The sequence below is a fragment of the Jaculus jaculus genome, chromosome 15 (assembly GCF_020740685.1).
Source record: "Jaculus jaculus isolate mJacJac1 chromosome 15, mJacJac1.mat.Y.cur, whole genome shotgun sequence".
In the NCBI taxonomy this organism is placed as follows: Eukaryota; Metazoa; Chordata; class Mammalia; order Rodentia; family Dipodidae; genus Jaculus; species Jaculus jaculus.
Genome location: NC_059116.1, coordinates 16,989,744 through 17,060,804, shown reverse-complemented (window position 1 = coordinate 17,060,804; position 71,061 = coordinate 16,989,744). Strand labels below are relative to the sequence as shown.

Sequence of the window (71,061 nt, the reverse complement as noted above, 5' to 3'; positions counted from 1 at the left end):
TTTTTTATTTGAGAGAGAGACAGAGGAGTAGAGAAAGAGAGAATGGATGTGCCAGGGCCTCCAGCCACTGCAAACGAACTCTAGTGCACCCCCTTGTGCATCTGGCTAACGTGGGTCCTGGGGAATTGAACCAGGATCCTTAGGCTTCACAGGCAAGTGCCTTAACTGCTAAGCCATGTCCCCAGCCCTCTGAGAGCCTTAATTTTCTATGTAACTTAGGGACGGCTTTTGGGATGATGCATGAGACTCCAGGAACAAAGCATCCTGCATGTGGTGTGCACTCAGTAAAGTTACCTGGATAAAGAGGAAGGTCGAGGGCTAGAGAGATGGCTCAGTGGCTAAGGTACTTGTCCATCAAGCCTAAAGACCAGAGTTTGATTCCCCAGTACCTATGCAAAGCCAGATGTACAAAGTGGCACATGTGTCTGGAGTTCATCTGCAGTGGCCAGAGGCCCTGGGACACCCATTTTCTCTGCCCTCCCCCACTCACAGACTGGCACACTCCTTTAATACCAACATTCAGGAGGCCAAGGTAGAAGGATCACTATGAGTTCCAGGCCAGCCTAAGACTACATAGTGAATTCCAGGTCAGCCTGGGCTAGAGTGAGACCCTACCCCCCAAAATAAAAAATACAAAAAGAGGAAGGTTGATATTTGAGTTTTAAAATTGTCTACTGACTCGCTGATCCTTAGGCTCCACCCATTACAAACTGGCATTAAGGTCCCACCTGTTCTGATGGCTCTTTTTGCTGCGAGATACTGAGTATCACTGATATTTGCAATCCAAGGGTGGAGTCCAATTACCATGGAAACAGCCATCTTGTTGGAACTATTTCTTCTGGAGAATACAGCTTCAAGATGCTGCTTCACCTAGAAGGTGACATTGTCAATGGTAAGGAACAATTCCAAGCTTCTTTCATGGAGCGAGTACAGTGTTTCAACAACAAACCCATTGATACCCCAACCTAACGGATTAGAGAGGTGTGATTTTTCCCTTGGTTTTGTCACAGGGTGTAACATAGAGAATAGGGCCTTCAGAGACACTGGTTTCACTCAGCAGGGAAACATTAACTTTTATTACCCATGTACCTGCCATCCCCAATCCTTCTCACAGTGACTGACCCATCATGGTGTTTGAATAATGTTTGCTAAAAATTATGAAACATAACACAAGTTCAATTTCTCAATTTGGAATGACTTTATAAAAAATTTTTTCAAGGTAGGGTCTCAGGCTAGCCCAGGCTGACCTGGAATTCACTCTGTATTCTCAAGGTGGCCTCAAACTCACACTGATCCTCCTACCTCTGCCTCCCGAGTGCTGGGATTAAAGGTGTGCTCCACCATGCCCAGCTACCTTGGTTTTGGATGTGTTAGCTCCCTAATGAATATGTCTGGGACACTGAACATTTTGGACAATTCTGAAAACTAGTAGAAATTCCAAGCTAAATAGTGGAGGAAACATTTCAGCATCTCTCTCCCTCTTCTTTTTTTTCCAATAGCTGTTGAACCGATCCTTCCAGGATACTCCATCTTCTGAAGGATTTCTTCCATTCATTTCTTTAATAAGTACTTATCAGGACCTATCACATGCTAGGGACAGTGCAAGGTACTAGGGATACAGCTGTCAATGAGACAAAGAAGGCCCTGCCCTTGGGGAGCATGTATGTTATGAGACACAGAGCTGCTATCCAAAAGGAAGGAAAGGAAGAAGGAATGAGACAGGAGGAAAGGACAGATGGAAGAGAGGACGACACATATCCAATGTGGTTATTGTTGACAACTCAAGGAAAGAGAATAATGGAAACGAGAGCTAGAAACTGGGTAAGAGATTTCTTTTGTTCATTTATTAAGAGTCTACTTTCTTTTTTTTATTCTTATTTACTTATTTATTAGAGAGAGAGAGAGAGAGAGAGAATGGATGCACCAGGGCCTCTAGCCACTGCAATCGAACTCCAGACGCATGTACCACCTTGTGCATCTGGCTTACATGGGACCTAGAGAATCGAACCAGGGTCCTTAGGCTCTGCAGGCACATGCCTTAACCGCTAAGCCATCTCTCCAGCCGTAAGAGTCTACTTTCTATTAAACTTACTTGAGGAAACTTCATGATGGCTGGCTAACTTACACATATAACCTCTTCCAGAGAGCACTGCCATTAAGATGTCTGCTTTCAATGTGTTGGTTTCAGACATTATTAAAAAAACAAAAAACAAACTAATGATTGGGCTTGAGATTTTCTGGCTCTAACCAAGCATAGACAATTACCTACTCCATCTGTGTGTAAAACAAATCTTGCCTTTGTAGATACTCTGTATTCTCAAGGTGGCCTCAAACTCACAGTGATCCTCCTACCTCTGCCTCCCGAGTGCTGGGATTAAAGGTGTGCTCCACCATGCCCAGCTACCTTGGTTTTGGATGTGTTAGCTCCCTAATGAATATGTCTGGGACACATCTACTTTTTAAAAGTTTCCAACCATTGCAACTCCAAATTGTTATCTACCTAACTCTTATAACTGCGTATACAATTAAAGAAAGAGATTTTTTACTGAATAAGATGGGTGCTGGTTTCCCGACATCTGTTCTGTGGTGTTGGCAAAAAGGTAAACTTCAGTGGGTGCAACTGAATTTCTCAGTATGCCACGGTGTGTGGGACATGAACATGGTACTGCTAGGCAGGGCCACGGGGGACATTACCTGTTTTTCCACCAGAGATAGATTCATGTGAGGGACTAGGCGGATTGAAAATTTTCCTATAACTCGGCCAGGGATGACTGTCTTTGTTCCAGGATCATCGAACGCACCCTGGATGCCATGGATAGAGAGAGATGGGTACCTCCAAAGGTGTGTTAGCAGTTCTTCCTGAATTAAAATAAAACCATCCAAAGAACATTTGATTAAAAATCAGTTGAGGGCTGGAGAGATGGCTTAGCGGTTAAGCGCGTGCCTGTGAAGCCTAAGGACCCCGGTTCGAGGCTCAGTTCCCCAGGTCCCACGTTAGCCAGATGCACAAGGGGGCGCACGCATCTGGAGTTCGTTTGCAGAGGCTGGAAGCCCTGGCGCGCCCATTCTCTCTCTCTCCCTCTATCTGTCTTTCTCTCTGTGTCTGTTGCTCTCAAATAAATAAATAAAAAATGAGCAAAAAATATTAAAAAAAAAAAAAAGCTCCCATCACCTGGCTGAAAAACATTAAAAAAAAAAAAAATCAGTTGAAAAACCAGGCATGGTGGCACACGTCTTTAATCCCAGCACTCGGTAGGCAGAGGTAGGAGGATCCCAGTGAGTTCGAGGCCACCCTGAGGTTCCATAGCGAACTCCAGGTCAGCCTGGGCTAGAGTGAGACCCTACCTCAAAAAACCAAAAACAAAAAACAAAAAAAAACAAAACAAAAAACAACCTCAGTTGAGGGCTGGTGAATTGGCTTAGCGACTAAGACATTTGCCTGTGAAACCTAAGGAACCAGGGTTCCCATGTAAGCCAGATGTACAAGGTGGCGCATGCGTCTGGAGTTTGTTTGCAGTTGCTAGAGGCCCTGGTGCACCCATTCTTTTTGTCTATCTGCTCCTCTCTCTTTCTCTCTCAAAATAAGTTTTAATAAAAATTTTAAAAATGTAAAAAAAAAAAAAAAACAACTCAGTTGAGCCAGGTTTGGTGTTGCACAGCTATAATCCTAGCAACTAGTGAGGCCAAGACAGGAAGATCAAAAAAAGCGTGAGTCTTGGCCGGGCGTGGTGGCGCATGCCTTTAATGCCAGCTCTCAGGAGGCAGAGGTAGGGGGATCGCCGTGAGGTCGAGGCCACCCTAAGACTCCATAGTGAATTCCAGGTCAGCATGAGCTAGAGTGAGACCCTACCTCGAAAAACCAAAACAAGAAAGAAAAAAAAAAGGATGAGTCCTACCTGGGCTACATAGCAAGATCAAGTTTGGAGGGGGGGCAGGCTGGAGCAATGGCTTAGTCAGTGAAGAGCTTGTTGTGTGGGCATGAAGACCTGAGTTTGGCCCACAGTTCTTCGGTATATAAAAGCTCAGTGTGTGGCGTGGGCCTATAACACAATGCTAGGGAGGCAGAAACAGGAAGATTCCCTCGTTCTTGTGGTCTAGCTAGTCTAGCTGAATCGGTGAGCTTAAGTTTCAGTGAAGGATGTTTCTCAAGAACCAAAGCAGAGAGATGGCTCAGCAATTAAAGGTACTTGCTTGCAAAGCCTTCCCAGAGCCCGTGTACACCCAAAGGAGAATGTGTTTGCAGTAGCATGAGACCACTCCACATACATACATACATACACACACACACACACACACATGCAGAGCCATGTGAAAAAAAGTAACTAAATAAACTTAAAAATAAAAATAGAGCCGGGCGTGGTGGTGCACACCTTTAATCCCAGCACTCAGGAACCTGAGGTAGGTGAGTCACAGTGAGTTTGAGGACAACCTAAGAGGTCGGCCTGGGCTAGAGTGAGAGACCCTACATTAAAAAAAAATAATGAATAAATAAGTAAATAAATGAAGAATGATGGAGAAAGACAGTTGACATTAACTTCTGGCTGCCACACACTCATGCATGCACCCACACACATATGGACACATACATACACACGCACACACACACACACACACACACACACACACAAAGCTACCAATATAGTTGAATGGTTCAATATTTGCCAAGCATGAGGTGTTAAGTTTAGTCCCCAGACCACATACTTACAAAAGAACTACATTGAATTATTTGCATTATATTGCTTGTACTATATTTCCAACACCTGTGTACTTGAGACCGACTTCTGACGAGTTCATTAGTACCTATCTTAGCTGTGTATTAGGTGGGCTGCAACTAGGGACCCAAGGCTCCTTGTCCCTAGTGCCTTCGCCTGCCCATGCGGCTGATTTGCTCGGGCTCTGTAGTTTGCAAGTCATAGATGCCTAACTAAGGGTCTGGCTCAGAAATTGAGTTGAGTTACAGATTTATTTCTTTTTTTTTTTTTTCTCAAAGTGGGATCTCACTCTGGCCCAGGCTGGCCTGAAGCTCACTCTGTAGTCCCAGGCTGGCCTTGAACTCACAGTGGTCGTCCTACCGCTGCTCCCCAAGTGCTGGGATCAAAGGCTTGCACCACCACACCCAGCTTCGAGTTATAAATTTCTAACCACTATCATTACAACGAAAATGTGTGCAGCAAACTTGATTCTACAGAATCCTTCAAAGAACCCTTCAGGCATTTGAGTCAGTTGTCTTTCTGCCATGGTCTCAGAGATTTAGTCTGCGGGAAGAAATACACTCGTCAACAAGCTCTATCCTTGCCTGTTAGCACAATTCTTCCCTCTCTGGGCGGTTCACCAGGGATCAGCCACAGCTACCAACATGTGAACATGCAATTGTTTTACAAAGAAGGAAGAGAATGAGAAACAAACGAAAAGTCAAAATGTTCCAAGAATCCACACTGTGAGCTCTGGATCTCCTCAGTACACTGAGAAGAGTCTGCATTAGCCTACAGATTAGCCCCAAAGGTCCTTGGGCAAGTGAACAGGTAGAGGGCTTGCAGCTGGTCTCAGATGATGTCTCCCAGACTTTGAACAGTCAAGAAAACAGCCTCACTGACTGACGGTAGTGTGGGATTTAAATTAATATGCCGTTTTGGAAAGGCACCAAGTCATTTTCATGGTTAGCTGCCTGAAGTCAGTGCCAGCTGGACCCTAGAAACAGGACTGGTGAATCAAGACCACAGAAAGTGGCTGTGAAAGTCATCTGCCTAGGACCAGGCGTGGTGGCAAACGCCTTTAATCCCAGCACTCAGGAGACAGAGGTAAGAGGATCACCATGAGTTCAAGGCCACCCTGAGACTCCATAGTGAATTCCAGATCAGCCTGAGCTAGAGCAAGACCCTACCTTGACAAAACAACAACATAACAGTCTGCCTAGGAATTGGTACCAAAGAGATACTGGGAAAACATGACAGTATTATTGCTCTTCTGGATTATCCATCAACTTGTGCCCGTACCTTGGTATCAAACAAAAATTTCTCCACTTGGCTGCTATTCTGGTATTCTTCTAGGTCCAGATCAATGGTTTCATACATTTTCTTTTCCTCTTCAGTAAGAGGAGCCATTTGGTCGTAGATTCCAGGGATCAGAATGTGTCCTGATGAGTCCACTAGACTGCCTATAAAATGAACACAGAAAACACAGTCAAGCAGAGATGACTGTCAATGAGCTGGGGCCCTGGAGTCAGGCAGGCGATGGCTCTCCTGGGTGGTGGTAGGTCTCATGACTACCTCTGGTCCCCTGGCCAGAACTATTAGTAGTGAGACCTTCCACTCACAAGGTGATGGGCCCAGGAAGGAGGTGGTCACAAAGACAGACTTGACCTGAGTCAGACATTGTCATATGCAGAGCTGATATACATGGTTAGCTATAAGTTAGATCATGTTTGACCCAAGTTCCCAATATGCCCTTGTATCATAAACAAAGCTCACATTTCACTTTATTTTACCTCAGGTTAAAAAGTGATATGTTATTGAAAATATTTATAATATATGTAAAAAATAAATGAAATGTTTGTAATATTTGTGTGTATCCATATACATGGGCATACATACAAATATACATGAGAAACTGAAAATTCCCTTCTTCTTTTAAAAATATTTTATTTATTGGGGCTGGAGAGATGGCTTAGCGGTTAAGTGCTTGCCTGTGAAGCCTAAGGACCCCAGTTTGAGGCTCGGTTCCCCAGGTCCCACGTTAGCCAGATGCACAAGGGGGCGCACGCGTCTGGAGTTTGTTTGCAGAGGCTGGAAGCCCTGGCGCGCCCATTCTCTCTCTCTCCCTCTATCTGTCTTTCTCTCTGTGTCTGTCGCTCTCAAATAAATAAATTTTAAAAAAAATTAAAAAAAAATATTTTATTTATTGATGTTAAAGGGAGAGAGAGAGGCAGACAGAGAAAGATAGGATGGGTGAGCCTGAGTCTCCAGCCACTGCAAATGAACCCCAGACACAAGCACCACCTTGTGCATATGTCTCACGTGGGTACTGGAGAGTCGAACCTGGGTCCTTAGGCTTCGCAGGCAAGTGCCTTAACCACTAAGCCATCTCTCCAGCCCGTCTTCATCTTTTCTCAACTCTTCCCTACATCTAAAAAAAACAAAAAGCACTTCATAATATTGTAAATACTGGGCTATGGGAATGGCTCAGTTAGTACAGCGCTTGATGCTCAAGTGTGAGGACCTAAGGTCGGGTCTCTAACACCCACATAAATGCTGGGCAGGCCTGGTGATCCGCCTAAAATCTCAGTGCTTGAGAGGTAGAGACAGAGGGTCCCAGGGGCCAGCTTGCTACTTCGACTACGTGAATCAGTAAGCTGTGGGCTCAAATGAGAGACTGTCTCAACACATACAGTGGAGAAAAAGCCCAACATCACTTCCAGCCTCCGCACACATGTGCACACACACATACATATGTGCTATGTGAACACATGAAAACACACGCCTGCATGCACATCACACACACACACACACACACACACACACACACACACACACACACGGCATTTTGGGTTTTTTGTCATCGTTGTTGGTGGCGGCAGGGTCTCACTCTAGCCCAGGCTGACCTGGAAGTCATTATGTCATCCAGGCTGGACTCAAACTCATGGAAACCCTCCTGTCTGTCTCCCAAGTGCTGGAATTACAGAATAAGCCACCATACCTGGCTCAAATACTCAATTTAAAAATTTTTTGGTTTATTTTTATTTATTTGAGAGTGACAAAGAGAGAAAGAGGCAGAGAGAGAGAGAGAGAGAATGGGCATGCCAGGGCTTCCAGCCACTGCAAACGAACTCCAGACGCGTGCGCCCCCTTGTGCATCTGGCTAATGTGGGTCCTGGGGAACCGAGCCTCGAACCGGAGTCCTTAGGCTTCACAGGCAAGCGCTTAACTGCTAAGCCATCTCTCCAGCCTTCACATACTCAACTGGAATCATGATAACCTAAAGGTCTACTCTACTATGACCACAAAATCCTTTTCAAATATAAGCATGTACACAAACCTGCTATTTATGCAAGAATTTTGGGATTGGAATGGAGAGACTCATTAACGAATATCCATAAGAAATAGTGCTGAGAATTAGCATACTGCTCAGTACCTGTGGGAAATACTTATCAAAGACAAATTGCAACCAGGAAGTCAATTGATATAAATGACACACAGAAAATGTCTGTAGGGCGGCTAAATTAACCATCAGTCCATCTGGAGACATCACTTCATAAATGTATGTTCCATCTCTTAATATGATTATAGTTTGATAATGTCAGGGAAGGAACTTTAATGGGAGGCTTTAAGTACTTTAAGATTTTTTTAGACAAGGGAGTCAGGCACGGTGGCACACCCTTTTAATCCCAGCACTCAGGAGGCAGAGGTAGGAGGATTGCCGTGAGTTTGAGGCCAGCCTGAGGCTACATAGTGAGTTCCAGGTCAGCCTAAGCTAGAGTGAGACCTTACCTTGGAAAACCAAAATAAATAAATAAATAAATATATATATATGTAATATAATATATTAATCACAATTAATATTTATATTAATATTTTATTTCTTTATTTATTGTTAATATAATATTAATTTATATAAATATTATATTAATAATTTATATATATATATATATAACGTTAAGATCCCACAAAGAAATAGCATGCACTTAATTATGAGCCTAGGAACAGGCAGGCAAGGGTTCAAGGAAATATGGTTTTTCTTGTACTACACCCTTTTCCAGAGATGCTTCAGAAACCAAAGAAGAATATGGTCAAGAAGGCCAAATTTAGTGCTAAATTCTGGCAGAGAGCTTAATGCTTACAAAAGGAAGTGAAATACAGTATTACCGAGAAGAGCCACCAAGTCAGCCATTGGTTCGTTGAGGATGCCACCAAAGGTTCCCGAATGGAAATCTTGATCCCGGCATTTCACCTGTGAAGTAGGGGGAAGGGAAGTGTGCCTGTGACTGTGGTTCCTTCGGCTATAGCTTTTTGTAATATCATGGGGTGGGGTTGGGAGATGGTGCCAACTTTCAAGATGGGACCCTGGGGCTCACGGGACACTCGTGCAAGGCTGAGCATCGCAGCAACCGTGAATGCCAGCACCCTTCCCTTTCCCCTCGGTTATGGTACTGGGGTCTCCCACCACTGCGGCCTGCAGGCACACAGCAGTGGCATGTTACAGCATTATAGCATCCTCCTCGTGGACCGCTATGCCTGCCTCCAAATTCCGTAGCCATAGTTCCTGTACATTTTGGGTTTATAAGTCACATGCCCCTAGGAAGAGTCTCTTGAGGAAAAAAAAAAAAGGATGTAAGTAGGGCCTGGGGAGAAAGTTCACATCAATAAAATGCATGCCTTGGACTGGAGAGATGGCTTAGTGGTTAAGCGCTTGCCTGTGAAGCCTGAGGACCCCAGTTCAAGGCTCAATTCCCCAGGATCCACATTAGCCAGATGCACAAGGGGGCGCACATGTCTGGAGTTTGTTTGCAGTGGCTGGAAGCCCTGGTGTGCCCATTCTCTCTGCCTCTTTCTCTCTCTGTCTGTCGCTTTCAAATAAATAGGAATAATCAAAAAAAAATTTTTTTTAAATTAAATGCTTGCCTTATAAACATAAGCACCTGAGTTTGATCCCCAGAAGCCATGTTAAAAAAAAAAAAATAGCGGCTGGCCGGGTGTGGTGGCACACACCTTTAATCCCAGCACTCGAGAGGCAGAGATAGGAAGACTGCCATGAGTTCAAGGCCACCCTGAGACTACATAGTGAATTCCAGGTCAGTCTGGGCTAGAGTGAGACCCTACCTTGAAAAACAAAAAAAGGGGGCTGGAGAGATGGCTCAGTGGTTATAAGGTGACCATAAAGCCTAACAACCCGAGTTTGAATCCCCAGTACCCTCGTAAAGTCAGATGCACAAAGTGAAGCATGCATCTGGAGTCCTTTGCAATGGCTAGAGGCCCTAAAGGGCTGATGCTTTCTGTAGTCAGGCATGGTGGTGCACCTTTAATCCCAGCACTGAGGGGGCAGAGGTAGGAGGATCCCTGTGAGTTCAAGGCCACCCTGAGACTACAGAATGAATTCCAGGTCAGCCTGGGCTAGAGCGATATACTACCTCAAAAACACAAAACAAAAAGGCATGGTAGTCATGCTTATAATCCCAGTGGTGGGAAGTATAGATAGGCAGATCTCCAGGGCTCACTGGCCTGGCCAGCTAATTTAAACTAATTAGCAAACTGCAGGCCAGTAAGAGACTCTGTCTCAAAAGAAAGGTGACTAGCACCTGAGAAACCACACCTGAAGGTGCCCTTCGGCCTGCACACATGCGCATGAGTACCCCCGCGCATCGCACGCCAATGCCCACACGTGTATCTGTGACCACCTCTTGAATTCCTCTGTCCTGCCCACAGCCGCAGAGAGTCTCTCCACACATAGACACCCCCCTCTTAAGCGCTTCCCTCCACACACGGGGCACACCACTACCTCCACCATGAAATAGCTATTCCCCCGGGTTCCAAAGATGAGCGCCGGCGTCCTTCGGCTGATCCATAGATTATCTGAAATCACAATGTAGTCCACGTTGGAGAAAAAGCTGTCCTTTTCTTTCCTGACAAGTTCCTCCAGGGCAACAGAACCAGCCTCTTCCATCCCTTCCAAAATGAACTTGATATTCACAGGGAGCTCCTGGAGTCACAAAGCAAAAAGATTGTACAAGGAGCTCAGTCAAGGTTTAGTTTGTATAGATACATTGAATGATTATACCACTACATGGATCATTTGCATTTCTGGATGCTTGGTGCTCAGCAATGGAGAAGTCAAAGTAATGCCCAGTGGGGAGACACGCCCCCCGCTTGTCCACTGGTTTACTGTTAGGACAGAATTTGAGGCAGGAACACCCAGAGACACAGAACTCGGCTGTGTTGGGGAATGCGGGAACCACTCCTTACACCTAAAAGAAATTTTTGACAAAAAGGCTCTTCAATTACAAATGGCTCTTTTGTTCCCATAATTGTGAACATGATAAATGAGAGCGGTTTCCTTTGAAAGATTATTAAGCCTTGGGACAATTTTTATTTCAAGAATCTGTTATTTTTCAACCATGATTTCATTCTGCCTTTTGAGTTATCCAAAGGCCTTGATCTTGCAGTGAAACGGGAACTTGCTGTTTTCCTCAGTTAATATTGGGCTCAGAACAGCTTCTTTAAAAGTTTTACAGCGGGCTGGAGAGATGGCTTAGCGGTTAAGTGCTTGCCTGTGAAGCCTAAGGACCCTGGTTCGAGGCTCGGTTCCCCAGGTCCCATGTTAGCCAGATGCACAAGGGGGCGCACGCGTCTGGAGTTTGTTTGCAGAGGCTGGAAGCCCTGGCGCGCCCATTCTCTCTCTCTCTCTCTATCTGTCTTTCTCTCTGTGTCTGTCACTCTCAAATAAATAAATAAAAATTAAAAAAAAAAAAGTTTTACAGCATGCCACTTTTCACATGCCGTACTGATCCTTTTAGTCTGTACAATTTGTAACTTCCCATAGACAGTTTTTAAATATTTTGTTTATTATTTATTTTCCAGCAGAGAGAGAGAGAGAGAAATAGAGAGAGACATAATGAGAATTAGTATGGATGCACCAGGGCCTCTTGCCACTGTAAACAACCCCAAGAGCATGCGATGCACCACCTTGTGCATCTGGCTTTATGTGGGTACTGAGGCTTTGAACCCTGGCCGTCAGGCTGTGCCAAGCAAGTGCCTTTAACCACTGAGCCATCTCTCTAGCCCATTAATGTCCTAATTTGAGAGCCACAGTTTGGGTGTTTATTTATTTTCTTTTCCAATACAGCCCACAGCGTGCACCAGAAACTAGAGATTACATGCAGAGAAGTGAGACACAACAAACATGGTGTATTAGTTACTCTTCAAGGTGCTGCAACCAAAGGCCTGGCAAAAGCAAATTGAGGAAGGAGGGATGCAGTTGGGCTCACAGTGTGAGGGAACTGTCCGCCGTGGCTGGGAAGGTGCGGTGGCGGGAGTATGAGGCAGCTGGTCACATTTGATCCACAGTGAGGAAGCAGAGAGACGAGTGCTGGTGCTCAACTCACTTTTTCTCTTCTTTTTGCTTTTTTTGTTGTTCACTTTTATTTATTTATTTGATAGTGACAAAGACAGAGAGAGAGAGAATGGACGCACCAGGGCTTCCAGCCACTGCAAATGAACTCTAGACGCGTGCGCCCCCTTGTGCATCTGGTTAACGTGGGTCCTGGGGAACCGAGCCTCGAACTGGGGTCCTTAAACTTCACAGGCAAGTGCTTAACTGCTAAGCCATCTCTCCAGCACTACTTTTTTTTTTTTTTAAGTATTTTTATTTATTTGTAAGGAGAGAGAGAGAGAAAGAATGGGCATGCCAGAGCTTCCAGCCACTGCAAGCAAACTCCGGATGTGTGCACCACTTTGTCATCTGGCTTTTATGTAGGTACTGGGGAATTGAACCCAGGCCCTTGGGATCTGCAGGCAAGTACCTTAAATATTGAGCTATATCTCCAGCCCTTTTTATTTATTTATTTATTTATTTGTTTGTTTATTTTTATTTTTTTATTTTTTATTTTTTTTGGTTTTTCGAGGTAGGTTCTCACTCTGGTCCAGGCTGACCTGGAATTAACTCTGTAGCCTCAGGGTGGCCTTGAACTCACAGCGATCCTCCTACCTCTGCCTCCCGAGTGCTGGGATTAAAGGCGTGCGCCACCACGCCCGGCTTTATTTATTTTTATTTAAAAGATTTTTTTTTAATTTTTATTTATTTATTTGAGAGCGACAGACACAGAGAGAAAGACAGATAGAGGGAGAGAGAGAGAATGGGCGCGGCAGGGCTTCCAGCCTCTGCAAACGAACTCCAGACACGTGTGCCCCCTTGTGCATCTGGCTAACGTGGGACCTGGGGAACCGAGCCTCGAACCGGGGTCCTTAGGCTTCACAGGCAAGCGCTTAACCGCTAAGCCATCTCTCCAGCCCTAAAAAAGATTTTTTAGGTAAGGTCTCATTCTAGCCCAGGCTGACCTGGAATTTCCTATGTAGCCTCAGGCCGGCCTCAAACTAACAGTAATCCTCCTACCTCTGCCACCCAAGTGCTGGGATTAAAGGCGTTTACCATTACATCTTGGAGAAAGTGAGAGACATACGGAGGGGGAGAGAGGGAGCGATAGAGAGAAAGAGAAAGAGAGAGAGAGGCCGCTGCGAACGAACCTTGTGCATCTGGCTTTATGTGTATACTAGGGAATTGAACCATGTTGTTAGGCTTTAAAGGCAAATGCCTTTCCTACGGAGCCATCTGCCCAGTCTGACTTTCTCTTTATTATTCAGTCAGAGACCCTAAACCATGAAACAGTGCTGCCCACAATTAGGGTAGGTCTTCCTTGTCAATTAATCTAATCTAGAACTCTCTCACAGACATGCCCAGGGTTTTGTCTCCTAGGTAACTGCAAATCCTGTCACGTTGACAGTGGAGATTAGCCATCACATACGATAATCTGACCTAGTGACCCCATGAGTGGGACTGGGTCACCTCAAGTCAGAGAGACAAAGGCAGGATAAATAGGAGATTATGTCTTAGGAAGAAAATGACCCTTGCTTATACATTTGAATTTGGGTATTTGGGGATAATGACTTGTTCCAATGTACAATTGTGTATCTGAGGAAGTAGAGCTGAAGTTCTGAAACCTTAATATTTGAAAGTTCTTTATTAATGTTTAATTAGAATACAATTGCTGAGATGTAGCTGGAAGCTTAAGAATGTTCAAAAGAAAAAAGAATGTTCCAGAAAAAAATTACACTAAGATATAAACCAAGCTAATATCTGCTAAGAGTTAGAGGCTGACTGAACCAGCAGCCAAATCTCTCTCTGCATCTCAACATCTCAACATCTCAACATCCAAGGGACCGGGGATAAGTTCCATCACCTCTGGGTCCCTTGTTCTTCTGTGGATAACACAGAACGTGACGCATGCCCTGCCTCTTACTAGCAGAGTCCAGCGAGGTGACTTGTGCTTAAGGGCTCGGTAAGCAAGAAGGGAGGAAGAAGCAAAAAGGAACTCTGACAGAGGACTGGGGGCCCCTTGAAGATCTTTGGAGGTTTTTTTTATTTTTGTTTTTTCTTGCTTTCTTGTTGAAGACAGGCCTCCCAACGTAGACCCAACAGACAGCCTGGAACTCACAAGCTTCCAACTTCAGCCTCCGAAGTGCAGGGATTATGAGGGTGTATGACTATGTTTAGCTTACAGATATTTCTCTTTTTAAAAGATTTTGTTTATTTTTTTATTTATGAGAGAGATAGAGAGAATATGTGTGCCAGGGCCTCTAGGCATTGCGGACTCTAGACACATGACCCACCTTGTGCATTTGGCTTTACATGGGTACTGGGGAATAGAACCTGGATCCTTTGGCTTTGTCAGCAAGCACCTTAACCACTAAGCAATTTCTCTAGCCCCTAATATTTCTTTAAAAAAAAAAATACATTTGTTTGTTTGCAAGAAAGAGAGAATGGGTGTGCCAGGGCCTCTGGCTGCTGGAAACAAACTCCACACCCACTTTGTGCATCAGGCTTTTACCTGGGTAATGGGGGAATGAAAGTGAATGCCTTTGACATCTGATCACATCTATGTGTGACTCTGTCAGCCAAGTTGTGCTTTGTTGTTGTTTTTTCTTTTGGTTTTCCAAGGTAGGGTCTCGCTCTAGCCCAGGCTGACCTGGAATTCACTATGCCGTCTCAGGGTGGCCTCGAACTCACAGCAATCCTCCTATCTCTGCCTCCTGAGTGCTGGGATTAAAGGCGTGCGCCATCACACCCAACTCTCATGCTTTGTTATAACAAGGAAGGTACATTTAAAATGAGACTGGAAGCTTACACTCACAGCAAGATCCATCGCTCCTCTGGCCAGGTACTTTGAGTTCCCTGACCTTCCCCAGCCTTACTCCTCTCCTAGAGAAAATGGCTGTGCGGTTAAGGCATTTGCCTGCAAAGCCTAAGGACCCAGATTCGACTCCCCAGGACCCATGTAAGCCGGATACACAAGGGGGCACATGCATCTGGAGTTCGTTTGTGGTGGCCTGGTGTGCCCAGTCTCTCTTTCTTCTACCTGCCTCTTTCTCTCTTGCTTTCAAATAAATAAATAAATAAAAATATTTTTTAAAAATGAAAAAAAAAAAAGAAAAGAAAAGAAAATGGCTGTGACTATCATACATGCTCCCCCACCCCAAGACTGCTGGACAAAGTAAGTAACCCAGTGCGGTTCCCTGGAAACATGGTGAGCAACTCAAAGCATGCTCAGACTCTGACCTCTTCAGAGCCGTCACCCCGCCTGCCAGGCACAGCTAGCCACCCACCTGCTGCAGGGCTCTGAACGTGCCCACGGCGTTCATCCACGCTAAGACGGGGCCCTTGTTGTCCGTTGCTCCTCGTCCATACAGTTTCCCTTTAAAAGTGAGAGAAGACCATTCCGATCAGGGCTGGGGAGGAAGCTCGGTGGGTAAAGCACTTGCTGCGCAACTGTAAGGATGTGAGTTCAGATCCCGAGACACTACCTAAGTGCCAGGCATAATGGCGTATAGCTGTAATCTCAGTCCTGGGGAGGTGGAGGCTGGAGGATCTTTGGGACAAGACAGTTAGCTGGACTAGGCAAATTGGTAAGATCTGGGTTTAGAGAGACTCTGTCTCAAAAAAAAAAAAAAAAGTTGGGGGCCGGAGGGATGGCTAAGTGATTAAAGGTGCTTGCTTATAAAGCTGGCAAGCGCCAGGCTTAATTCCCCAGTACCCACATAAAACCAGACGCATGATGTGTTGCGTGCATCTAGAGTTCACTCACATGGCAAGAAGTCTGGGTGTGCTCATTCTTTCTTTCTCTTTGTCACTCTTCAAATAAATAAATAAATAAAAATATTTTAGGGGCTGGAGAGATGGATTAGTGGTTAAAGGAGCTTGCTTGCAAAGCCTGACATCCCAGGTTCCATTCCCCAGTACTCATGTAAAGCCAGATGCATCAAGTGGCGCATGCACTTGGAGTTTGCATGTGGTGGCAAGGGCACACCGCATGCTTGTTCTCTCTCTGTTTCTCCTTCTTCCCCTCTCTCTCTGCTTGCAAATAAACAAAATTAAAAAGAAAAAAAAAAAAACAACCTCTCTCTCTGCTTGCAAATAAATAAATTAAATTAAAAAAAAATTTAAGGTGAAAACACTAGAGGGAAATACTCAGCCTTGACCTCTGGCCTCTACATACGTGTATACACACAGAGCCCCCCATATATATGAGCCTACACATTTGAGACTCTACCTCAAAAATAATCAAAACAATACAAAATATTCAAACAGATGAACCTATGGGGTGGGTTGCATTTTACATCTGTGATGGTTTGATTCAGGTGTCCCCCATAAACTCAGGTGTTCTGAATGCTGGTTTCCCAGCTGATGGACATTTGGGAATTAATGCCTCCTGGAGGCGGTGTATTGTTGGGGGCGGGCTTATGTGTGTTATAGCCACTTTCCCCTTGCTAGTGTTTGGCACACTCTCCTGTTGCTATGGCCCACCTTATGTTGGCCAGGGGGTGATATCCACCCTCTGCTCATGCCGTCATTTTCCCTGCCATCATAGAGCTTCCCCCTTGAGCCTGTAAGCCAAATAAACCTTTTTTTTTTTTTTTTTCCCACAAGCTGCTCTTGGTCGGGTGGTTTGTACCAGCAACACGGGCCTGACCGCAACACCATGCAAACAGGATCTTACCACTGGAAGAATAATAAAGACACATGCATACCTCTAGTGACCTTTCCTCCTCTTCCTTATAACATACAAATTATATTCTGTGTTGTCAAAGAAGAAAAGAAGGGCTGGAGAGATGGTTCCATCATTAAGTTGCTTACATGCAAAGCCTAATGATCCAGGTTCCATTCCCCAGGACCCACATAAAGCCAGATGCACAACGTGGCACATGTATCTGGAGTTCGTCTGCAGCAGTTAGAAGCCCTGGCACACACATTGTCTCTCTCTCTTTCTCTCTCTCTCTGTCTCTTTTTTTGGTTTTTGTCAGGTAGGGTCTCACTCTGGCCCAGGCTGCCCTGGAATTCACTATGTAGTCTCAGGATGGCCTCGAACTCGTGGTGATCCTCCTACCTTTGCCTCCTGAATGCTGAGATTAAAGGCGTGTGCCACCATGCCCGGCTTGTCTCTCTCTTTTTGCTTGTATATATGCACATATGAAAAGAAAATGTTTAATCTAGACAACTATTGCCCTGCTGGCCAAGAACTCCCACCAGGGTCACCAAGCTTCACAGTTTCTTCCATAGAAGAAAATCAGCCACATTGACTCAACTGGTTAGACATGAAAACAGCATTTCTATTCGTGTGTGTGTGTGTGTGTGTGTGTGTGTGTGTGTGTGTGTTGTGTTGGTTATTAGAGACTTAACTGAAGGCCTGGGGCATGTAGTGAAGCACTCTACCTCTAAGCTATAGCTCATACCATCCATCCTTTTTCACTTTTTATTTTCAGCCAGGGTCTGAATCAGTTGCCCAGGCAGGCCTCATATTCATTCTTGTCACTCTGGGTGGCCTTGAACTTGTGATCCTCCTGCATAGCTGAGATTGTAGGCCTGTGTCACCAGGACTGGATTTATTCATCGTAAAGACAGTCGAATACTGGGGGCAGTCTTACATTCTGTAAGCAAGCCCTGACTGCAGGCAAGCAGTGCCCGAAGGGATCAAACATCACTGACCGTCCACTTCCGTTAGTGTGTACGGGTCGGTGAGCCACCCATCTTCCTGCTGAGCGGGTTGAACATCCAGATGTCCATAGAAGCACACGGTGGGTTTCTCTGGCTCATCCCCTAGCTCGGCCAGTAGGATTGGAGGAACAGGAAGACTCTGACCATCAGGCAGCTATAGGATAGTGGATCATATTATTAATAAAAAAAAAAACTTTGCCATGTTTCTAGAACATTCAGAACACAACAACAGAAGCTTTGTCCACTCTATGGGTCAAAAGAGAGCATATATTTTTCTGAGCATTGTTTTCTCCATCTTTAAAATGTGTACCATAGGTCTGGAGAGATGGCTTAGTGTTTAAGACATTTGCCTGCAAAGCCAAAGGATCCCGGTTTGAATCTTCAGAACCCACATAAGCCAGATGTGCAAGGGGGCACATGCATCTGGAGTTCGTTTGCAGGGCTGGAGGCTCTGTCAAGTCCATTCTCTCTCTCTCTGTCTTTCTCTCCCTCTTTCTCTCATATAAATAAATAAAATATATATTTAAAAGAACAAAAAAATACTTTTTTTTTTTGTTTTGTTTTTACAAGGTAGGGTCTCACTATGGTTCAGGCTGACCTGGAATTAACTCTGTCATCTCAGGGTGGCCTTGAATTCATGGCAATCCTCCTACCTCTGCCTCCCGAGTGCTGGGATTAAAGGCGTGTGCCACCACGCCCAACTTAAAAAAATACTTTAACAAAAAAAAAAAAAAATGTGTACCATGAAACACTTTTAGGGGAGGTGGTTTTCAAGGTAGGGTCCCATGTTGACCTGGAATTCACTATGTAGTCTCAGGCTGGCCTCAAATTCATGGCAATCCTCCAACCTCTGTGTCACAAGTGCTGGAATTAAAAGCATGGGCCATCACGCCCAGCTGAAACACTTCTTCGTTTGTTTTACAAGATAGGGTCTCACCCTGACCCAGGCTGACCTGGAATTCACTATGTAGTTTCAGACTAGCCTCAAACTCATAGTGATCCTCCTACCTCTGCCTCCCAAGTGCTGGGATTAAAGACATGTGCCATCACACCTGGCTCTGAAACACTTTTAATAAAAAGTGTGAGCTGAAGAGATGGGTTAGCGGTTCAGGTATTTGCCTACAAAGCCAATGGATCCCGATTTGATTTTCCAGGACCCATGTTAGCCAGATGCACAAGGAGGCACATGCATCTGGAGTTCATTTACAGTGGCTGAAGGCTCTGGTGTGCCCATTCTCTCTCACTGCCTCTCTCTTCCTCTTTCTCTGTATTAAATAAATAAATAAATTATATTTTAAAAATACAAAGTGTAATTAAAATACAGTACTTATTAGATACACATAGACACACAGCATAGCTAATTGGGAATATTCGTGAGTAAGAACTTAGGTCTCAGGCTGGACAGAATCCTGGAAAACTTGGATGACTCTAAAGTTCTCAGTGTCAAAGCAGGGGATAGTGGGTATTACAATGTAGGTCTGCTACTCATGGCAGTGGCAGTTCTAAGCAGTGGTTTTCAGGAAAGAGCACAGCTTTTTTTTTTTTTTTTTTTTTTTTTTTGGTTTTTCGAGGTAGGGTCTCACTCTAGCCCAGGCTGACCTGGAATTCACTATGGAGTCTCAAGGTGGCCTCGAACTCACGGCAATCCTCCTACCTCTGCCTCCCGAGTGCTGGGATTAAAGGCGTGAGCCACCATGCCCGGCAGAACACAGCTTTTAATAAGAACATTTTTCAGGGGCCTGGGGAGATGGCTCAATGGTTAAGGCACTAGTCTATGAAGCCTAAGGATCCAGGTATGATTCCCCAGGACCCGCATAAATTGGATGCACATGGTGGTGCATGCATCTGGAGTTTGTTTGCAGTGGCTAGAGGTTCTGTCATGCCCATTCTATGTTTTTTTCTTTTTAAATTTTTTTTTATTTTTTTCTTTCTTTCTTTTACTTTGACTTTTCTTTCTTTTTTTCTTTTTGTGTTTGTTTTTCAAGTTAGGGTCTCACTCTAGCTCAGGCTGACCTGGAATTCACTCTGTAGTCTCAGGGTGGCCTCAAACTCATGGTGATCCTCCTACCTCTGCCTCCCAAGTGCTAGGATTAAAGGTGTGCACCACCACGCCCAGCTTATTTCTTATTTTTATTTTATTTTGTTTTTATTTTTTGAGGTAGGGTCTCGCTCTAGCCTAGACCAATCTGGAATTCACTATGTAGTCTCAAGGTGGCCTTGAACTCACGGCAATCCTCCTAACTCTGCTTCCCAAGTGCTAGAATTAAAGGTGTGCACCACCACGCCTGGCTAATTTATTTTATTATTTTTATTTATTTATTTGAGAGAGAAAGAGGCAGAGAGAGGAAGAGAGCGGGATAGAGAAAGAGAATGGGCATGGCATGGCCTCTAGCCACTGCAAACAAACTCCTGACACATGTGCCACCTTGTGCATCTGGCTTATGTGGGTTCTGGGGAATTGAACCTGAGTCCTTTGGCTTTGCAGGCAAGTGCCTTAACTGCTAAGCTATCTCTCCAGCCCAGATGTTTCGTTTTTGAGAGAGAGAGCGAGAGAGCATGCCAGGACATTTCAGTGGCTATGAATGAACTCCAAACACATGCATGCCCTTGTGCGCATGTGCAACATCACATGCGTGCATCGTTGTGTCTGGCCGTGTGGGACCTGGAGATTCAAACATGCATTCTTAGGCTTCACAGGCAAGTGCCTTAACCGCTAAGCCATCTCTCCAGCCCCCTTTCTATCTGCCTCTCTCTCTCTCAAATTTTGCAGGAAATAAATAGAAGGGGCGGGGGCGTCTTTCCATAACAAGTGGCCTCATTTGCCTTTTACAAAAATATTTTTAAAATATTTTTTGGTTTTTATTTTTATTTATTTATTTGACAGCAAGAGACAGAGGAAAGAGACAGATAGAGAGAACGGGCACGCCAGAGCCTCCAGCCACTGCCAACGAACTCCAGACGCGTGTGCCCACTTGTGCATCTGGCTAATAGGGGTCCTGGGGAATTGAGCCTCGAACCAGGGTCCTTAGGCTTTACAGGCAAGTGCTTAACCACTAAGCCATCTCTCCAGCCCTAAAATAATATTTTATTTATTTATCTATTTAAGAGAGGGAGGGAGAAGAAGAGAGAGATTGAGAGAGAGATTAGGCATGCCAGGGCCTCTAGCCACTGCAAATGAACAACAGACACATACACCACCTTGTGCATCTGACTTATGTGGGTCCTGAGGAATTGAACTTGGGTCCTTAGGCTTTGTAGTCAAGCACCTTAACCACTAAGCCATCTCTCCAGCCCTCTATTTGCCTTTGATCCCACCCCCAGTCCTGCTGTGAATAGAAGTCAGCATGCAGTTTCACTTGGGACTAGATGGGATGTTTCATTTTTATGAAAATTCAGGACTCTGGGGGGCTTGGAATAAGTACCAGCATAAACCCTTCAGATGCCACCATGAAAAGACAGGATGACTGTTGGCCACAAAAGTGGAAGCTCCTTAGCTGGAGGGAGACCTGCCAGCACCTGCTGAGAATCCAAGTCTACAGACTCCACCCTAGCTCCCAGGTGCTGGAGCCTGTCTGCAGCCAAGGCCATGATCCGGAAGATTTCCCTTCGGAGACGAGGTACTGGTTGTATAGAATCGCTCTCAATGGCCACCCACTCCTTCAGCGTCTGTAAGGGAAGGCAATGGGGAGGTCAGCATGCTGGGGCAGAGGAATCCACATCCACTTGTTGGGGAGCAATGGACGACAAGTCCCCAGATGCTCTTCAGTCAGTAGAGTCTTGCAGACTAGTCTAGTAAACACGTTGACATCCAAAAGGAAATGATGGGGCTGGGGAGATGGCTCAGTTGATAAAATGCTTGTCTCACAAACTTGAGGACCTGAGTCTGATTCCCTTGAGCCCATGTAAAAAATGCCAGGCATTGGGCTGGAGAGATGGCTTAGCTGTTAAGGTGCATGCCTGCAAAGCCTAAGGACCCAGGTTCGATTCTCCAGGTCCCACATAAGCCAGATGCACATGGCACATGCATCTGAAGTTCGTTTGCAATGGCTAGAGGCCCTGGCATGCCCATTCTCTCTCTCTCTCTGTCTCAAATAAATAAATAAATAAATAAATTAGCCAGGTATGGTGGTGCACGCCTTTAATCCCAGCACTCAGGAGGCAGTGGTAGGAGAATTGCCTTGAGTTCGAGGCCACCCTGAAATACATAGTGAATTCCAGGTCAGCCTAAACTAGAATGACACCCTTCCTTGATTAACCAAAAAAAAAAAAAAAAAAAAAAAAAAAAGAAATAAAAAAGTAAAACCAATAAAGAAATTAATTTTAAAAAGATTTCTAAAAAACAAAAAAATGTAAATGGCAGTCCTGAGACTCCATCTCAAGGAAACAAGCAGATGAGTGAAAAGAGGAGGACCCCTTAAACCCTCCTCTGGCCTCCACATGTATGCACACAGGGCTGTGCCTCTGCATACATATGTGCACACACTACACACATCACATCACACCATGCCTTACCACACATACTGTCCACTCCCCGCACCCCCCAAGTCCACGTCTCTCAGCAAACCAGTGCCACCAGATTCCAGCGGGAGCAACCCGAGCAGTGTACGTGCCCTTTCCTACCTGCACGAACTCATCCTGATGCAGGTCGATGTGCTGGAAGAGCTTCTCCAGCAGTCCCGAGGGCGGAGGGGACGAGGAGAGCATCGCCCCCTCCAGCAGCAGCAGCAGCGCCAGGAGAGACGAGGCCTGTCCGTGGTTGAGAGGGATGGTTAAAGGAACGCCCTGGCAGTGGTGCCCTGGTCCTTGAGGGCAGGCTAGGGGACGGGGCAGGGGGAACGGGAGGGGAGAGGACTTGGATATAGGCTCCGGCTAGGGAACCTGTTCACTGTCCCCGGATAACTAGCTGGACTCCAAAACTAGGAGCCAAACCCATGTTCCTTGTTGCAGAAAAAAAGAAGGAAATTTTCTTTCACTTTTCAAGGTAGGGCAGGAGGGCGCACCACGATCTCATGACTGCCTGTCTGACTTCACATCGGTGGCTGCCGAATTGAACCCATGCTTCCCAAGCAAGTGCCTTTAATGGCTCAGCCATCTCTCCAACCTCCCAAAAGGACATTTTTACTTTTTGGGGGGAAGGGAGGTGGTTGTTTTTGAGGTAGAGTCTCACTCTGGCCCAGGCTGACCTGGAAGTCACTATGTAGTCTCAGGGTGGCCTCCAACTCATGGCAATTCTCCTACCTCTGCCTCTCAGATGCTGGGATTAAGGCGTGTGCCACCACGCCCGACATTAAATATTTTTTTAAAGCTCCTTTCTAGCCAGGCATGGTGGCACACGCCTTAATCCCAGCATCTGAGAGGCAGAGGTAGGAGAATTGCCATGAGTTGGAGGCCACCCTGAGACTACATAGTGACTTCCAGGTCAGCCTGGGCTACAGCAAGACCCTACATTGAAAGAAAAAAATTTACACATGCGCACACACATGCGCGCGTGCACCCACACATGTGAGAGAGAGAGAGAGAGGAGGGTGAGGGAGAGAATATGAATGTGGATGCATCAGGGCCTCCTGCTGATGCAAAGGCACTCCAGACACAAGTGCATCTGGCTTTATGTGGGTACTGGGGAATTAAATCTGGGCCATCAGACTTTGCAAGCAAACACCTTAACCACTGAGCCAGCTCCCCAGCCCAAGAAAGTATTTTTTATAAATATTTTATTATTTATTTATTTGAAAGAGACAAATGGAGAGAGAGAATGGACACACTAGGGCCCCTGGCCACTGCAAACAAACTCCAGACACATACACCACCTTGTGTATCTGGCTTATGTGGGTACTGGGGAATCAAACCTGGGTCCTTAGGCTTTGCAGGCAAGCATCTTAACCGCTAAGCCATCTCTCCAGCCCCAGAAAGGACATTTTTAACATGAGGTCTCTCTTGCTACTTACTTTTTTAAATTAATTTTTTGATCTAGCACAGGCTGACGTGGAATTCATTATGTAGTCACAGGCTGGCCTTGAACACACATAGGCCCTCCTACAACTAACTCCCCAGTGCTGGGATTAAAGGTGCACGCCACCATACACAGCTTCTCTTGTTACTTTTGACCCTGAAACCTATCTTTTTTTTTAAAGGTTTAGAATGAGGTGTTTTGTATAATAAAATTATGATGCTTTTTTATGCAACACTGTGGATTAATCTCAGAGCCATGTGCATGCAAAGCAAGTACTCAACCACTGATCTATATACCCAACTCCAAAATTATGTCTTTTTAAAAAACTATGTGGGGCTGGAGAGATGGCTTAGCGGTTAAGCGCTTGCCTGTGAAGCCTAAGGACCCCGGTTCGAGGCTCGGTTCCCCAGGTCCCACGTTAGCCAGATGCACAAGGGGGCGCACGCGTCTGGAGTTCGTTTGCAGAGGCTGGAAGCCCTGGCGTGCCCATTCTCTCTCTCTCCCTCTATCTGTCTTTCTCTCTGTGTCTGTCGCTCTCAAATAAATAAATAAAAAATTAAAAAAAAAAAACTATGTGGACTTTTAAAATATTTTATTTATTTGCAAGTGGAGAGAGAGAAGAGATACAGACACAGAAAGAATGGATACACCAGTGCCTCTAGCTGCTGCAAATGAACTCCAGACACATGCGCCACTTTGTGCATCTGACTTTATATGGGTCGTGGGGACTTGAACCCAAGTCATTAGGCTTTGCAGGCAAGCTCCTTAATGGCTGAGCCTTCTCTCCAGCCCAGCGTGTGAATGTTTTAGTTGCCCAACTTCCCATGGGTGGCAGTGAGCAGGAGAGAGAGTGGAAAGGCTGGGGCCAGTGAGGGTTCAGAACCACCCAAGAGACCTGGGAGGGATGTGGAAAAGAGTTGGATCCAGAGCTCAGCAGGGTTACAGAGACTACACATCTCAAAACACATCAGTCCTTCCTGCTCTGCAAATGACAGGGTCCTGGAGGCGTCCCTTAAATCCATCATGTACATTAGCAAGAACCCGTCCAGCAGTGAAGTCTGTGAGGTTAGAGGTGTGCAGTCCTGGGAAGCTACCCAGGGAAAGTCAGCCCCAGTTGAGACTGATGCAGAGAGTCCGGAGCAGAAAACACCAACCTGAGAGGGAAAGACTTCCTAGTTAAGAAGGAAGTAGTCAGTTTTTCACATAGGATATTTAGAATATATATATTTGGCACCGACCTGTCATTCCAGCAACTAGGAGGCTGAGGAGGGAGGACTGACAGGGATACAGAGTAAGACCCTAATTCAGCTAGCTTTTTAATTTTTTGTAGACATCCCATTGGGCTGGGAAGATTGGCCCGTGGTTAAAGGGACTTGCTTGCAAAGTCTCCTGGCCTGGTTTCGATTCTGCAGCACTCACATAAAGCCAGGTACATGAGGTGGTGCATGCATCTGGAGTTTGTCTGCAGTAGCAGGAGGCCTGGGTACACCCTTATGTTTTCTTTCTTTTTTCTCTCTCTCTCCCTGAAAATGCATCTCACTGAACTTGAGATGAAACCAAACACCCGGCTGTGGCTGCCTCGTGCCCACACCATCCCCTGGCCCAAATAAACTAGCAAAGGTCCATATTCAAGGATCCTTAGCGAATCTAAAGAGAATGACAATACAGGTTGCTCTGGCAGTCACCTTCACAAGCAGTGGCCCCGCTGGGCGACCAGAAAGGTGTGTGTCCCAGCGTGGCCGGAATATCATTCAGGTGGGATAATACACCACCAGCCGAAAGAAGAGACCCCCCCCAGGCCAGTTCTACTTCTCTCAGGCCAGTGCTGGAATGACACAGGAGTGCTCAGCCTCCACGAAATGTGGAGACTGGGATGGAGAGGTGGCTCCACAGTTCAGGACACTTGCTTACAAAGCCTGATGGCCTGGGTTAGATTCCCCGGCGGCTTATGCATCTGGAGTTCGTTTGTAGTGGCAAGAGGCCCTGGCGTACCCATTCTTATTCTCTCTCCCCTTGCACAAAAAAAAATAATCAATAAAATATTTTTTAAATGTGGAGACCACAGAAAACCCCATGTACACAAAGTAAAGACAGCAAGAGCAAAAGCAACCTGTCAAATAGACTTAAAATCTGGAAATAAAGCTGGGCGTGGAGGTGCTCACTTTTCATTCCAGCACTCGGGAGGCAGAGGTAGGAGAATCACTGTGAGTTCAAGGCCACCCTCAGACTAGATAGTGAATTCAATGTCAGCTGGGCTACAGGGAGACCCTACCTTGAAAAACAAAACAAAAAATGTGGAAATAAGACCTCATATTTATGGTCAATTGACTTTGATCAAGAATGACAAAATAGGGCTGGAGAGATGGCTTAGCGGTTAAGCGCTTGCCTGTGAAGCCTAATGACCCCGGTTTGAGGCTCGGTTCCCCAGGTCCCACGTTAGCCAGATGCACAAGGGGGCGCACGCGTCTGGAGTTCGTTTGCAGAGGCTGGAAGCCCTGGCGCGCCCATGCTCTCTCTCTCCCTCTATCTGTCTTTCTCTCTGTGTCTGTCGCTCCCAAATAAATAAATAAAAAATTAAAAAAAAAAAAAGAATGACAAAATAATTCAAGGGGAAAGGAAAAAAGACACAGTGTGGTAGTGAGTGCATCACATCACTAGGTCACTGGAACCAGAGAGTCAGGCAGCGGGCCGGAGAGATGGCTTCGCGGTGAAGGCACTTGCCTGTGAAGCCTAAGGACTCATGTTTGACTCTCCAGACCCAACATAAGCCAGACGCACAATGTGAGGCAAGTGCGCAAGGTCGCACACGCACACAAGATGGCGCACATATCTGGAGTTCGATTGAAGTGGCTGGAGGCCCTGGCATATTAATCCTCCCCCCAGCCCCCACTCTCACGCTCATAAAAATTATTTTTATTTATTTATTTGAGAGTGACAGACACAGAGAGAAAGACAGATAGAGGGAGAGAGAGAGAATGGGCGCGCCAGGGCTTCCAGCCTCTGCAAACGAACTCCAGACGCGTGCGCCCCCTTGTGCATCTGGCTAACGTGGGACCTGGGGAACCGAGCCTCGAACTGGGGTCCTTAGGCTTCACAGGCAAGCGCTTAACCGCTAAGCCATCTCTCCAGCCTAATAAAAATTATTTTAAAAAAATTAGCCAGGCATGGTGGCACACACCTTTCACCCCAGCACTGGGGATGCAGAGGTAGGAGGATTGCCATGAGATCACCCTGAGACAACATAGTGAATTCCAGGTCAGCCTGAGCTAGAGTGAGACCCTATGTTGGTTTTTTAAGGTAGAGTCTCATTTACTCTACCCAGGTTGACCTGGAATTCACTCGGTAGGCTCAGGGTGGCCTTGAACAACAAAATAAAAATTTGTAAAGAAGTCAGATAGCAAGCACTGGTGACCATGTGAAGAAGTGGACTCCACCTCTTTGGCTGACAGCCCGGCTGTTGCACACACACATGACTAAACATAGAGTGGCTCTATGACCCAACGGTTTCCTTCCTAGTCATATACTCAAGAGAAATGAAAAATAGTTATTCACACAGAAAAAAAAATCTTGGACATAAATGGCTGTAGTAGTACCACCCATCAAAACCAAAAAGGCAGAAGCAACGTAAATGTCCCTCAACAGATGTCTGGCCAAACGAGATGTAGTGTATCCCATAATGAAATATCACGTGGCTGACAAAAAAGCTGAAGCACTTGGACACAAGAGGCACTGACATATATATATGTGTGTGCCAGAGCACCCGCCTGGCATGTGCAAGGCTCTAGTTTAATCTCCAGTCCTGCAGAGAAACAGTAGTCACGTGTTGCACTTACCTTCTCACTGCTGGGCAAAAGCACCCGACCAAAGGCAACTGAGGTACCTGGCATGGTGGCGCATGCCTTTCATCCCAGCACTTGGGAAGGAGAGCTAGGAGGATCGCCATGAGTTCAAGGCCAGCCTGGGACTACATAGTGAATTCCAGGTCAGCCTGGGCTAGTGCGAGACCCAACCTCAAAAAATAAATAAATAAACAGCTGATGGGAGGAAAGTTCTCATTTTGGCTTACAGTCTCAAGAAGAAGCTTCACGATGGCAGGGAAGCCATGGCATGAGCAAAGGGTGGACGTCACCTCTGCCACAGCAGGCGGAAGCAGCAGCAGGAGAGTGAGTTAAGTTCTGGCAAGGAGAAGCTGGCTGTTCCACCCGTAAGCCCACCCCCACCACCAACACACCTCCTTCAGCAAGGCTCCACCTCCCAAACTGCGACCAGCATGGGCCAAGCACCCAAAACACATACGTCTATGGGGGACATCTGATTCAAACCACCACATCACGTGTTATATAACAGGATGAGCCTGGAAAACAGGGCTGAATAAAATAAGCCAGGCACAGAGGCTTACGTATCATATTCTTTCACTATGTGAAAGCCCGGAGCAGATGAACACGTGGAGATAGAAACAAGATGAGTGGCCTAGAGGGGAGGAGAGAGTGAAGGGGTTTCTTTTGAGAGACAAGAATGCCCCAAACCTGATTGTGGCAATGGCTGTACTTTTGAGTCCACTAAAACCCACTGAAATCCACGGGTGAGCTGAAAGGGGTGTGAATACAATACGGATGCAAAACAATAATCATAAGCATAATCATTTATTGGACTATCGGGACCTATGATGGAGTAGGAGGATTGCATATTTAAGAGAAGTAAAATCAAAGTGAGCCAAGTTGCTCTTGAGCCGGTCAAAACCCTGGGCCAGCAGGTGGCGCTGCCGAGCCCTGGGCTGCGGCCGCCGCTGGCTCCGCTGAATTCCTAGCTTGATGGCTGGGAGGCGATCTGCACACAGCCGGTGCAGGGAAATGGAGTTCAGGGCACTGAGGAAAGCTTCCACTTAAGCTAATTAAGACAGCAAAGTTCTATTAGCTTCTACCCCCCCTCCCCCCCCACCACCCTCCCACGATTGAGGATCAAACCCAGGATCTTTCACAAAGCACTCAATTTACTGAGTTATGCCTCCAGTCCCAAACATATAGAATTCTTTTATATTGTTATAATAAATAATTTTAAAAATTCTGTTTTATTATTCTTTTTGAGGTAACCTTCTAAATTAACGTTTGAGTTTATCTTTATTTTTAATTCAATTGCCACTGAAAAGTGTCTTTTGGTTGTTTTTATTTTTAATTTTTTAATTTTTTTTATTTGAGAGTGATGGGCAGAGAGAGCAAGAGGCAGAGAGAGAGAGGGAGAGGGAGAGAGAGAGAGAAAGAGAGAGAGAGAGAGAGAGAGAGAGAGAGAGAGAGAGAATGGGCGCGCCAGGGCCTCCAGCCATTGCAAACGAACTCCAGGGGAATCGCGCTTAACCGCTAAGCCATCTCTCCAGCCCTGGTTTTTGTTTTTTTAAATGAAGGAAAGTTGGGGCTGGAGAGATGGCTGTAGTGGTTAAGATGCTTGCCTGTGAAGCCTATGGATCTAGGTTCGATTCCCATAACCCACATAACTCAGATACACAGGGTGGCTCATGTGTCTGGAGTTCCTTTGCAGTGCCTGGAGGCCCTGGCACACCCATTCTCTCTCTCTCTCTCTCTCTCTCTCTCTCTCTCTCTCTCTCTCCCCTCCCTCTTTCTCTCTGGCAAATACATAAATAAAAATAAAATATTTTTTAAAATAAAAGAAAATATCAAAAAATAAAATAATTTTTTTTTAATTGGAAGGGCATGTTGACTCATGCCTTTAATCCCAGCACTGTGGAGGCAGAGGTGGGAGGATTGCCTTGAGTTCGAAGCCCCCCTGAGACTACAGAGTGAATTCTAGGTCAGTCTGGGCTAGAGTAAGACCCTACCTCGAAAAAAGTTGGAGGGGGGAAAAGGCTATGAGAAGAAAAAGGAGACATCACTGGGGGTATTTCAGGTTTGTATCAAAGCTACCTCTGACAGGGGACCAGGCCTGGCCATCTAACAGAACATCCATGATGCTATGGCCCTGGTGACAAGGGACTGACACAGAAGTGCTTTGCTACACTTTTTATTCCTTATCTGCTCTGCCTACCTTTCTTTCCCTTTTCCCCACAAAGCAAAACGGAGGCCGACGCTGTGTGCTTAGTGCGGCTGCCAGGGGAAGATGCTGGGCAGGAATCCTGCCTTCCCCATCTCGGGGCGAATCCTGGCCTCCATCTCTTGGCCCTTCTCTCTTTTTCCTTTACTTGACTGTTTTCTTTGTGCGATCATTCTGCTTGACCTCAAACTGATCCCCAAGAAAAGGTGGGGATTCGGAAAGGTTGACTCTTGAACTTCTGCCTTTGCACAAGGAGGAGCCGGGATAGAGGTGAGGGCCTCGGGTGTCAAGAGCGGAAGCCACACTGGTCCTAGAGGTTCCGCGTTTCCTCGGCCTCCCCTCCAAGCTCCCCTTGAGTTCTTGTTTATTGCTGTTAGTTACTCTAGATCTGGGACAAAGTTTCTCCATATTTGAGTGTTCTTTTTTTAAAAAAATATTTTATTTATTTGACAGAGAGAAGGAGTGGGGAGGAAACAGGCAGATAGAGAGAGAGAATGGATGCACCTGGGCCTCCAGACTTGAGCATCTGGCTTAAGTGGGTACTGGGGAATCAAACCTGGGTCCTTAGGCTTTGCAGGCAAGCACCTTAAATGCTAAGCCATCTCTCCAGCTCTCTGACTGTTGTTATCATTAAACACTTTAAGGCTTTTTTGTGGTGTGTGTGTTTATGTGCATGAGCAAGGATGCTTGCATACCACAGCATAAGTGTGGAGGTCTAGGGACAACTTCCCGCATCAGTTCTTACCTTCCTCATTGTTTCTGAGGAAGGGTCTCATCCATAGCTACACCCACCAGGATAGCTTACCCAAAATCTTTGAGGCAGGTCTGCTGATTTGGGCTCCCTTCTCAACCCAGGTCCACTGGAATTGTAGACACTCATGTTAGTAGTGTCTGTCTTAAAGTGGGTTATGGGGATCCAAACTGAGGAATTCACTCTTGTGGGGCAAGCACGTTATCCACCAAGCCATCTAACCAGCCCCTATCTTAACTTTTTGTTTTGTTTTGTTTTTTCAAGGTAGGGTCTTGCTCTAGCCCAGACTGACCTGGAATTCACTAGGTAGCCTTAGGGTGGCCTTGAACTCATGGCAATCATCCTACCTCTGCCTCCCCAGTGCTGGGATTAAAGGCGTGTGCCACCATGCCTGGCTATTTTGACTTTTAAAAAATTCTTTTTAATATTTTATTTTTATTTATTAGAGGGGAAGAAGGGAAGAATGGGCACACCAGGGCCTTCAACCCCACTGCAAACTCCAGATGCATGTGCCATCTTGTGCACCTGGCTTATGTGGGATTCTGGGGAGTTGAACCTGGGTTCTTAGGCTTCTCAGGCAAGTACCTTAACCACTAAGCCATCACTCCAGCTCCCTTATTTTAACTTTTAAGGCTTTAGATACTTTGATCTTTTCTTAGGACATCTTGGCTGTGTTCATCCCTCACAGCCGGCCCTTCCCTGCGTAAGGAATTCAAAGGCATGCTCTCCGTATCTTCTCAGCTTCTCCACCCTTCTCTCTTCACCTCGACTTACTGTCCATCATAGTCACCTTCGCGTTGCTGTGACAAAACACCCGAGCAAAAGAAGCTGATGGGAGGAGAGGGTTCAGTTTGGCTTACAGTCTCGCTGGGAAGCCTTGTGATGACAAGGGAGAGCAGGGCATCACAATCTGCCACCGCAGGTGAAAAAGAGCAACAGAGTGAGCCAAACTCACCACAGCAAGCCAGGGGCTGATAGACCTCGAACGACACAGCAAGACTCCGTCTCCCAAGTCGCCATCATCTGGGGAACAAGCGTTCAATACATCTATCTATCATCTATCTATCTCTCTCTCTATCTTTCTTTCTATCTATCTATCTATCTATCTATCTATCTATTATCTATCTATCTATTATCTATCTATCTATCTCTCTCTCTCTCTCTCTCTCTCTCTCTCTCTGTCTATCTACAAGCAGAGAGAATAAGTGTATGGGTGTGCCAAGGCCTCTCTAACTGCTGCAAACGAACTCCAGATACATTTGCCACTTTGTCTATCTGGCTTTACATGGGTACTGGGGAATCAAACCCAGGTCCTTAGGCTTTGCAAGCGTCTTAACCACTGAGCCATTTCTCCAGCCCAAGAACAAACACTCAAAACACATAAGTTTATGGGGGGGGGGAGGCCGCAATCTGATTCCAACCACAATTGCTCATATCCTTCTCCCCCCTTCTCACTCCCAAATAGGTGACCTGTGTGCTCAGAGCCACTTTCTCCTAGGACACTGTTCGATCCCACCGTAATCCCAACATAAAGAACGGACAAATGGAGGGTTAGTAGTGGCGGTGGGGGGGGGGAGGGTTCTAGAATGAAACCAGCTCCTGCACTGGTGTCACTGACATTATAGATGACAGAAAGCACCACTGTTTCCCACTCACGCTGTTCCCTTGAACACAGACTGTGTGTGGCACGGGAGGAAATTTTGGTGCCGCAGTCAACGGGCACACTCAGAATTCTACTTACTGGGCTGACTGGAGTCCTTGTGTTCCTGTCTGGCACAGGCAGCTCTGTCCTGTTTTTCTGTTTTGTTGAATTTGTCACAGCCAAAAGAACAAAGAAAACTTTCTGGAACCTAGTTTATCACACCATGACCAACTTAAAACAAACAACAAAATGGCCAGTTTTTTGTTTTTTTTTTTCTTTCCCTGGATTTTGTTGATCTCTTGCAGGCACAGAGAGTCCAAGGATGTTTGCAAAGAGGAGTGGTAACAAGTCTCCAATGAGGCAGTTAGGGCGGGGCCTCTTGCAGAGAGCAGCCTCCCTCCAGGATGAAGGCAGAAACTGAGACAAAACAGCCAAAAGTAAAAAGGGACGTTAACAGGCAGACCCTCACTGCTCAGAGCCTGACCTGGTGACTTGTGTTGTCTTATATAACCATTAAGAGCATAATTCCCAAATGCTCCATGGCACCTGACCTCAAATGGCCAGTCTTGAGAAAGATAACTGGTGCTATCAATTTTCCTGCTTAATAAGATAGGGAGAAAGCCTGCTCCCTCCAGACACAGCCCCAACAACTGGCTCATGAAATAAATTCAATAACCTATTCCTCATCTGCTAGAAAAGACTTCTAGGCTGAAGAGATGGCTTAGCAGTTAAGGTTTCCCACCAGGAATAGATGGTAAGACCCTATTGCTGAAGACTCTACATACTTGGGCTGCAAAGCTACTGAGAAATCCTGTTGGAGCTGAGCTGAAAACCTCCTCCATGTAGACCAGCTGACAGAAAGCTGGAAGAAGCCATTCTGCATGCAGTTCAATGGCAGAGAGAGAAATCACCAGGGAAGATACTCAACAGTGGACACTGCAAGCCTTATATCTGGCCAGCCAGGCCAAATGAGCCAACAGGTACAATAGTGGCACGTCTGTCATGGTGAAAACCAACTGCCCTCTAATTGGACTGGAGGCCCACTCCATAGGAGGAACTACAACCTTGAGATTGAAAATTTAAAATTTAAATTTCAAAGGGGAAAGTAGGAGGAGGGAGGGCATTACCATGGGATACTTTTTATAATCATGGAAGTTGTTAATTTAAAAAAAAAAGACAAAGAAGGCCAGGCGTGGTGGTGTACACCTTTAATCCCAGCACTTGTGAGGCAGAGGACTGCCATGAGTTCAAGGCCACCCTGAGACTCCATAGTGAATTCCAGGTCAGCCTGAGATAGATTGAAACTCTACCTCTAAAAAAAAAAAAAAAAAGAAAAGAAAGAAAGACTTCTACTTACACCCAGTCACTTTGCTGATCCCTTCTCCAGGAACTTGCGCATACTGTTGCTATACCATCGTGTATTTAATAAGCACTTCACTTCTGTCTTTTTCTGACATTTTGGTAAATTTATTTACAGTCCCTCACATCACTGACCTATCACCCTCACCCACACAATGGTAAGAAAGTCCTAAGCACTGTGAGTTTCTGCACCATCCTCTACCAGGGAGGATCAGTCAGTGTGACCCAGAAGGTTTGGCTGAAGCCAAGTTTGACTTGGACTTATTCCCACAAAAAAAAAGGCAAAAGAGAAGATCCCAACAAAGGCAACCCAGATGGGGAGGATCCTCCTCAGGCTGCTAGGACTGTTAAGTGGAGCTGCAGGAGGTACCAAACCACCAGAAGCTGGACCAGGAGAAGGACTGGGTACCAGTCACAATTCCTTTGTCATTCCAGATCAGCCAGTATAGAACTTAGGCTTTCAATGTGGTGGCTTAAATTAGGTGTCCTCCCCCCACCCCCACGAAAATCATGTATTCTGAATGCTTGATCTAATGGCTATTTGGAAACTGGAACCTTGATGGAGGAGGTGTGTTGTTGGTCTGAGTGGGCTTATTGGTGTTCTTAGGCCTTGCCAGTGTTCAGCTCACTCTCATGCTGTGGTGTTCCACCTGCCTCTATGCATGACATCCATTCCCCTGCCATCCCAGAGCTTCCCTTGAGTCTGTGTGCCAAAATAAACCCTTTCCTCCCACAGGCTGCTTTTGGGCAGGTGTTTCGTTCCAGCAATGAGAAGGTAACTACAACAAAAAATCGGTACTAAGAGTGGGGTTGTTGCTGCTAGAAACCTGACTATGTTGCTTTTTGCTTGTTTGGAACTAATTTTTGAGATGAATGTGGAAGGATTTGAAACCTTGGTCTAAGAGGCACCTTGCAGGTAAACAGACGGCAGGTGACAGACTCTGAATCGGGGTCAGTTGTAACTACCAGGCACAATCAAGACTACAGGAACAACATCTGGTGCTTCATGACCTAAGACTCTGCTCAGAGCCTTCCATCCTAGGTAGAAGATAGCTGGTTCAATTGCCTTGAGGCCTAAGTGGCTCTTCAGGGATCCTGGCTATGTTAGGAGTCCTGCTGGGACCATGGGAAAGGAAAAGTATTCCTGTGTGATACTGATGGGATAGTGCCTGTAACAGTCTTCCCTCTAATCTGGTCATGAATCTGGGCCTCTTCACAAATCAGCCAGAGAGACTGATCAGCTCTGCACCATTTCTGGAATGTTCCATCATCTGGATTATGACAATAGTGTATAACACAGTGGCAAATACAGTGAGAAAAAGGAGTGAGTTTAATAACCAGAAATTCCTGATTTTTTCCCCCTCCTATCTGAAGGAACTCTTATATCAAGAGCTACATGTATCAGGTAGAGCATGCTTGAAAAAGCCTCTGCTATATGTGGAGGGAAGGTACAGTGGTTTGAATGTGGAATATCTCCTGTAGGCTAATGTGTTTAAATGCTTGATCCACAGCTTTTTGGGAAGGTAACAGAACCTTTAGGAGATGGAACCTGGTTGGCGTAAGTACATCACTAGGGGTGGGTTTTGACATGTTACAGTAGGTCCCTGCTTAATGATCTCTGCTTCTACTACCTCTCTGATAGTGTGATGATGTGATGTGGGTGTGGAGGTTTGAATGTAAAATGACCATCATAGACTTATGTGTTTGGATACATATGAACTCATTTTTTATTTATGCAGTACTGGGGATTGACCAGGGATTTATGCAGGCTAGGCAAATGCTCTAACATTGAGCACGTCTCTCGGTTTGGAAACATAATCTGCAGTTGGCAGTGCTGTTTGGGAAGTTTGTTGACTCTTTAAGAGGTAAAGCCTTGCTGGAGGAGGTGTGTCACTGGAGGTAGGCCGTGGAGTGTTTTAGTCCAGCTGTGCTTGGCACTTTTCACTTTTACACTTTTTCCTTAGTGATGTGAAGATGTGACACATCTGTCTGTTCCTCCCCTGCTCCCCCGACACACACCAAGCTCATGATGAAACCTCCTCCCAAAACCGTAAGCAGGAGCTGGAGAGATGGCTTAGTGGTCGAGGCACTTACCTGCAGAGCCAAAGGACCCAGGTTCAATTCCCCAGGACCCATGTAAGCCAGATGCATAAGGTAGTGCATGTGTCTAGAGTTCATTTGCAAAAACTGGACGCCCTGGAGCACCCATTCTCTCTCTCTCTCTCTCTCTCTCTCTCTCTCTCTCTCTTCCTCAAATAAATAAATAAAAATAAAATATTTTCTAAAAACTACAAGCAGAAATAAACCTTTTCCTTCCAGAAGCTGCTTCTGGCTGGGAATTTTGTCTCAGGAATGAGAAAATAATTAAAAGGGACATTAAAGCCGGGCGTGGTGGCACACACCTTTAATCCCAGAATTCAGGAGGCAGAGGTAGGAGGATCACCATGAGTTTGAGGCCACCCTGAGACTACATAGTGAATTCCAGGAGAACCTGAGCTAGAGTGAAACCCTACCTCAAAAAAAACCAAAAAAACCAAAGGACATTAAGAAGAGATTAGAAAATGGATCCAGCCCTCATTAAAGAATTATTTTTATAAGCACACCCCAGAAATCCCAAACTGATAACCTTAAAATGCTATAACCTTGCAACACAAAGCTGCAGTCTCTGCCCAGTGACCTGAACCTTTGACCAGGACTGAATGATGATCATCCAGGACAATCCTGTTTTGCATGATCCTGATTTGCACAACAGAGATTACACAGCTGGAAATTATGTGCACAGCTACTCCCAGAACTGAATGCTTGATCTTCTGGGCTTCCTTCCTTCTCTCACTATGAATTATATGCTAGAAAACTATACTTAGAAAAACCAACATTAACTGTAGAGGTACTTACCCCAAATGGACACTTTACCAACTGAGATGTTTTCACAGCCCCAAGTCTGTTCCTCTTTAAAATTTAAAGGTGCATGCAGTTGTTTTGTTTGACGTGGAACTCTAAGAGTAAACAGGCAGGGTGTGGTGGCACGCAACGTTAACCCCAGAAGTTGGGAGGCAGAGGTAGGAGTTTCACCATGAGTTCAAGTGCACCCTGAGACTTCGTAGTGGATTCCAGGTCAACCTGGGCTAGAGCAAGATCCTACCTCAAAAGAAACAAACAAACAATAAAGAGTGGGCAGGTAGGGTTTCACTCTAGCCCAGGCTGACCTTGAACTTCCAGTGATGCTCCTATTTCAGGGTCCCAAGGGAAAAGGCATGTGCCACCACACCCAGCTCAATGAACAGTATCTTGATCAGCACTCACAACCATCTAACTTTCTAGAAGCTGATGTCCCAACAACTAGGCCCTGTTAGGCTCAGAATGAACACTCCAAGCACAAAGTGAGTGACGTACTACTTGCTACCTGACAGAGACTTTTACAAGTAGGACAGGGTAGAAAAGAAAGGCTTAAATACCAGTACACTTGATACTAACCTGAAAAGGCACATGTGTCCAAATCCTGGGTATCATCAGCTTCCTGGGCCAGGATTGACTCATCCCTGGGGCCCTGAAACCAAGAACTCAAGATCCAAATCCTGCCTGATCACCCCGCCAGGTGGTAGCCCCAGGTGTCCCTTCCACATGGACTCCCAGCCTGCAGTGCAAGGTGCTGAGTTGGGTAACAGCTGACCTAGGCTTCGCATGGAGCTTAAATAAACAAGCATCTTGGACTCTGGACTTGGGGATCCAGGGACACAGGGGCTGTTCCTAGGTGGTGCCAGAGCCTCTCTATCACCTGTGACCTTGGGAAACTCCTTGTATGATGCTTAACATTCTCTCCTCTCCATCTGTGAGCTCATGCGCTCGGGGTCTTGTGCATCCGGTTCCTTTGAGGTTCCCCAGGGGTCAGCCCCTGACTGAATATGCTGCTGGGCTCTGGAAATTGAGTGTATATACTTTTCTGTGCCGTGCATGTGCCTTCAAAGTCCTTCTGTTTCGCCTGCCACACTTTGGAAGGGAGAGGATTGTAACTTCTTAAAAGGGCATTTGACTCGCTGGACATTGGAGCATTGTGCTCTGGGGACAGAAGTCCCTTTCCTTCTTGTGCGTAGGAGCCACTTACCTCAGTGTGTGCAGGGCTGAGACAGTGTGGGGAGATCTTAGGGTTTCATTCCCTGTTCTGGCATTCTCTTGCCTGCTAGGAAGACAGAAGCTAGTACCCCCCAAAGACACCCCTCAATGCCAGCCACCTCTCCCGGCACTTAGCTCTGAGATTAGCCTCGGCTTCTAGTGGTCCTTCTTTCACAGGGACACGGGTATGGCCCCCTGAGAGACCGGGATGTGGGCCAGGAAGATGAAGGGGAAACTTCAGGATGGGCCAAACCCTGGTGCCAGAGCACAGGAAGATTGTGGTGAGCAGTGGATGGCCCCTTCTCAGAGGTTCCACCAGCCACAGGGTGCCACATACACCCAGGGAGGCAACTGCCACACTTATCTTTCCGAGGCATGTCCTGGGGCACCTGCCACTGCTGCAAAGACTCCCACTTTCTTCATGGTGGGTGTGGGCCGTAAAAGGGCCAGCTGCTGAGTTGGCTCTTTAAGCATGCAGGAGGTGAAGGGAGCATCATCCCAGCCTCACTCACAGGTTATATGTAGCCTGCTCATTTGCTGATATGAAGATATTACCATAACTTTAAAAAATATTTTATTTATTTGAGAAAGAGTTAGAAAGACACACATAGGTATGGAGAGATGCCTTGATGGTTAAGGAGCTTACCTGCAAAGCCTAAGGACCCAGGTTCGATTCTCCGGGTCACACATAAGCCAAATGCACATGGTGGTGCATGTATCTGGAGTTTGCAGTGGCTAGAGGCCTTGATGCTCCCATTTTCACTTTCTCTCCTTCTCCATCTCTCTGTCTCTAGTAACTAAATAAATAAAAATAAACCAGAAAAATAACTTAAAAAAAAGAAAGACACGCATAGAAAGGGAGAAAGAGAGAGGGAGAGAGAGAGAGAGAGAGAGAGAGAGAGAGAGAATGGGTGTGCCAGGGCCTCTTTCTACTGCAAACAAACTCCAGACACTCATGCCCCTTTGTGCAATTGGCTTATGTGGGTACTGAAGAATCAAACTCAGGCCATCAGGCTTTGCAAGAAAGTGACTTTAACCTGAGCCATCTCTCTAGCCTCCCAATTATCATAATTTTGTAGTGTTAAAATAAGTATCAGGAAGTGTGGGGGGGGGAGGGAATTACCATGGGATATTTTTTTATAATCATGGAAAATGTTAATAAAAACTAAAAAAAAAAAGGATCAGGAATGTCCACCCATCTTCATGATATATATATAGATTACCTACAGATGAGTCATGCAATGTCTATGATTCCCTTTAGATGAGAAGGTGGAGGGCATAAAATCCACAAGTCAGTGCTGGCCTTCCTATAAATACAGGCCAGGGGAAAAGCTTTCTTCTGTTGGTGGCAAGTTGGAAGTCCATGAACACAAAGGACTAGACATTGGTGGACCTGAACACGGATGGATGTTCTTAGTCAAGAATCCCTGACAGGGCTGGAGAGATGGCTTAGCGGTTAAGCCCTTACCTATGAAGCCTAAGGACCCCAGTTTGAGGCTCGATTCCCCAGGACCCACATTAGCCAGATGCACAAGGGGGCGCACACGTCTGCAGTTCGTTTGCAGTGGCTGGAGGCCCTGGCGCGCCCATTCTCTCTCTCTCTCTGCCTCTTTCTCTCTCTGTCACTCTCAAATAAATAAAAACAAACAAACAAAAAAAAAAAAAAAAAAAGAGGGCTTTTCTCCGAAAGGGGAAATCTGCCTTCTTGTAGAAGAGTGTTGCTGAAAATGTTCACACATTTTCCAGCATTATTTTTCCCTCTTCTAGTTCCAAGGGGACAACTTGGATGAAAACCAGGTCCTATCTTGTACAGATCAACAGCAGAACTGCTTAGTTAGAAACAAACTGATAACAAAATAAGAATTTTGCTTAGGTTTGGAAACATACACCCCAGATAAGCCAAGAAAAGCCCGGGGAAACTTTGTGTGTATGTGTGTGTTTGAAATTGGAAAATGTTCTCAGAGTTAGAGATTAGATGCTCTCATTCTTTGAGTTGGAGGTGGGGTACCCTTATTTAAAAACAAAAAAGCACATTCCAGGGCTGGGGGGCGGGGAGCTCAGTGTACAAAGCATTTGCTATGCAAATTTAAGAACCAGAGTTCATATCCCTAGAACCATGTAAATGCTGGGCAGCCCTGCTGGCCCTGTCTGGAATCCCAGTGCTGCTGAGGTGGTCACAGGTGACTCCAGAAGCAAGCTGGCTAGCTGGCCTTGCCGAACCGGTGAGTCCTGGTTCTCCTTACCTCAGTAAATAAGGTGTTGAGTGATCAGGAAAGATACCCCACATCAAACTCTACACACATGCACACACATGTGCCAAGGTTACTGTACATGCATGTGCGCACATACATTGAACATGTATACACACGTGTACACACCACACCACAGTGCACATGCAAAGAGAAATAATAATTAAAAAAAAATGTAGCCAGGTGTGGTGGTGCACATCTTTAATCTCAGCACTTGGGAGGCAGAGGTAGGAGGATCTCCCTAAATTCGAGGCCACCTTGAGACTACATAGTGAATTCTAGGTCAGCCTGGGCTAGGGTGAGACCCTAGCTAGAAAAACCAACCAAACAAACAAACAACACAACGACTAAAAAAAGAAAGGTGAAAAAAAAATGGCAATGTATGCCTTTAATACCAGTGGAGGAAGGAGGATCATTGAGGCCAGCCTGGAACTACAGAGTGAGTTCTGGACCAGCCTGTAACTTGTCATCCTCCCGCCTAACCCTTCTGACTGCTGGGTTATAGCCATGTGCCATTGATGCAGGATTTCGAGGTTCAGGACCCTTCTGACTGCTGGATTATAGTCATGTGCCATTGATGCAGGATTTCGAGGTTCAGGACCCTTCTGACTGCTGGATTATAGTCATGTGCCATTGATGCAGGATTTCAAGGTTCAGGAGGGGTTCTCCAACATTTATGAAACCTAAGTTTTGGGTTCTGTTCTACCTTTAATAAAGAATTAATAAAGACAAAAAGCCGGGTGTAGTGGCACATGCCTCAGGAGGAAGAGGCAAGAGGATTGCTGCGAGTTCAAGGCCATCCTGAGACTACATAGTGAATTCTAGGTCAGCCTGGGTTAGAATGAGACTCTACCTTGAAAAACCAAAAATAAATAAATAAATAAACAAAGCACATTCCAGGCTGTGGAGATGGCTCAGTGAGTAATGCTGAGCATGGTGTTAAGGGTATCTTTAATTCTACAGGGGTCAGTGCTTACCTAGTCTGGACAAGTTAGTAATTCTAGTTCAAGTGAGAGATTTTGTCCCAAAAAATAAGGTGGAAAGGGCTGGAGAAATTGCTCAGTGGTTAAAGGTACTTTTTAAAAAAATTTATTTTGCTTATAAAGCCTGATAGCCTAGGTTTGATTCCCCAGTATCCATATAAAGCCAGATACACAAAGTAGTGCATGCATTTGGAGTTCATTTCCAGTGGTAGGAGGCCCTGGTTCTCTCTCTCTCTTAAATAAATAAGAAAAATTTAAAAATAAGATAGAAGTTTGCTGACAAGGCCACCTTATATGACCTCTGGCTCCACATGCACACACACACACATTCATGAATGCCCACATCCACACACTTATATACCTTAATAAGCATGCATACACACACATATACATGCAAAAATGCACATTCCAGCTGGCTGTGGTGACATACACATTTAATCCCAGCTCTTGGGAGGCAGAGGTAGGAGAATCACTATGAGTTTGAGGTCACTCTGAGGATATAGTGAATTCCAGGTCAGCCTGGGCTAGAGTGAGACCCTATATTGAAAAAACACGAACAAACAAACAAAAGCATTCCTTGGCCAAGCAGTACATGACCAGATGATCAACACCATTAGCCAAGGAAAATACAAATCAGACAGACCACGTGAAACATCATATCAGGGGCCTGGAGAAATGGCTCAGTAGTTAAGGTACTTGCCTGTAAAGTCTAATGACCTGGGTTTGATGCCCCGGTACCCACATATATATACAACCAGCTGCACAATGGCACATTCATCTGGAGTTTACTTGCAGTGACTGGAGGCTCTGGCATGCCCATTCTCTCTCTCTCTTTCTCTCTCTGTCTCTCTCTTCTTGCAAAGAAGACACCTGTTGGAGAGGTAACTCAGCAGTTAAGGCACTTGCCTGCAAAATCTAAGGACTCAGGTTTGATTCCCCAGTACCCATGTAAAGCAGATGCACACTGTGGCACATGGGTCTGGAGTTCTTTTGCAGTGGCTGGAGGCCGTGGCATGCACATTCTCTCTCTCTCTCTCACAAACATTAGACACCTCAAAAATATTAAACAAACAAACAAAAGACAGACATCATTTCATATCAAACAGTGTGATCGCAGTACCAAGTACTGATGAGTCTGTGGAGAAACCGGAATCATCGTACATGGCTGGTAGGAATGAAGCATGAGACATGATGTCACTGCTCTGGCAAACATTCTTGCAGTTCCTCAAATGACAGCCCACGTGAGCCAGCAATGCCACTCCAGCACACACTCCAGAGAACTGAAAGCACACATGCACACAAAAACTGGTCCACAGATGTTCACGGCAGCAATGCTCCTACCAGACAAAAGTGGAGGCGACCTGAATGTCAATCTACTAGCAAGTGAATAAACAAAATGCTGCATTCGTGTAATAGAACAGCAGTCTGTCAGTTTAATCCCAGTACTTTGGGAGGCAGAGGTAGGAGGAACACATGAGTTCAAGGCCACCCTGACAATACATAGTGAATTCCAGGCCAGCCTGGCCTAGATTGACACCCTACCTAAAAAAAAATAAATAAATAAAAATTAAAAAAAAATAGAATTCTGTCGTTTAAAGGAATGAAGTATTAATGGATGGATGGTACAGTGTGACTTATAAACATTATATCAGGACTGGGGAGTTGGTCAATGGTTAAAGGCCCTTGCTTACAAATCCTGCCAGCCTGGGTTCCATTCACAGTAACTACAGAAAGCCAAATGCACAAAGTGACACAAACAACCAGAGTTCATTTATAGCTGCAAGAGGCATGTCCCTATACCCTTCCTGTCAGTCTCTGTCTCTGGCTCTTCCTCCATTCCCTCTCTTAAATAAATAAAAATATTTTAAAACATTAGCCAGGTGTGATGGCATATGCTTTTTATCCCAGCACTCAAGAAGCAGAAGTAGGATTGCTGTGAGGTCGAGGGCACCCTGAGACAACATAGTGAATTCCAGGTCAGTCCGGGATAAAGCAAGACCTTAGCTTGGAAAAAATAAAAATAAAAATCATGGGGCTGGAGATGGAGAGATGGCCTAGCTGTTAAGGCGTTTGCCTGCAAAGCCCAAGAATCCCAGTTTGATTTCCCCAGGACCCAAGTAAGCCAGATGCACAAGGGGGCGCATGTGTCTGGAGTTCATTTGCAGTGGCTGGAGGCCCTGGCGTGACCATTCTCTCCTTCTCTCTTTCTCTGCCTCTTTCTTGCTATCAAATGAATAATTTTTTTAAAAAATATTCTAAAAAAAAATAAGATCCAGTCAAAAAAGTCAGAGTTCATAAAAACTATGACTATTAACTGCTGAAAACTACTGCCATTCAGAAATATCATGATAAATTCTAAATATTTCTTGGGCCAGGCCAGCAAGCATCTGAGACCATCTGTGAGCACAGCATCTTGTGTGTGTGTGTGGGGGGGGGCTATCTACCTGACCACTCCACAGGTGACACACGCATTCTCTAGGTTGGTGGCCAGCTCTGATCTGATGGGATCCAGCCTCCTGGGTCCTACTCACCGTCCTCAATAGTTTGGGATCCATTGGGTTGGAGTTACAGAGCCTTCAGCACACTCCAAGAAACCCAAAAGAGGAAGTCACTCAAAGCCCTGAGTGGGTCTCATTAAATAGCTCTCTGTGACCCCCGCCCCCACACACCCTGACCCCCGGAAGGAAGACGAGACTGATACATAGTGGATCTATTCACATCTGGGAGACAAAGCTGCTTCGTTCAGTTCCCCAGCAAGGGAGGAACAATGCGTCTCGTGTGCACACATTTGGGATGAGGTAGTGCCCGGAGTCATCTGAGGCTGCTGGGGGCTCTACTGGAGACATCACCTGAGGACCACAGGCAGTACCAGCTAGAGGTCACATGGCCTCCTCTACGGGAGACACGTTCCGGTTCTGGGCTGTGGGCTCATGGGATTAAGAGTGTGGTGCTGGTTCCCTGGGGCCGCCAGCAAAGTGCCTCCACTTAAAAGGATTTAATAGCAGAAATGCGTGCTTTCTTTCGGAAACCAGCAGTCTAAGATGCGGCGCTGTGGGCACAGCTGGCATCTTCAGGAGCTCGGAGGAAGAATCTGCCCCAGGCCTCCTCCTCCAGCTGCTCCTCTCCTCTTCCTCTGCAGGTAGGGTCTCACACTAGTTCACACTGACTTGGAGCTCACTCCGTAGTCTCAGACTGGCCTCAGACGCACCGGGCACCACCCTTCCTGTTTTCCTCTTCTTTCCCTCCTCTTTTCCCTCCTTTTTTTTTTTTTTTGTTTGTTGGTTGGTTTTTCGAGGTAGGGTCTCACCCTAGCCTAGGCTGACCTGGAAGTCAATATATAGTCTCAGGCTGGCCTCGAACTCACAGCAATCCTCCTACATCTGCTTCGCCAGTGCTGGGATTAAAGGCGTGCACCACCACGCCCGGCTTCCTCTTCTTTTAAGATACTGTCTTGCTGTATAACCCAAGCTGGCCTGAGACTTGCCATCCTCCCAGTTAACCCTTCTGAGTGATGGAATGACAGTCATGTACCACTGATGCAGGATTTTGGGGTTCAGGACTGGTCTTCCAAAATTTATGAGACCTAAGTTTTGGGTTCTGTCCTACCTTTAATAAAGACAAAAAAAAAAAAAAAAAAGACGTGGTGGTGCAAGCCTTTAATCCTAGCACTTGGGAGACAGAGGTAAGTAGGAGGATCTCCATGAGGTCAAAGTCGTCCTGAGACTACATAGAGAATTCCAGATCAGCCTGGACTAAAGTGAAACCCTGCCTCAAAAACAAACAAACAAAAACAACAACAAAAAAGAATCAGGACAGACTCAAGAAGGATAACTTATGAATTATTAAGTTCATTTAGGAGGAAATAAAAAATTGTGGATTTTATTTAAGGGAGATTGAGATCTAGGAGGGGAAGAGTCATAAACATGTGGAAAGTAGGAAACATGTTCTCATGTGGAACACACTGCATTGTTTAAGATTCCTTTTAAGAGAAATTGAGCCTTTTTTAGAGAAAGACTGGACCAGAGCCGAACACATGGAGGGGAATTCATAAAGCTCACTTAAGAGAAACTGAAGCTTTAGGGACTAGAGGGATGGCTTAGTGGTTAAGGCGTTTGCCTGCAAAGCCAAAGGGTCCTGGTTTGACTCTCCAGGACCCATATAAGCCAGATGCACAAAGGGGCATATGCATCTGGAGTTCTTTTGCATTGGCTGGAGGCCCTAGCATGCCCATTCTCTTCCTCCCTCTGCCTCTTTCTCTCAAGTAAATAAATAAAATATATTTTTAAAAAAGAGAGAAACTGAAGCTTTTGAGCAGAGCCACGAACATGTGGAAAGTGGGATCTGGGAGTTTGTATAGAGAGATTTAGGGGGAACCCGCATAGCATCTGCCATGTGCTTTTCCTTGTAGGGAAGTTAAGAGGGCAAATGGTAAGGCTCAAGGAAAAATGAGAGGGCAGATATCAAAGCAGAAACCAGGACATTCAAAGGAAAAATGAGTAATGATGAGGGTTACATTTGTGGTTACCCCAAGTTTAAAGAAATTATACAGAGCAGGCCTAGAGTTAGAAAAGGCACCCACATGGTGAGTTAGAAAAATCACCCATGGGGTAGACCTGGGGTGTAAGGGAAATACACACATGGAAGATTCAGAGACAAGAAGGAAATTATACATGCAATTAAAGTGAGAAGTTACCCCAAACTATAAAGCAGAGGCAAGCAGAAAAGTCCCCGGACCAAGAGACCACAGTGTTCTGCTCTCCAGCCAGGCTGGGTGAGGGGGCAAGCAGACTCGTGTGTGCCCCTGTGGTCCTAACAAAGAGGAAGCGGGCAAAGCCCAGCAGAGCCAGAAAAGCCACCAGGAGGTAGCAGCACCCTTTACAGACAAGGGGATGACCTGACTGGTTTGTAGATTTGGAGGGAGGATCCCAGAGCCAGCCCACCCGGAACAGCCCATCTAGGAAGAGTGCTGGACCGTGAACAGCCGGGGAAGATGCAGAGCAGCATCTATCAGACACGAGCTCCATCTCTGCCAAGAGTTCTTCTGTTCTGGTGCCAGGGTGAGGCGTCATCTCCTGGTTCCCCCTGGGCCTCGATTTCTCCTACCCTCCTTCACCACCACTCTCGGCTCCCTTATGAGCCCTCCTTAGTGCTCCTTGGCTTGTAGAAATGCTTCTCTACCCACTGCTTTCATTTTTTCATTTTTTTTTTTTGAGGCAAGTCCAACAGACTGGCCTTTTTTATGCTAGGCAGCAAGAGAGAGAGAGAGAGAGAGAGAGACAGAGAGAGAGAGAGACAGAGAGAGAGAGAGCACACATATTGGTGCGCCAGGGCCTCCAGCCACTATAATCAAACTTCCAATGTGTGTGCTGCCTAGTGCACATGTGAGACCATGTGCACTTGCGTCACCTTGCATCTGGCTTACATGGGACATGGAGAGTCGAACATGGGTCCTTAGGATTTGTAAGCAAGTGCCTTAACCACTAAGCAATCTCTCCAACCCTCTGCTTTTTTTTTTTATTTAAGTAATGATGTTTGCAATGAGTCTGTCTCCAAATCTGGTCACATTTAAGAAACTGAGGCTTAGGATGCCAGCATATGAATTGAGGGTCACACAAACATGTAAAATGTTATCAGATTGTGTTCTTCCGATTTACATCTGTGAAAAAACTAATGGGGACAGGAAGAAAGTTAGGAAGGAGTTGAGGCTGCTGGAATGTAGCTCAGTGGTAGAATCCTTGTCTGTCATATAGGCGGACGTGGGTTCAAGTCCCAACAGATATCATGAAAATGGAGGGTTAGGGCTGAGAAGATTGCTCAGTGGGTAAAATGTTTGCTAGGCAAACTTGCAGCATGAGCATTTGAGTTCATAGTTCCTAGAACCTACATCAAAAACCCAGAAACTAACAGCAATATAATTCCACGGACAAATTTAACTCAGATCCAGCAGTCTGAGTTCCTGATGACTTTCACACAATGAGCCTGAAGTTAGCAGAACTGACAAGTCTTGCATCCAAGGCATGGAACAAGGACAGCACACCACCTGAGTTCGCTCTGATCACCTGCGTAGGAATCACTCAAGCTTGTTCCCTCACCAGGAAGCCGCTGGTTTTCCCTGGGGCCAAGATCTTACTGGGCGATACTTTCGGGCCATGCAAATATTGTCCTGCTTAAACATTTTTTTTTTTCTTCCCAAGGTAGGGTTTCACTCTAGCCCAGGCTGACCTGGAATTCACTATGTCTTCTCAGTCTCGAACTCACGGTGATCCCGAGTACTGAGATTAAAGGCGTGTGCCACCATGCCTGGCACTGCTTAAACAGTTTAGCCCACACTGGGGGAGCCTGCCTGTGGCATGATGGTGCAGTGACGTTTCTTTTCCCTTACTCCCATATGGATGAGTGGGAACTCTTCACAAAGAGTATCTACCCACTCTCACCCACTTCCTGTCTTAGCAGAAACTTGTGTCTACAGACACACCCCTTGAACATGCCCAATCTTGCCAGAGACTGGTGGATGGTTACTTACCCTGTAGATCATAACACTACTGTTTTATTTGTTGTTCTTTCTTTGTTTGTTTTTTGAGGCAGAGTCTCACTCCAGCCCAGGATGACCTGGAACTCACTCTGTAGCTCCAGGTTGACCTTGAACTTATGATGACTCACTTATCATTGCCTTCCAAGTGCTGGAATTAAAAGTGTACACCACCTCACCCGGCTACTTTTGTGTGTCATTTTCAAAGTCTCACATTAGCCCAGAGTGGCCTCAGACTCCTTAGACTCACTAGAGTGGCCTCAGACTCACTAGACTCCCTAGGCCCAGGCTAGCTTTGAACTTGTGTCAATCTTTATGCTTCAGCCTCCTGATCACACTTGTCTTTTATTTTTTCTCTCTCCCTGAGGTGGGGTCTCACTCTAGCCCAGGCTGACCTGGAATGTGCTATGTAGTCTCAGGGTGGCCTTGAACTCACGGAGATCCTCCTACCTCTGAGGTGACAGGGACCATTCACACACCGGCCAACAGGCAGGCACTTCTCAAGCACGTGTGCTCCACGCGGAGGTTGTGTGCAGCCCTACAACCCTGCGTGTGTGAAGTGACGGATCAACCAGTGACGTATACGCTCCGCGGGGAAGTCACCCACTGCCCGGCCAGCTCATGCGGTCCCCAAGCAGGTTGGACAGCAGGGACTCTCCAGAGGCTCACCGTCACCTTTATTAGCAGCACAGAAGGAGATGGGCAGGTGCTTTTACCAGGACTGTCGGGTTAGGTTCTGAGGGATTGCGACAGGAGGGGCCACCCGTGATGGTCGGTCTAAGGCCGTGAGAAAGGAATCACGGGACAGTGAGGGGTCACAGAGACTCTTTCGTGGCATAAGAAGCCCCTGACCAGTCTCACTTCCCTTCTGAACATCTCAAGTGTGCACCACCCGAAGCAGACCGGTACTTCCCAGTGCCATGACAACCAGCACCTGCTACAGATCCGGCTGCTTTCCAGAGGAGATGTCACACTGGCCACCTCTGAGAACCCCTCGGGGGCTCAGTCGGCTGTCCCTAAGAAGCCCCTAGGACTAGACATTTCCAGCTGTTTGAAACAGCTGGCTCTGCTTTTGTGTGGCTGTTCTTACAAGTCTGCCTGCGACCTGAGAAAACAAAGGGGGGCAGGGAACCCCCAGTTTCCCAAGAAAGCTGGCAGAAGGCGAGGGCAGAGGGCAGGCAGGGCACTCCGTGGAGAGCTGGACCCCTCAGTCCTTCAGCTGAGCCACTTCGTACAGGTACGCAGCCAGCATCTTGGTTCCCTCGATGTAGTTGTGCCTAAGGGGAAGAAAACACCAGCTGCCAGGGGCTGCCCCGAGGAGCCGGCCCGGGCTGGTGCCCGCTGGGGCTCAGGCTGTGTTCCTTCTGCTTGCAATTCCAGCCGGTCTTTGGAAGTGTGGGTCCAGGGTCACGTCCCTTCTTCCCGCCTCGCCACCATTCCCAGGCCTCCTCCTAGACTAGAATGGGAGGGGTTTGTCTCATCCAGTTCCCTGGGAGTGACCGGCTCTCTTCTTCTAAGCTATTGCTTCCTCCCTTCCTTCCCTTCTTTTCTTTTCTGGTTTCTTTCTTTTTATTTATTTATTTTTGAGATAGTCTCACTCTAGCCCAGGCTGACCTGGAATTCACTATGGAGTCTCAGGGTGGCCTCACACTCACAGCGATCCTCCTACCTCTGCCTCCCGAGTGCTGGCATTAAAGACGTGCGCCAATGCGCCCAGCAGTTTAGGCCACTGTTTCTGAAGACCGGGCCTCCCCCTCACAGCCCAGTATCGGGCTTGTCTCCCCAGACTCCCATGCAGGTCTTGGGGTCCTAGTCCCCACTGTTTCCTTTGGTGTCCCCAGGTGGGGCCTTGCTTCCTGTCCTCTTCAGAAGCTACAAGGGGGCAGGATGCTGCTCCCCATGCTGCCTGCACCCCACCTGCCTGAGCCCCTTCTCACTGACAAATCAGGGGTTCCCATGGACTACAGGAAACCCCATTGTGTCTGCACATAGGACATGTAAAAGGAGCCTAAGTGACTAATGAGGACACTGTGCCTGTTTATGTTTGTTTTGGTTTTTGGAGGTCTCACTCTGGCTCAGGCTGACGTGGAATTCACTATGTAGTCTCAGGGTGGCCTCGAACTCACAATGATCCTCCTACCTCTGCCTCCCGAGTGTTGGGATTAAAGGCGTGCGCCACCACGCCAGGCTTGACAATGTAACTTTTCAGCAAGGGGTTTCTAGGTGGCACATAGAGAAAGAAATGAACCAAAACATGGGCTGAACCTGATTTTCACAAAATGCAACCAAGGCCTCATCGCTGCCTGCCACGGGCTCTCACCACCAATGCGGGAGGGAACAGAGGCGCAGTTCTGACGGCCACCCGCTTGCTCCTCTGACCAGCAGAGGGAAGTGATGCTGGAGAACCCAACTTAGCCTCAGGCCGGGGCCCCATGGTCTAACCTGTTAAGCTTTTCATTCTGGGAGTGGGCACCATCATCTGCTGATCCCACCGGTAACAGCATGACGTTCTTGCCCGTGGCCTCCTGAAAGGTCAAAGTGACAGGAATACTGCCACCCTCCCTGGTCAAGTCTGGTTCAACACCAAATACTGGGGAAAACAGAATAAGAGAAATGGTGAAATTTGGGGTCTGGAGGCTAGTGACCCCTTGCAGAGCTACCATTCAGCAATACCAAGTCCATGCCCTGGAGAGGCTGACACCCCCCCACACCTTGACCTTCCCGCGTGAGCAATGCTTTATGACAGGGTTCTCAGACCTATTCCGAACCCAGTATCCCTCCTCTGAGTGTGACCAACCTGTTTTCAGAGCTTTTCTCCCAGCTATGTAATGAGGATGGTTGAAGTCGGACACCCAGGGCTTCCCACCGTGGCCCATGTACACCTTGAATTTGTTGGGGCTATGCAACTCAGAAAACTTCTTAGTCAGGTAGCTTGTAACCTAAACCATGAAGAGAGCACCGTTTTATTTCATGTCTGCCACTCGGTTCAGTTCTAGAGACCTACAGTGGGTCAAGAAGTCATCTATAATGACGAAAGCACAAGGGGTCTGCAACAGAGCTACAGTGCTTAGAAGCGTCTACAAGGGGTCTGCAAGAAGTCTCATTTTCTGCTGCTGAATTCTGATTTGCGTAATCATGACAGCAGGAAGGGCATTTAATCAAGAAATAAATTTCGGAGCCGGGCATGGTGCCGCACGCCTTTAATCCCAGCACTCGGGAGGCCGAGGTAGGAAGATCGCCATGAGTTCCAGGCCACCCTGAGACTCCATAGTGAGTTCCAGGTCAGCCTGGGCCAGAGTGAGACCCTACCTTGAAAAAAAGAAAAGAAATTTCAGGGCTGGAGAGATGGCTAAGTGGTTAAGATGCTTGTCTGCAAAGCCTAGTGACCCAGGTTCGATTCCCCAGGTAGATGCACATGGTGGCCCATATGTCTCTCTCTCTCTCTCTCTCTTTTTTTTTTTTTTTTTTTTTGCTTTTTGAGGTAGGGCCTCACTCTAGTTTAGGCTGACCTGGAATTCACTATGTGGCCTCAAACTCACGGCGATCCTCCTACTTCTGCCTCCAGAGTGCTGGGATTAAAGGCATTGGCCAACACACCTGGCGGCAATGCTTTAATTTCAAGCAATTCAACCTTTACACACGTTTTTCCAAATGATAATAAGACTACAAAACTGAGTTTAGGACAACGCTCTCTGACTTGCTTAATGTAATGGACATTCACATAGGAGATTTGTGTCTTAAAAATGTTTTTTTTTTTAAAGACTTTATATTCTAGGCCAGGTGTGGTGGCACACACCTCTAATTCTAGCACTTGGGAAGCAGAGGTAGGTGGATCATCATGAGTTCAAGGCCACCCTAAGACTACATAGAATACACTACATGGAATTCACTTCTTTTTTAAAAAAAATTTTTTTTATTGATTTATTTGAGAGAGAGAGATGGACCTCCAGCCACTGCAAACAAACTCCAGACACATGTGCCCCCTTATGCATCTGGCTTACGTGGGTCCTGGGGAATCAAGCCTCGAACCAAGGTCCTCAGGGTTCTCAGGCAAGTGCTTAACCGCTAAGCCATCTCTCCAGCCCTCCCCTTTTTGGGCTGGAAAGATATATATAATCATGGAAAATGCTAATAAAAATTTTAAAAAAAGAAGAAAAAAAAATCACGAATGGGAAAAATGGATCCAAGAATGTGCCTCAAATTGAAATCTCAGCTCTGTATAAATAGACCTCAGTGTCCTGTCCTCTCTCCAAGAGGAAGCCTCCATTTCTGTCTCTCCATGAATTCTCCCTAATCATCAGGGACCATTCCATGAGCCTGGCAGACCTGCGGCTACCAAGACCCCCTCCCCCCCCAGCACTTACCACTGAGAGGCAACACCCCTGGACTCTCACCTTACACCTGGCCCCAAGTCAGCACTTGCCCCATTCTTGGGGTGAGGTCAGAGGTTAGATGACGCCTCAGCAGTATGAGGGTTACTCATACATGATGTTTGCTCATATTTACGACATTTATCTCAGATAGGCTTCTTGCAATGCTAATTCTAGCAAGTGTTGAGCAGGCAAGAGCCACAAGGGGGAGTACAGTGACTATGTTTCTGGCCAGATGGAAACTTGGCTGCCCTAAGTTTGATAACACATCAGCATTCAGCCTCATGAACTCCACATCCCTACCCACACCCCATGTCCCCATGCCTGGCACCCCTACATGCCTGCTCACTGACGACTTCAGGGGTCATGTTTGGCACCAGCCGGATGGAAAACTTGCCGACCACTTTCCTAGGAATCACGGTCTTGGCTCCTGACCCAGAGAAGGCCCCTTCGATGCCGTGGAGGGAGAGGGATGGGTACCGCCAGCGATGCATCAGGATGTCTTTCTGCAGAATCACGGCAGAGGGTCAGGCACGGTGTGCTAACCAAGAAGACAGGGTGTCAACAGGGCAGTCGGCCGCTCCCGAGGGTTGGCTTTGGCCTTGATAGCCATGAATGGAGATATGAGCGTGAGCATGCGGACCCCACCCAACATCCTGCAACTGTGTGACCTCAACATCCTCAAAGGCGGATGCTGACACTGGAGGTGACATGCTGTGGGCCTGCAGTTCCCAAACAGCTGCGCACATGTCTCTGCAGAATTCTCAAGAAGGCTGATCTCTCCCAGCACCAACTGGCCCTCCCCTTGGGTGCACACACCCTTCTTCATTTCTTTGCTCCTTGTCAATGAGAAATACTAAACTCAAAGTCTAAGCCTGGGATGGAGAGATGGCTCAGTGGCTACGGGCTTACACAACCTGATGGTCTGGATTGTTCCTCAGAACCCACATAAAGCCAGATATCCAAAGTGATGCATGCGTCTGGAGTTTGTTTGTAGTGACACGAGTCTCTGGGGCACCCATTCTCTCTCTCTGCTTACAAATAAATAAAATATTTAAGCCGGCGTGGTGGCACATGCCTCTAATTCCAGCACTCTGGAGGCAGAGGTGGGAGGATTGCTATGGGTTTTCGGTCAGCTTGAGACTACATAGTGAATCCCAAGTCAGCCTGAGCTAGAGTGTAACCCTACCTCGAAAAACAAAACAAAACAAAAGGCCACTGTGGTGGCGCATGCCTTTAATCTCAGCACTTGGGAGGCAGAGGTAGGAGGATCACTGTGAGTTCAAGATCTCCCTGAGACTACATAGCAAATTCTAGGTCACTTTGGGCTAGAGTAATAACCTACCTCAAAAAACAAACAACAACAAAAAAGGCTAAGCTTAACCAATTCATCTCATGTTCAGGAGTCTAGAAGAGCCTTTGGAAGGATTCTATTCAATTTGGCCACAGGGAAGGTGATGAACTGATAGCCACACTTCATTAAGACAAGAATAAAGCCAGGCGTGGTGGCACATGTCTTTAATCCCAGCACTCGGGAGGCTGAAGTAGGAGGATTGCCTTGAGTTTGAGGCCACCCTGAGACTACGTAGTGAACTCAAGGTCAGCTTGGGCTAGAGTGAGACCCTACCTCAAAAAAACAAAAGCAAACAAACAACAACAAAAGAATAAACTCTTGAGAAAAGCTTTCTCTTAATGGTTAGGTAAGCATGGTGTCTTTCTTGCTTTTTTCTTTTTTGGTTTTTTGAGGTAGGGTCTCACTCTAGCCCAAGCTGACCTTGAGTTCACTACGTAGTCTCAGGGTGGCCTCAAACTCAAGGCGATCCTCCTACTTCAGCCTCCCGAGTGCTGGGATTAGAGGCACGCTCCACCACGCCAGGCCCTATGGTGTCTATGTTCACACTCAGCTTAACTGATGTGATGGTTTATGTTGACTTTCCACTTGGCAGAGCCTAGAATCACCTGTGATGGATGATGTAGGCGAGGCTAGCCTCAGTGAAGTCTAAGGGATGAGCTTGATTAGGTCAATTAAGGTGGAAAGACCCACTTAACAGTGAGAGGCACCATTCCATGGGAAGCGCCCATCAGTCCCTGCTTGCAGACTATGTGATGCCAGCTTCCTGTTCCTGTCCCCACCGTGACGGAGTCTGCCCTCTGGGACTACAAGCTGAAATAAACTTTTTCCTTCCCTAAGATGTTTCTGATCTGATGTTTTGTTCTAGGAAAAAGAAACTAGCTGACACAACAGATCTCTGGGCCCTGTGGTAAAAAGAGATCACCTCCAAACTCAAACGGAGCAAAAGCCACATCAACTCCAGCAGCAGGAGAGGTGTCTGCTCCTAGGCACATCGCCTCCAGCTCTCACCTGGTGAACAGCGGACTGCGACATGGCAAACCCCCTGACGGCCACCACCGGCTCTCTACACGTCTCAGTGTAATTCCCGGCTCAGGCGTCACTCTTCCTCCCACGAGGGGCCTGAGCGTGGGACGTGTGTGAGGCCACGGGACCCTTGGCAGCCTACACGGGGTGGGTGGGACACGCGGCACCTTGCAGTCATGCAGGAGGGTCTCCGCCCCCACGTCCTTGGCGAACTCCTTCATGTCGAAGTCGATGTGGTCGTAGAGTTTGCACTCCTCGTCGGTCACGGGGGCCACGGCCTCGTTGATGCCCGGGATGAGGATCTTCCCTTTCTTGTCTATCAGACAGCCTGGGGATTGAAATACTCACATAAGGCAGGACAAACGCAGCTGTCCTGGGCAGTCCTGGCTCTCAAGGTCAGGCACCAAGAAACCCACAGCCCAGCCCCTTGGCCACGCGGAGGAAGGAGGTCAGGAGCAGCATTGGACGCTGCCTTTTAGTGTCTCATGCTAGGAAGTGAGTTATCTATCCTAATGACCCAAGGACTGGGACAGGAACACTGTTTGTTTCAACTTTTCACATAGAGACTTAGGAGTAGACGGAAGGCACTAAGTTATCCTCCATCACATGGCCAGACACTAACCAAGCAGCCTGCTCCAGGAAGGCTCACTAAAACCCACACCAACATTTCGCTGCAATACACATTCCGCAAGAAACAAGGTACTTTTTTTTTAAAAAAAAATATTTTTATAAAAATATATTTTATTTGGGCTGGAGAGATGGCGTAGTGGTTAAGCGCTTGCCTGTGAAGCCTAAGGACCCCGGTTCGAGGCTCGGTTCCCCAGGTCCCACGTTAGCCAGATGCACAAGGGGGCGCACGCGTCTGGAGTTCGTTTGCAAAGGCTGGAAGCCCTGGCGCGCCCATTCTCTCTCTCTCCCTCTACCTGTCTTTCTCTCTGTGCCTGTTGCTCTCAAAGAAATAAATAAATAATTAAAATATATATATATATTTTATTTATTTAGTTGAGAGAAAGAAAGAGACAGAAAGAGAGTGAGAGAGAATGGGCATGCCAGGGCCTCCAGCCACTGCAAACAAACTCCAGATGCATGCACCACCTTGTGCATCTGGCTTGCATGGGTCCTGGAGAGTTGAACCAGGATCCTTTGGCTTGGCAGGCAAACACCTTAACCGCTAAGCCATCTCTCCAGCTAAAGAAAGAAGGTCCTCTTAAGCTTAGGAGAGAGCCTAAGAGTAGGACAGAGCTGATCTAACCCCAGACGTGATGTCACTTTGCCCTGTGCAGCCCTCGTCCTCAGGGAAGACAAGGGAGCTCTCAGCAGCACACAGGAAGGCAGCCGCTCTCCTGGCAGGACGTCGGGGCAGGATGTCAGGAGCAGGACGTGGCGGCGGCTGCTCTCCAGCAGGGGACGAAGCAGCAGGGCCCAGGTGTGGACAGTTGTCACAGCCCAAAGCAGACACCCTCCCATGTCCAGGGAAGGCAAGCGTTAGTGGTTCTAAGGGACAGGACCTGGGGGTGGCCCATTAGGGTGTAGGAGGGAGGACAAGGGTTAAACGGAAGGTGGTGACAAGACAGGTGGCCCAGGAATACTTCTGAGTCTTGCTTCCCCTTCTGGTTTCTGAATCTGTCATGTGCCTCTTTCCTTTACACACTCCAGATCTTCTACATGGGTGCTGTCACCAACTCTAGGCTTGCTACCTGTGTGGTTTCCTTAAGCTCAGGATAACCATGCATGTAACTCTCTTCATTACTCATTTCTCCTCTGAATCTTTTTTTTTTAATTAAATTAATTTATTTGAGAGACATAGAGAGAATGGAAGATAGAGAGAGAGAATGGACACACTAGGGCCTCTAGCTACTGCGAAGCAACTCCAGAGGCATGTGCCACTTTGGATATCTGGCTTACATGGGTCCTGGGAAATGGAACCTGGCTCCTCTGAATTTTCTTGATCTCTGCTTTGATATTTTCCTTCTTATTCTTCCCGAGCCTCATTGTTTGCCCTCTTAACTTCCCTACATAGGAAAACTCATGAAGATGCCATGTGTGTTCTTTCTAAGTCTCCCTAGATATGCTCCTAAGTTCTATCCCCTACGTGCTTGTGGCTCTACCTTGGGATTTCCTTAAAAGCCTCAGTTTAACTCCCCTTCACAAGCTTGCAGCTCTACTCCAGTATTTCCCCCCCAAAAAACTTATTTCTCTTAAATGAACCTTATAAACTATGTAATGTTTTCACATGACAATGTGTTTCCTAAACCCTACAATGAGTGATTCCTCCCTAAAACTTAATAATTCATAATTTATCCTTCTTGAGTTTGTCTTTATGAATTCTTTGTTAAAGGTAGGACAGAACCCAAAGTGTGGAGTTCATAAATTGTGGGGGACCCTGCCAGAACCCTGAAATCCTGCATCACTAGGATTAAGGTATACACCACCATGTCTGGCTCTGTACTGTATATTTTAAGACAACTAAAAGAGGTGACTTTAAATATTCATACAACAAATAAATGATCATAACTTTAAAAAAAAAAAAACAAAAAGACAGGTGGCCGACCTAGGCAGAAGGGAAGGGACACACAGGTAGAAATGAGCACAGGGGTTCTTTCAAGGACATGAGGGATGGCTCAGCAGTTAAGACACTTGCCTTCAAAGCCTAACGACCTGGATTCGATTCCCCAGTACCCATGTAAAGCCAGATGCACAAAGTGGTACATGTATCTGGAGTTTGTTTGTAGTGGCTAGAGGCCCTGGCATGCCCATTCTCTCTCTCTCTCTCTCTCTCTCTGCTTGCAAATAAAGAAATAACAAAATTTAAAAATAATAAAGCTGGGATTGGTGGCACATGCCTTTAATCCTAGCACTCAGGAGGCAGAGGTAGGAGGATCGCCCTGAGTTCAAGGCCACCCTGAGACTACATAGTGAATTCCAAAGGTCAGCCTGGATTAGAGTGAGATCCTACCTCAACAAAAAAAAAAAAAAAAAAAAAAAAAAAAAAAAAAAAAAAAGGAAAGAAAAGAAAGAAAGAAGAAAAATGGGAAAAAATAAAAATAAAATAAAACAAAAGAAAGGGAAAGAAGAAAGAGGGAGGGAAGAATAGAGAGAAAATTCAACTAGAAATGGAGCCCAGTGAGCTCATGAGGATGATGAGGAGATAAATACACTAAATGCTGACTACAGACAGCCTACAAACATGCCCTCCCCCACCCCGTCCCTAAGGCACAAAGTCCTGGCCCATGGAGAGGCAACCCTGAGCTCACCCATCAGTGAAATGAGATCTGTCATGGCCTCGTGCACAGAGCCGCCATACACCCCCGAGTGGAGGTCTTTGTCACTGCATTCCACCTGGACAGAAACAAAGACCACTTTATTTGGTGACTTACTGGGAGCTTATTTTTACCATGTGACAGTGCGTTGAACAAAGGCCATTCAGAAGACCGAAATTTCCAGATCCAAACCTGCTCCCCAAGGAGCAAAGCCAAGCACTCCTCAATTAGAAAAGTCAGATCCCCAAGAGTCTCTGAGATATGCTGACCACAAGCATTAGGAATGTTAACTACAGGTGAACTTGGGGGCGTTGACTACAGGAACACTGAGATCACTGGGCACAGGCAGAAGTGTGGTATAGGGCATACCCTCTCTAGCTGCCCCAGTCTTTGCTAGAGACCCTACACACATTTTCTGACATGGCAACACTAGCCTGGGTAGACCTGGAGTCCAGAGACCTGTGTTTAGACCCATCTCAACCTCGATTGCTCTTGTATCCAAGTGCACAGGTTAACTGCTGTGTGTCAAGATGTCTCGCCTGTAAAGGGGAACGAGAGGCGTACTCATTGCCCGCAGCAGGTCTCCGTACCATGCACAATGGAGCTGTGCACTGGGTGAGAGCCTGGCACAGAACTGCCCATAGTTTCTGCCTTGACTGGGGGTAAAGACCTCTGCAGCAGGATCCATTGTCACCACCATGGTGGCTTATCTGGAGGGTAATCTCCACTGGCGAGCAGCGGTCCGCTCCACGCCCTCCTGCCTCGGCCTCCCCACATCTACTGATGAGTCTCCACTCCCTCAGGATAACTCAGCCAGGGGATGGAGAGCTGGCTCCGCGGTAAAGGCGCTTGCTCAAAGCAAAGCGGGGTGGGTTCAATTCCCCAGTTCCCATGTAAAGCCAGATGTACAAAGTAGCGCATGCATCTGGAGTTTGTTTGCGGTGGCTGGAGGTCCTGCTTTGCCCATTCTCATTCTCTCTCTTTCTCTCTGCTTACAAATCAATAACTGAAAATATTTTTTAAAAGGTAACAAGTCAGGGGATGAGCCCAGGCGCTCAAGCACAAACCCCTTCACTTTTAGAGGAAAGGCTTATGCATGCTTTATGTATAGCTGGTATTAGAAGAACAGGCATTTGGGATGGAGAGACGGCTTGGTGGGTAAAGTTTTTGTTGTATGAGCATGAGGACCTGGGTTTAGATCCCTGGCACCCATGTGAAAGCCGGGCACAGTGGCACATGCCTGTAATCCTAGTGCTGGAAGGATGGGCACCTTGCTGGCTCACCAGTCTCACTAAATAGCTCCACGTTTAATGAAAGATCCTGTCTCAAAAACATAGTTTGAAGCTGGGGGTCATCACTCAGGAGGCAGAGGCAGAAGCATCACTGTGAGTTCCAGGCCCAGACTGGGACTACAGAGTGAGTTCCAGATCATCCTGGGCTAGAGTGAGACCCTACCTTGAAAAAATAAACAATTTAAAAAAAAAAAGCTGGAGAGCCATCAATGAAGACACTAATGTGGACCTCTGTCCTCTACAGGAACACATGTGCATACACACACATGTATGACCATGCACATACAACCATACACAGGAAAAAAAAAAGACATAAAACACTAGCATTGGATTTGATCTCTTCTCAACTGTTCTAATGCAGTATCATAAAATATAACCATCCGAGCTTGACCCTGTAATAGCACTGCCTCCTGACCCCAGAATACCACTGTCCGGGCATGGTTTATTTTAAGACATATTTTGGAACCCCAGCTCTGAGCTTCTCAGTGTATGACTGACTTCTTGGGATTTTGCAAGAAGAACACGGAGGCTTAACCGTCAGGGAGAAACCAAGTGAAGCCCAAGAGACTGCACTTCACACCTTCATACCTCGATGAAAAAGTAGCAAATGCCCCTGAGGCCGTAAGTGATACAGGGTTTCTTCTTCCCCAGCCAGTAATTGTCCGAAATGCAGACGTAGTCCACATCTTTAAAGAACTTGTCTTTCTGGGCAAAAATCAGCTCATCCAGGCCTTCGGAGCCTGACTCCTCCATGCCTTCCAGGCAGAATCGCACATTGACGGGGATCTCCTGTGACAGGAAGAGACAGCGGGAGTCAGTTTCCCTGCATTGCCTTGCAGAAGTATCGCACAGAAAGCTGCTTTGAGATCGAGAGTTTCGGGGCTGGAGAGATGTGGCTCAGTGGTTCAGGGCTCTTGCTTGCAAAGCCTGATGATCCAGGCCTAGGTAAGCCTACTGAGGGACACTCACGACCATGGGGTGAACCAATGAGTGTCAGGGAGGCCTGAGCTGCTCCTTCCTGAAGAGAGACAGGGAGAAAGAACACCTGCCCAAGAGCACCCTCAGTCCTCACTGCTGCTGATGCGAGGGGAGTGGCGAGGCCTTTCCCGCGCTGGGAAGGCCTGCCATGTCGCCAGGACGCTGCACAGAAGTGGTGCTTGCCAAGGAGCTCGGTGGGAATTGACTCATCATTGCTATCTGGGCCATTGTCACTGAATTTTTGTTTTGTTTTGCTTTTTTGAGGTAGGGTCTCACTCTAGCCCAGGCTGACCTGGAATTCACTATGTAGTCTCAGGGTGGCCTTGAACTCATAGCGATCCTCCTACCTCTGCCTCCCAAGTGCTGGGAATAAAGGTGTGTGCCACCACGCCCGGCTTGAGTAATTTTTTTTTTCCCCCAAGGTAGGGTCTTGCTGTAGCCCAGGCTGACCTGGAATTCGCTATGAAGTCTCAGGCTGGCCTCGAACTCACAGTGATCCTCCAACATCTGCTTCTCAAGTGCTGGGATTAAAGGCATGGACCGCCGGGCCCAGCAGCACTGGATAATTTTCCAAGTGCTTCCCTAACTCTGAAGGAGGAGGCAGGTGACCCACACGCAGGTGAGAAAAGGAAGCTGCACACAAGCCAGGTGATTTGCCAGATACCACACAGGGGACCGAACAGGGTCCCCAAATAGACTTAAGTCTAGCAGCTCCCACTTCAAATCCGTCGGGCAGCAATATTCAGGGAACATCCTTCCCCCTGCTGCCGTCCTCCTCAGCTCCTCTAGTGAAGCCTTCCCCGGAACCCCCGCAGGAGAGCCCGTGTAAGTGGAGCTGTGCATAGCCGCACCGACCTCCATGGCCCTGACCCCCGGGCTCCTCCACCTTGAGGACGAGGAATGCATGTGGCCCCGCAGGACGTGAGGCTCCCTGGGGTCTGTGCCCGGCACTCAGGGTCAACTGTGGGACAGGGGTGTACTGACTAGTTCTCTCCTGTGCAAGTGATTCTTTGGACCAAGAGGGCTCTGAGAACCTTTTCAGCTCTCACACTGTATACTCGAAAGAAAAAAAACGCTTATCATGGTGGAAGAGAAAAGCCTGATACAAAAACCGTCCACAGGGCTGGAGAGATGGCTTAGTGGTTAAGGTGCTTGCCTGTGAAGCCTAAGAACCGAGGTTTGATTCACCAGGACTCATGTAAGCCAGATGCACCAGGTGGCGCATGCATCTAATTCGTTTGCAATGGCTGAAGGCTCTGGCATGCCCACTCTCTCTCTCTCAAATAAATAAAAATAAAATATTTAAAAAACTGTCCATCTGGCAAAATTACAATTAGGTTAGGTTAAAAACCATCAAAAACCTACCTAGCAGAGAGTGAAAAATACAGGTATTCTGAGGGGTGGTTTCCTAGCATCTCCCCCCCCCTCCACCATTTTCTGTATTTTATCAACATTGAGGGAAAAAATTTAAACATTTGGGATGGAGCGAGGACTCAGGTGCTTGCTTGCAAAGCCTAATGGCCTTGGTTCAGCGCCACAGTACCCACATAAAGCTAGATGCACAGAGTGGCACATGCAGCTACAGTTTGTTTATAGTGGCAGGAGGCTCTGGTGTGCCCACTCTCTCTCAAGTAAATACAGATTGAAAAATAAAATAGCACATTTATTTTTAGGAGGACTTAAACCACACACACACACACACACACACACACACACACACACACAGAGAGAGAGAGAGAGAGAGAGAGAGAGAGAATATCTGGCCAACATCACAAAGCTTGTTACATCCTGGCAAGGGACCACACTCGTGGGAACAGGCGATGGTTGACTTCATGGTACACATCTGTATCCCAGCCCTTGAGGCTGAGGCAGGAGGACTGCCATGAGTTGGAGGCCAGCTTGGTCAATATAGCACAACTGTCACAAACAATAAGACAAACAAACCTTCACAGTTAAAACTAAACACAACCCAACAAAAATTCATGATTTGGGATGGGGATGCAGTTCAGTGGCAGAGCACTTGCCTAGCATGCATGAGGCCTTGGGCTTGATCCTAGCACTATTTACTTTACTTTATTTGTTTTGTTTTGCTTCTGTCAAGGTAGGATCTTGCCCAGGCTGACCTGAAACTCACTATGTGGTCTCAGAGTAGCCTTGAACTCACAGTGATCTTCCTCCTTCAGCCTCCCAAGTGTTGGGAGCAAAGGCATGGGCTACCATGCCTGGCTACTTTTTTAAAAAGAAAATAATGAAAGGGAGAGAGAGAGAGAGAGCACAGGTGCAAGGGGAGGGGAGAGAGAACAGAAGATATTCTATGTGTCAGCAAGAATCTTGCTGAGCAGGTAATGGCAATGACCTTTAGCACCTCTGAGACAGTTCAAGGCTTACTGTCTTCTAGAGCTGGGAACAGAATCTCAAGTGTGAGTCACGGCTGATCAAGGGCAGGAGGCTGGTTTCTCCTTCCCAGTGATGGCTCTAGTACTGCTCACAGAACCTGTGCAGTGGGCAGAGCCTGATGTGGAGACATACCTGCCCAGTCTTCTGATAGGCTTCTAGAGCATTCATCCAGCCGGCCACTGGCCCCTTGTCATCAGTTGATCCTCTCCCATACAACTTGCCTGGAACAGCAAACAGCAGATTCAGTTCCAAGTCACGAAAGTGAAAGGACGAGTGAAAGCTGTCTCAAGGTGAACATCTGAGAACACCAAGGGCAACCACGCAGGCCACGAGTAAGGAACAGTCTCCATGCTGAAGAGGCCTGCCACCTCCACCAACCCTACCCCAAAGCTCACAGACCTATGTAATCCAGCAGGCAGCCACTTGAGCCTGTAGTTACCCCTTCCCTTGCGCAACCATGGCACAGGGCTTTCGCTCCTGGTGTGAGTCACCGGTAGGCACTCACAAGTCAGTTACGAGAAACCAGTACCTGTTGGTTAGCTCTTCAAACCTAGTGACCCTAGGGAGTGAGGGAAGCCGGCCCGTTTGGGTCAGATCTGCAAACTGCACCCGCCCCTCATTTGACCCACAGTTGGACCCAGAACATGGGAGGGTCTGGCGAGGAACCAGGAAGGGCAGGGGACTGGGACAGGAAGATGGCGCCATTTGTGGAGTTGTGAGAGGAGTTGAGGAGCCTGCTTCTGACAGCTTGACCTCGTGTGGCTGGGGAGCCACCACGTAGACACGTGGGTATGCCACGCCCGAGGAGTCCAAGGGGCCATGGAGGATTAGGGCAACCTTGACCGCATGTCCCAATTTCACTGTGAGGAGTCCCAGTGTATGAGATGAAGTTTCAGAAAAGACTTGCTTTAGGTAAAATGACTTTTCAGTTATTTTTTCATTTTACTTTTTTCATTTTTATTTATTTGAGAGTGACGGGGGGGGGGGCAGATAGAGAGAATGGCCTCCAGCCACTGCAAACGAACTCCAGATGCGTGCGCCCCCTTGTGCATCTGGCCAACATGGATCCTGGGGAACTGAGCCTCGAACCGGGGTCCTTAGGCTTCACAGGCAAATGCTTAACCGCTAAGCCATCTCTCCAGCCCGACTTTTCAGTTTTTGAGGTCATTGACAAAACTACTCCACACCAGGATGGATCTGAAAATGAACTCTGTACCCAATTACAGAGGGTCTGAAACTCAGCCCTGAGGGGTATGGCTCAGAGAAAGGGGCTTCTGTATTCAGAGACTGTCCTGGACACAAACGTGAAAACGTAGCATGAGAACAGACCACTTCCTTGCAGTCATGGCTCATACATTCAGCCTGGGCTAGAGCGAGACCTTGCCTCAAAAAACAAAGGAACAAACAAACAAAGTGGCATGGGAAAAGAGGCCAACCTCTGGGGTGGGGGTGGAGGGACATGTCAAAAGCCTGTGGGTGCCTAGGGAGCGTGCAGGAAAGACTGCCCCCCGGTCCCAGGGCACAGCAGCTCGACCACCAGCATGGCCACACTGAAGGCACTACGGGGCGGGCATGAGGGCTGTGAGGCCTCGAGTGGGCGCGTGTGTTCTGAGGAAGGTGTCAGGAGCACAGGAATGCCCAGAAGGCCCAGCCAGGAGGGACTTGATGCCGCGTGCAAAGGCTTCCTTTGGGCTGCAGAGATGGTTAGCAGTTAAGGCACTTGCTTGTGAAGCCTAAAGACTCAGGTTCGATTCCCCAGTACCCATGTAAACCAGATGCACAAGGTGGTGCATGCGTCTGCAATTAGTTTTCAGTGGCTATAGACCCTGGCACACCCTTTCTCTTTCTCTCTCAAATAAATAAATTTTAGAGAAGTCAGCAACTGAGACATATGCGAGAACCTTCCAGAACCCAATCTGTAGATCTTGTTAAAAACAATGCATTAAAAAGAGAAAAGGCCAAGAGAGATTGTGTGGTTTTCCAAATGCAAAGTCTCTGAAATGCTTCTTCAACTGTTAAAAGTGAGTTCTCGGCTAGACAGATGGCTTAGCAGTTAAGTGCTTGCCTGTGAAGCCTAAGGGCCCCGGTTCGAGGCTCGATTCCCCAGGACCCACGTTAGCCAGAGGCACAAGGGGGCGCACGTGTCTGGAGTTTGTTTGCAGTGGCTGGAGGCCCTGGTGTGCCCCCTCTCCTCTCTCTCTCTCTCCATCTGCCCCTTTCTTTGTCTGTCGCTCTCAAATAAATACAAATAAACAAACATATTTAAAAAAAATAAAAGTGAGTTCTCCTCTCGAGGGAGGGCGAGTGGCCCCGGTGGAACTGTCCCTCACCGTCTCGCTCCACCAGGGTGAAGGGCTCACTGTCCCAGCCGTCCTCCAGGGCCGCGGGCTGCACGTCCAGATGGCCGTAAATGCACACTGTTTTCTTCTGGGGGTCACCTCCCAGCTTGCCCAGCAGGATGGGAGGAAGTGGTATCTCCGAGCCATCAGGGAGCTGAGCGGCAGGGTGCAATGGGGACAGACACTCTTGTTAATGATAACTTAGTGGCAGCTGTTATTAAATCCACCAGGTCTTTATCTGTCCTCATCCATCAACCTCGGCTCCTGAGTTTAAGATCAAATTGTTTAAGTCGTTAATTAAGAAGGATTTACTTTCTGGTAATCCAGAAACTGAATTATAACTACCAACTACTGATAGACTATTAAAGACTGATTTTTTTGGTTCTCCCAAAATGGGGGAAATTTTGTTTTCTTTAAATGTATATTTTATATTTTAATTATTAAATTTCCACACAATAAACTGAATGGCCACACCAAAAATTCCAGCACTACCATACTGGCTGGAAAAGTAAATCCTCAGACAAAAGATCCATGTAAACCAAATCTCATCATGCTCTGCAATATAAGAGCGCTTTAAACCTTGAAAATATGCATGTGGAATGAAGCCTGGTTTAAACCTGTAATCCCAGTACTTGGAAGGCCAAAGCAGGATTGCAGTGAGTTCTAAGTCAATTTGGGCTACATAGCAAGACTCTGTCTCAAAACAAAAGTAGCCCTGAAACTACCTGGAAAGAAACAGGCAACAAACATGGGGTTGAAATGATCTAAAACTAAAATAGTAGAGTAACATATCATAAAGTGAAATTACTTATTTAAGTTAGAAGGAAAACAAGACATTCTTACTCTCCCTCTTCCCGCACTGTCCCTCTTATCAAGAAGTGCTGGGGTGGGTGGGGGGTGGGGAGGCCTTGGCTGGAAAGACGGTTTAGCGGTTAAGGCATCTGCCTTCCAAGCCTAAGGATCCAGGTTCAACTCCCCAGAACCCACATACAGCCAGATGCACATGGTGGCGCATGTGTCTGGAGTTCATTTGCAGTGGCTAGAGGCCTTGACACACCCATTCATTCTTTCTCTCTATCTGCTTCTTTCTTATTAACTCTCAAATTTAAAAAAAAAAAAAAAAATGCTAGGGACACGGTGCTAGGACAGTATGGAGTCTTCAGTTGTTTTTTTTGTCTTTTGAGGTAGTGTCTCGCTGTAGCCCAGGCTGACCTGGAATTCACTATGTAGTCTCAGGGTGGCCTAGAAATCACAATGATCCTCCTACCTCTGCCTCCCAAGTGCTGGGATTAAAGCCCCCCGCCCCAGGCCATCATAGGGATGTCCTACCCTATGGCCTTTGCCAGCTGCCTTCCTTTAAAGGCTAAAGCCCAGAGTTGCCCAAGACCTTGCTGAGTGCTCCTAGCCTCTGGACAGAACCAGTTACTTCTGTGAACTCACAATACCTTTTGCTTCCCGATATCCACCAGCTCCACCGAGCCCCCCAGCCGCTGGACGTCGGCAGCAGCGACCTCCATCATCCTCCGGATCTCCCCTCTCTTCTCAGGCCAGGCGGACACGCTCTGGATGGCCACCCATTCTGTGAGTTTCTGTTTTAGAGAGCAGGCAGAAAGGGATTCTGAAAAATTACGCTTCAAGAAGAGAGAGGGTGCTATGTCTCAGGCATCCCTACATACCTGTCGCTCTACCTTGAGTTACAGAACCTGTCTTTGTTTACATTAAAACACAGAACAGAACTGATCCCATCTCAAAAACTATGCAGAGGCAAATATATATATATATATATATGTATATATATATATATATATATATCAAATGTGTGTAACCATTAAGAATGTGAATGTCACATGTAGTTTCATAAATAAGTTTTAATCTGTAACAAAATTGCCAAATAAAGATATCATATTATAATCCAAATCAGTTTACTTACCATCCTGACAATTAAGTTTTAGACTAAGAGTTCTAAAGATTTTGTCTGAAACATGTCTACCAAAAGTAAATTTAAAGTATGACTCTTTGAGCTTAAAAGCAAGAAGCAGATTAATGTCTAACACTTCTGGAGTCACTCAGGACAACTAGAATTCAAACTAGCTCTTCAATCTGTAACTATGCCAGGAAATCACAGACACAGATTAAAATCACTAATTACTTTTGCTGCTTCTGGAAAGAGAAACAGATATTACCTCTGCCCAACACCAAGTGTAACACCACGAGAAAGTGGAGAAGCTGACAGACCTACAGGTAATTTTTCTATTTTTGTTTCTTGAGGTATGGTCTTGCTCCAGCCCAGGCCAATCTGGAATTCACTATGTAGTCTCAGGGTGGCTGCAAACTCACAGCGATCCTCCTACCTCTGCCTCCCAAGTGTTGGGTTTAAAGGTGTGAGCCACCACGCCCAGCTGAGCCATCAAGCCCAGCTAATAGTTTTAATATTTTAATGCATACAGCAGAATTTGCATTAGTTTTGCCTCTCTGACCCAACGGTTTAAACGTGAGCAGGTTTCCCTACTCCAGAGGATTAAATATTCTCTCACCTTAATGTAGCGGTCCTGGTTCCCATCAATATACTGGAACACAGTACTGAGGGCTGACATCTTTCAGGACAAAGGCAGGTAGGTCTTGGGTAGCTGAGGGAGAGCAACAGATCAGTGTAGCCTGCGGGCTGGACTGAGGGGTGGTGGCCAGAGGCACTGCCTGGGAACGGAGCAGGCTCCTCCTCCCCCAGACAAGAGTCAGCTTTGCATTGCGACACACTATCTATCACAGGACTCTCCAGGAAGTGACTGTGCTTCAGGCAGAGGTTTAGATTGACTTTCTTTTCTCCAAAGGAAAAATCCCCACAGAATTGTGTGTCCTAAGGAGAGGGAGGGTCTCCATAGTGGATGATCTGATGAAACCTCAAATTGGGAACTTCCCTATAACATGGGTTTTGTGGACACTTTTTTAAAACCTTATTTTAAACTTTATACTTAAAATTTTTTTCCTTTGAAATGATTCTTTTTAAATTACTTTTATTTATTTATTAGAGAGAGAGAGAGACAGAGAGAGAATGGGCACACCAGGGCCTCCAGCCACTGCAAATGAACTCCAGATGCATGTGCCACATTGTGCATCTGGTTTACGTGGGTCCCGGGGAATCAAACCTGGGTCCTGTGGCTTTGCAGGCAAGTGCCTTAACTGCAAAGGCATCCTTCCAACCCAAACTTTATACTCTTAAATCACACAGAGAGGTATCTACTTTTTTGTGACTACAGAGGAGATAGTCATTTCAAAGAACACAGCAAAAGTGTCCCAGCTACGAACCCACAACTCTCTGTTTAGTGTTTGGGGTGAGATCAGTACTGTTTTGCTGTATTTTAATGTACTTGGTGAACTGTCCTCAACCTCTATGGGATCTAGGATGAAAAGATTTCCCCATCACACAGGAGGGTGCAGTGAAAGCAGTCATGCACTTGTCAGAGCTAGAAGGAGGGCTTCTCAACATTTTCATTATAAAGCTGATAATAAGCCGGGTGTGGTAGTGCACATCTTTAATCCCAGCACCTGGGGGGCAGACGTAGGAGGATTGCTGCGAGCTTGAGGCCAGCCTGAGACTACATAGCGAATTCCAGGTCAGCCTGGGCTACAAAACCCTACCTTGAAAAACCAAAAGCCAATCAACCAACCAAACAAACCCCAAGAAATAAAGCTGATAATACACTGTCCTAAACCACCACGGGACCTAAGACGAAGTGACTTCCCTACCACAAAGGAGGGTGCAGCGAGAGCAATCACACACTCTTTCAGAGTTAGGAGGGATTCTCAATGTTTTCACCACAAAGAAATGGTCAGTGATGATATATAGATATGTGTACCCTAATTTGAACAATATGGGGTGTGCACATGGCACCCTGTGAATATATTCACTATCTGCACATTTTTCCAACACCCATTTTCTCACGCCTGACACTGCCAGGCTCTTGCTGTCCCTTACAGAAGCAGGGAAAGTAAATCACGGGACTTTTCAAAGCAGGAAGCACCGTGAAATACAGATGACCCACTGCGTCTTTCCAGTTAGTTCCTCCTCTATCTTCAACCTCAGACTTTAACTACAAGTAAGCAGATGTCAGCACCGCTGTAGATAGAGTCTGCAGTGGGTGCCAGGAAAACGCCTGCCCGCAACAACACGCTGTGAAGAGCATTGTTTCCTGGGGATGGCTTGATTGACTGTGACATGAAGTGCGGCAGCTGCGTCGCAGACTGAGGAAGTTTCCGGAGCTGCACAGTGTGATGAAGTCACAGGGTGCCTCCAACAGCCTATGTGACTTGTTCTCAGAAACCACTTCGGTCCTGCCTTCTTCAAACAGCACAGAGTAAGGGATATTTCTAAGCCCAGGGCTGCCTCACACAGCCTCGCCTGAAAGGGTCTCAGTGGGACAAAGTCCACAGATGTTGTTGAGGTGTTTTATGACTGCTAGTAAGTGAAACTCCACCCACCTGTCAGTGAAGCTCACAGGAAAGGCTGTTTATATCAGATGAATCTCTAGGCTGGGACTTGGTTGTTTTCTTTTGGGTTCCTGGTCATTAACACAAATCCCACTCGTTGTGGTTCATTCTCATGTTCTTTGTAACTACACTAACCAACTAGTTGGTTACTGGAAGCGAAAATAACCCAAGTTCCACCTTTCACCAAAAAGAGTAAACGGGGGGGGGGGGGGTGGACAGATGGCTTAGCGGTTAAGGCACATGCCTGTGAAGCCTAAAGACCCAGATTGATTCTCCAGGTCCCACTAAGCCAGATGCACACAGTGACGCATGTATCTGGAATTAAAAAAAAAAAATTGTTTATTTATTTGAGAGTGACAGACAGAGAGAAAGAGAGGGAGAGAATGGGTGCACCAGGGCCTCCAGCCACTGCAAACAAACCAGATGCGTGTGCCCCTTGTGCATCTGGCTAACGTGGGTCCTGGGGAATCGAGCCTCGAACTGGGGATCCTTAGGCTTGACAGGCAATCGCTTAACCTCTAAGCCACCTCTCCAGCCCCTGTATCTGGAATTTGTTTGCAGAGGCCCTGGCGTGCCCATGCTCTCTGTCTCTAATAAATAAATAAATAAAAATTATATATGTATATGTATATATACATATACATATACACACACACACACACACACATATATATATATATATATATATATATTTTTTTTTTAAGAGTAAACCAAGAGGAGAATCTACTGCAGAGCCCCCAGGGCCCATCAAAGCAAACCCCTCCCATCCACTGTTATCTAGTGAATTAGGTTGAGGTAGGGTCCATTCTCCCTCCACGAGCACACATCATCCAGACATCAGATGGAATCCAACACTTCAGGTAAAAGCAGTATGGAGAGGATGAGCAGTAGCTGCCTTTTAGTCTGGAGTTCAAGGGGAGCAGCAGAATTTAAACAGAAGCTAGCCCAGCGCGAAGGAGAAACTCCAGCAACCCTCACACGGTTTAGTTCTGTCCCTCCAGAGTCCATGGTGTATTATTATCATCAATGTCCGAATCACTCACAAGGGGCAGTACAGGAGACCACATATCGACTCCCCCCCCCCATGAGAGAGTAAACTGAGGCTGGTGACCGAATACCGGGCCTGCCCACACTAGCAAGCTGGGAAGGGGAGCCCTCCCCCACTGGGGATCCTTTCTATAAGCACTTTAGCAGGACCCTGCCCGCGGACCTTTGCACCCAGGGCGTTGTCAGGAGGCCTCGGGCGTGAGGATGGAGGACAGCGTGAGGACTGGGCAGCCCTGGATCCCCCGAGCACAGGGCCGATCGGCCCCGCTCCGCTGACCACCACCCCCGTCACTCGTGGGGCTCTGCAGCTCGGAGCCGGATCCTGCGGCTCGGAGAGGCCGGGATCGTGGACCAGCCGCCCCAGGGCCTCGGGTGCTTCTGGGCCGCGGACTGGCGATCGTGAGCCGGGGAATGGCCGGGTCTGAATTGTCCCCGCAGCCGGATGCTCGCACGCGAAACCCTGTGACTCCCCCTGGCTCCCCCTGGCCCGCCGAGCCCTCCCGGGAAGGAAAGACCCCCGCGGAGCAGCCGCTTACCGCCTGGGAGACAGCCCGTTCCGTACCACGTGTCCCAGGCCACGCCCCCGACGACCGTAGGCCCCGCCCCGCCAATGAGAGCTGGCCCCGCCCCATCCTCCAAGACCCTGCCCTGCGTGCGCCCGGCCCACTCGGCTCTGGCCCCGCCCCCAACTTACGCCCTGTCATCCAATAGGCAGTCTCCCTTGGATAATCCCCGCCCCCTCAACTGACGCCCCGCCCACACGTCGGCGGCTCCCTGCGTAGCCACGCCCCACACCCGCAGCCCGAGGCGGGGCACGCAGCCTGGGATGCTCTTCAAGGACGGCAGGTGGCGCTGCAGCTCGTCCTCACACGCCCCGCCTTTGTGGCTTAGAAAGGACGCGGGCGAGGCAGCTCTCAGGTCCGAAAGTGGGGAGCTCGCGCGGGTCTTGAGTTCCCAGGCTTTGAGGATTCCCCCGACGCTTGCCATCCGGGTCTGTTCCAGCCCAAGCCGACAGTGGACGTTCGGTGGGATGCACACGCTCCTATTTGCCAGGAGGGGACATATCTAGATATTTAACTCTCATGTTCCTAGTCATTCGTGAAGAAAGTGGACTGTCACACTCGAGTGACCACGACTTCTTATTTTATTA

At 47.0% G+C, this 71,061-nt stretch overlaps 2 protein-coding genes across 3 annotated transcripts in view; both read right to left on the bottom strand.

Annotated features, from left to right (window-relative positions):
- Cndp1 (carnosine dipeptidase 1) overlaps positions 1–22,494 on the bottom strand; it is a 27,239-nt gene extending 4,745 nt beyond the window's left edge. Inside the window, exons 1-9 of the mRNA XM_045135302.1 lie at positions 22,372–22,494; positions 21,268–21,417; positions 17,743–17,905; positions 15,366–15,454; positions 10,489–10,689; positions 8,859–8,943; positions 5,994–6,154; positions 2,695–2,859; positions 729–870 (exon numbers count right to left, since the gene is read on the bottom strand). Coding sequence (XP_044991237.1) covers positions 729–870; positions 2,695–2,859; positions 5,994–6,154; positions 8,859–8,943; positions 10,489–10,689; positions 15,366–15,454; positions 17,743–17,905; positions 21,268–21,417; positions 22,372–22,455 — 1,240 coding nt within the window. The 5' untranslated portion in view covers positions 22,456–22,494. The remainder of the gene's footprint in view (positions 1–728; positions 871–2,694; positions 2,860–5,993; positions 6,155–8,858; positions 8,944–10,488; positions 10,690–15,365; positions 15,455–17,742; positions 17,906–21,267; positions 21,418–22,371) is intronic.
- A 25,528-nt stretch (positions 22,495–48,022) lies between these two features.
- On the bottom strand, positions 48,023–70,515 carry Cndp2 (carnosine dipeptidase 2). 2 transcript variants are annotated; one of them, XM_004654817.2, is made up of 12 exons: positions 70,448–70,515; positions 66,914–67,006; positions 65,825–65,968; positions 64,371–64,533; positions 62,173–62,261; positions 59,254–59,454; positions 57,368–57,452; positions 54,281–54,441; positions 52,078–52,242; positions 50,164–50,305; positions 49,809–49,956; positions 48,023–48,643 (listed from the first exon to the last, which is right to left on the bottom strand). In XM_004654817.2, exons 2-12 carry the CDS (start codon positions 66,971–66,973, stop codon positions 48,574–48,576), a joined length of 1,428 nt encoding a protein of 475 aa, XP_004654874.1. In that variant the 5' UTR covers positions 66,974–67,006; positions 70,448–70,515; the 3' UTR covers positions 48,023–48,573. The 2 variants fall into 2 exon arrangements, with proteins under 2 accessions (XP_004654874.1, XP_044991319.1); XM_045135384.1 differs by lacking the exon at positions 66,914–67,006 and having other exon boundaries at positions 70,448–70,483.
- Positions 70,516–71,061: the final 546 nt, after the last annotated feature.

What these genes read in the sequence shown, in the direction of transcription:
- Cndp2 (XM_004654817.2), bottom strand. Translation starts at nt 66,973, where the DNA reads ATGTCAGCCCTCAGTACTGTGTTCCAGTATATTGATGGGAACCAGGAC. An exon ending in CACCCTGGTGGAGCGAGACG is followed by an intron (nt 62,262 to 64,370) that starts GTGAGGGACAGT and finishes TTGCTGTTCCAG; the next exon opens with GCAAGTTGTATGGGAGAGGA. An exon ending in CCCTCCTGCATGACTGCAAG is followed by an intron (nt 52,243 to 54,280) that starts GTGCCGCGTGTC and finishes GTGATTCTGCAG; the next exon opens with AAAGACATCCTGATGCATCG.